General features: G+C 46.1%; 7 protein-coding genes, 1 non-coding gene and 1 pseudogene across 9 annotated transcripts; 2 read left to right on the forward strand and 7 right to left on the reverse strand.

Annotated features, from left to right (window-relative positions):
* Positions 1-987: 987 nt before the first annotated feature.
* LOC147992330 (cortical cell-delineating protein-like) lies at positions 988-1365 on the reverse strand. Its single transcript, XM_087539002.1, has one exon. The coding sequence runs from the start codon at positions 1363-1365 to the stop codon at positions 988-990; it is 378 nt and encodes a 125-aa protein (XP_087395128.1).
* A 9412-nt stretch (positions 1366-10777) lies between these two features.
* Positions 10778-12326, reverse strand: LOC125537744 (uncharacterized). The gene is made up of 4 exons (XM_048701066.1): positions 12124-12326; positions 11930-12012; positions 11664-11835; positions 10778-11561 (listed from the first exon to the last, which is right to left on the reverse strand). Exons 1-4 carry the CDS (start codon positions 12324-12326, stop codon positions 10778-10780), a joined length of 1242 nt encoding a protein of 413 aa, XP_048557023.1.
* Positions 12327-13553: 1227 nt separating this feature from the next.
* On the reverse strand, positions 13554-13627 carry TRNAV-AAC (transfer RNA valine (anticodon AAC)). Its single transcript has one exon. It is a non-coding gene; the product is annotated as a tRNA-Val (tRNA).
* Positions 13628-16194: 2567 nt separating this feature from the next.
* On the reverse strand, positions 16195-16790 carry LOC147992331 (uncharacterized). The gene has a single exon (XM_087539003.1). The coding sequence runs from the start codon at positions 16788-16790 to the stop codon at positions 16278-16280; it is 513 nt and encodes a 170-aa protein (XP_087395129.1). The 3' UTR covers positions 16195-16277.
* A 3349-nt stretch (positions 16791-20139) lies between these two features.
* Positions 20140-27056, reverse strand: ALDH12A1 (aldehyde dehydrogenase 12A1). 2 transcript variants are annotated; one of them, XM_048691251.2, is made up of 15 exons: positions 26815-27056; positions 26423-26502; positions 25770-25873; positions 25501-25568; positions 24668-24725; positions 24330-24443; positions 24068-24151; positions 23260-23478; positions 22743-22874; positions 22521-22610; positions 22151-22240; positions 21380-21589; positions 20853-20963; positions 20567-20646; positions 20140-20478 (listed from the first exon to the last, which is right to left on the reverse strand). In XM_048691251.2, exons 1-15 carry the CDS (start codon positions 26889-26891, stop codon positions 20340-20342), a joined length of 1656 nt encoding a protein of 551 aa, XP_048547208.1. In that variant the 5' UTR covers positions 26892-27056; the 3' UTR covers positions 20140-20339. The 2 variants fall into 2 exon arrangements, with proteins under 2 accessions (XP_048547208.1, XP_087385532.1); XM_087529406.1 differs by having other exon boundaries at positions 20567-20642; positions 20849-20963.
* A 1560-nt stretch (positions 27057-28616) lies between these two features.
* On the forward strand, positions 28617-31052 carry LOC125526614 (ras-related protein Rab7). The gene is made up of 7 exons (XM_048691261.2): positions 28617-28887; positions 29001-29027; positions 29423-29522; positions 29628-29774; positions 30170-30250; positions 30345-30490; positions 30664-31052. Exons 1-7 carry the CDS (start codon positions 28829-28831, stop codon positions 30728-30730), a joined length of 627 nt encoding a protein of 208 aa, XP_048547218.1. The 5' UTR covers positions 28617-28828; the 3' UTR covers positions 30731-31052.
* Positions 31053-31291: 239 nt separating this feature from the next.
* Positions 31292-53495, reverse strand: LOC147992332 (uncharacterized; annotated as a pseudogene).
* A 498-nt stretch (positions 53496-53993) lies between these two features.
* On the forward strand, positions 53994-55238 carry LOC125526617 (uncharacterized). The gene has a single exon (XM_048691277.2). It carries the CDS (start codon positions 54191-54193, stop codon positions 54851-54853), a length of 663 nt encoding a protein of 220 aa, XP_048547234.2. The 5' UTR covers positions 53994-54190; the 3' UTR covers positions 54854-55238.
* Positions 55239-57931: 2693 nt separating this feature from the next.
* Positions 57932-61782, reverse strand: LOC125533062 (uncharacterized). The gene is made up of 11 exons (XM_048696852.2): positions 61686-61782; positions 61541-61588; positions 60733-60777; positions 60439-60558; positions 59990-60135; positions 59716-59863; positions 59211-59294; positions 58991-59106; positions 58546-58604; positions 58332-58422; positions 57932-58159 (listed from the first exon to the last, which is right to left on the reverse strand). The coding sequence occupies exons 1-11, from the start codon at positions 61780-61782 to the stop codon at positions 57932-57934; spliced, it is 1182 nt and encodes a 393-aa protein (XP_048552809.1).
* Between the last annotated feature and the right edge of the window lie 8134 nt (positions 61783-69916).

The following is a 69916-nucleotide window of genomic DNA, read 5'->3' on the forward strand; positions in this document are numbered from 1 at the left end:
CGCCATCCCTCAATATCTTTGGAGTAGAATCAACAAATATAAGCAAATAAATGTACTATACAATATCTGATACTCCGTCCGTAAAGTACTATAAGAGCGTTTAGAATACTAAAATAGTGATCTAAACGCTCTTATGTTAGTTTATAGAGGAAGTAAAATATAAAACACACATCTTCTCCTATCCCCACTTAGTGCGGGGGAATAAGACCTCTATGTGCGACCCTTCCATCTTTTGGTTCGAGCCCATCTACCATCTTTTGCTTACATCATTGAACGTGTAGATATATCTAGAGTGTGAGTGTTGGGCGGATGGATCATGTGAAGGAACACGAAAGTTGACTTCTTTTTATATGAAAAGGTTAACTTTCTTTTCTGCCTTTTTTTGTGTTCCATGTTTATTTATCGACTGCAATAGCCAGTGAGCGTTCGCTGGCCAGGATGGCATTTGCGAACCGTGCGGCTCGCAGTTTTGTGATCTTTCTGTATTGGACATGTCAATTAGCGTTTCCAACTGTACTACACCATCTCTTGCAACAACTTTCGTGCTAGGCAAGAACTCGCCGTGATCAAGTGTGGCACACCCAGATCCGATCCGTGATTGTTGTGATGTATTGTTTGTGATGCCAAGTAGTATCTCTTATTTGAACGCTACAGCTTCTGATATGGAAATCTATGCAACATTCACAGTGACACTTGTGTTGTGAGTAAAAAACTTTGCCGAATCAACTTGTGACTAGAAGCCCACAATTGTTTTGCATAAAACATGATCAGACCAAAGAAAAGGGCCAGCGAACACATCACTTACAATAGCAGGTAGATACCACAACTTATTTAGACGACCAGCAGCCATGATACACGTGTGCATCGATGGATAAGCTAGGTCGAAACCAGTACATACTAGCATGACAGATTTATTTAGGCATCACGTATATTTAGTAGGTAACGTGTGCTAATGCACCTCTCAGCCGCATTCCTGCTCCTGCACCATCAAAATATGATGATACAAGCGAGGTCGAAGACGCGAGCCACGCCGCAGGCAGTGAGCACGGCATTGACTTCGTCGGCGATGTTTGCGCGAACACGGACATGTGCCCGGCTTAAGGCGACGCTCAGACAGTCGGCGGCGTTCGGCATCCCACGTATCTGCCGGCAGCATCGCTCTTTGTTGGCCAGGCCCATCCTTCCCAGCTGGAGGTCGACGCACACGTCGAGCTTGACCACGTCGCTCAACGGGCAATGGTCGCCTCCACAGGCGGATGGTGCTGGAGCCGTTGCCGGTGGAGGCGGCAGGCCCTGGCCACTTGCGCGGACAGACGCCACGGCCAGGAGGATGGTGGCGAGGAGGAGGACGGGGGAGGACACCATGGTTTCCAGGTTGGTGGTGGCTATTATCGCAGATGCTGCTTGAGTGGATGAGTTGGGCCGGTGTTGGTGCCTATGCATACTGGGACTGTATCAATTTATAGGACGCACAAGAAGTTGTTTTTGAGGAGATGATTAGTGCTCACGTGCGTATAGATTACTAGTGTCATGACTCGCATCAACGAGAAACTATATTCAGGCAACTTGCAAAACGTGGGCGCTATCAAAATTTCTTAAGGTCTTAATTAGTAAGTACAATGTACAACAGTACAATCAAGAAATAACACTTTGGCACTGTATGTACAATGCAAGTACATGCGTAGAACTTCCACATTCTAACTCATTTTCTATTATAGAGTACACACATATTTTTTTCTTTGCACGCTGCCTTTTAATATACAGAAAAATGTATGAATATGTAAGCAAACATAATTAAACGCTTAAAATGGAAGTAAAACGGGCTACCCGCTAGCCGGCACCAGCTCTCATGTGTGAGCCTACACAGACTGTCACACTGCTTGATATCCTCGTTATTGAATTCATGCACCGACCAATTCATCCAAAAGTCCGAACTAATGGAGGGAGGCGGACAATATATTTCAACACTCCCCCTCATGTCTAGACTATTTTAGTCCTTAGACGTGGGATCAATATAGGCCACATAATCGTTTTATTTAATACTCTCTCCGTTTTTATTTACTCTGCATATTAGAGTTGACTGAAGTCAAACTTCGTAAAGTTTGACCAAGTTTATAGAAAATAATATAAATATTTACCATAACAAATTTATACTATGTGAAAGTACATTCAATAATAAATCTAATGATGTTGATTTGTTGTCGTATATGTTAATATTTTTGTTTATAAAATTGGTCAAAGTTTACAAAGCATGACTTTGACCAAAGCTAATACGCGAACTAAATAAAAACGGAGGGAGTACTGTGTTGGCAGGGTCTTCAACTTAAGACCTCTTGGCTCTGATACCATATTGAATTCATGCACCGACCAACTTATCCAAATGTCCGAACTGATGGAGGAAGGCGGGCAATATATTTCAACACTCATAACTCATAAGGCATTAAGGCCAGCTTCAATTAAGTTAGACGGGCACATAGCATCGATGATTTCTTTAGTTGGCTTCCGCCCTGCTTTAAAAATAAAGGCACAACCATTACAGATGAAGCATACAACGCACACCAACCTTGCCGGGGATACCAGCTATACAATAGAAGCACAAATATCTAAGAACCGGAACCCAAAAGCAGGGACTAAGCTAAGCCAAGCTAAGCACTACACTAAGAAAGCTAGCTAGTTCCTGGCAATAAGCCCAAGTCTTCACGGAGCACCTTGACACACCTCACCATGCAGGCCATCACTCCTAGGGACACTTCAAGCGACGGGCTAGGAGAAGTAAGAAACCATCAGTTTGACGGAAGAAGGGCCAATAAATGATGCCTACAAGGAGGAGAGTGGTGTCTGGGGACGTCTTCTGCATCGTCTTGACAAGGTCAAGCATGGCATTTACCGGCGCCCCACCAACCAACCCGAGAGAGTATCACTGGCAACCGACAACTACACCCGATACAACTTCACTAAAGAATACCTCCGGCAGCCTACCCGCATGACACCGATACCAGCAACCCCCTGATCCTAGCATGACCTCGCACACCAAACAGACTGACGTCTAAAAGAGGCCTAGGTCACAACGAGGTACATCGCCGGTGACAAGAAGCCCCCTAGAGGAACCTAGGTATCGAGACATCAGATGAACACCACCGAGGAAGACGCCGCCGGATGCTACAATAGGGAGAATATCGGATTGCCTAGGGAGGACGGCCCGTAAGCAACGCCTTCAAGGAGAAGAACAACATCCGTAGACGTCGTCGTCGCCAGCAACAGCCAAGGCCTTGCGCAACTTTCGTTGAACCGTCATCCCTAGGCCCTGTAGCTTGACTACCATGTCGAGGAAGAACTCCATTACCCGAGAAGATTGCCGGTCCCTGTGAAGCCACCCGACCCGAGCCCTAGACTGGCGACGGAAGCATGAACAGACAACTAGACGGTGGCTACTCGACGCCTCTCCATAGCCGCCCGTCCGACACCCAATCCCACGCTGTCGATAACCGGGCAGCCGGACCTCAGGCAGCAAGCCCCCGACATAGGTCGGCTGAGGCAGCCGCCGGCGCCCAGGTCGTGTCCACCTTAGAAGGTAGGTGGCGGCCACAACCTCGCTGCGGCCCCCCACCTGGTCGGCGCACCCTGCTGGACCCCAATCCAGGCCGAAGCAGACTCACCGCGCGAGTCCCACGGGTAAGGAGGGCAGAGCACCGACCCACCTAGTCGCATCTCCCCCCACCCCCACCAGACCACACCCATCGAGTAGGACCCCCACTATCTAAATTTCTTAAGGTCTTAATTAGTAAGTACAATGTACAACAGTACAATCAAGAAATAACACTTTAGCACTGTATGTACAATGCAAGTACATGCGTAGAATTTCCACATTCTGACTCATTTTCTATTATAGAGTACACACATATTTTTTTTCTTTGCGCGCTGCCTTTTAATATACAGAATAATGTATGGATATGTAAGCAAACATAACTAAACGCTTAAAATGGAAGTAAAACGGGCTATCCGCTAGCCGACACCAGCTCTCCTGTGTGAGCCTACACAGACTGTCACACTGCTTGATATCCTCATAAGGCATTAAGGCCAGCTTCAAGTAAGTTAGACCCCCCGTAAAAAAAGTAAGTTAGACGGGAACATAGCGTCGATAATTCCTTTAGTTTCACATATGTTAGACCGATGTTTCCACCTTGCTTTATAAATAAAGCCACAACTGTTACAGATGAAGCATACAAACACACACCAACCCTGCTGGGATACCAGCTATACAATAGAAGCACAAATAGCTAAGCACATGAACACAAAAGCAGGGACTAAGCTAAGCACTAAACTAGGAAAGCTAGATAGTTCCTCGCAATAAGCCCAAGTCTTCACGGAGCGCCTCGACACACCTCACCAGGCAGGCCACCACTCCTAGGCACACTTCAAGCGACGGGCCAGGAGAAGTAAGAAACCATCGGTTTGACGGAGGAAGGGCCAATAAACAACGCATCCAAGGAGGAGAGCGGCGTCGGCTTAACAAGGTCAAGCATGGCATTTGCCAGCGACCCACCAACCAACCCGAGAGAGCATCACTGGCAACCGACAACTACACCCGATGCAACTTGACTAAATAATACCTCCGGTGGCCGACCCGCGTGACACCGATCCCAGCAACCCCCCTGGGTCCTGGGATGACCTCGCACACCGAGCATACTGCCGTCTAAAAGAGGCCAAGGTCACAACGAGGTACATCGCCAGTGACAAGAAGCCCCTAGAGGAACCTAGGTATCAAGACATTAGATGAACACCACTGAGGAAGACGTCGTGGAATGGAGGACGCTGCAACAGGGAGGATGCCGGTTTGTCTAGGGAGGATGGCCCGTAAGCAACAGCTCCAAGGAGGAAAATGACGTCCGTAGATGTCGTCGCCGCCAGCAAAAGACAAGGCCTTACACATCTTTCCCTAAACCATCATCCCTAGGCCTTGTAGCTTGACCACCATGTCGAGGAAGAACTCCACCGCCCGAGAAGATCGCCGGTCCCTGTGAAGCCACCTTGCCCGGGCCCTAGGCCGGCGACGGAACCATGAATGAACAAGCACACAGTGGCTACCTTGACCCATGACCATAGCCGCCCGTACGGCACGCAACCCCATGGTGCCGAGAACCGGGTAGCAGGACCTCAGGCAGCAACCCCCCGGCACAGGTCGACCAAAACGCCTGCCGACACACATGTCGTGCCCACCTTAGGAGGTAGGTGGCGGCCACAGCCTAGCTGTGTCCCCCCACCTGGTCGACGCACCCTGTTGGACCCCAATCTGGGTCGAAGCAGACTCACCACGGCAAGTCCCACACGTGAGGAGTGGCAAAGCACCGGCCCTCCTGGCCGCGTCTCCCTCCCCCCCCCCCCCACCACCACCAGACCACCCCTGCCTAGCAGGACCCCAACCAGAACCAACAGCCGTGCCGCCCACTGCCAATCGAGGTCCAGATCTGGCTAACCCCAACCGAACCTCCGCCACCAACGCCGCGGAGATCCACCACCGCCTCCCAGCCCAGCAGCCGCCGGATCCAGACATCCCCGCCGCCAGGAGCCCCGCCAGACTCTGCGTCCCGCGCCGTCGTCACATGCAGACAAAGTGCTTCCATACTCTCCTTGGAAGTTTAATTTAACTTTTTCTTCGCCACTTGGAGACTCCTTGTGTGTCGGGTCTTCCGGAATTTCCTTCCCCTTTTAGGCTTGCGCATGCTTCTAAACGAGACCCTCCTATCTCCCGTTGAATCGTCCAAGCCACTTGAATACTTGAATCCCCCCCCCCCCCCCCCCCGCGCGCGCGCTCGTACTATCAGCCCGTCATTCTTTGGGGTGGCCTTTGAATCCACAATCAATCCACTTGCATCCTTGTCACTTCCGTCGACTATATTTACCGACCTTGTCATGCTTTAGTTTAGCTTTTGCCATGCTCGACATAACCAAGACGGAACGCGTGGACTTCAAGTTGCTAAACTTGTTGAGACACAAAATACCTAAGATGGTATGCTTTTATGTTATTAGCACTAAGATGGATATATTTTTCGTTTTGTGAAAACAGATAGACTGATTTTAGCACGTTTCTATTATGAACTTTTGATGTAATGCCCAAACCACTTCTCCTGAAAAGTGTGTTTTGTGTGGTGCAACTGTAGTGTCATATTTGTATCATTTCTTGAGTTTTGGAACTGCAAAAATGTTCTGGTGACAACGTGTGATCATGCTGGCTCAAGTTTGTATAGCTTTTTTCTTTGCTCACATAACCTTACCATGATATGAAGAAATCCAATGACGGAGCTGACAAAACTAGAATGATCAGAACGTCGAACAAGAGTTAGTTTGCCTGTCAACCCTCTTTTTTCTATAATCATTGTATACTGAATTTTTAAATACCTACATCTAGTAAGAAGTTGAATTTCATATTTATTCTCTCAACTTATGCATATAAAAGTTGGTGCCTCAGTGCGCCGACTCACCAGGAATGTGAAGCTCTTTGGAGCTAGCATGGAAAATGTGTGCCTATGTCTGAATTGTTCTTTTCTTCTAGAGAAGGTCAAACGTACAATCGTACAAGCAAGAAATAATGCTACGGTACTGAAGGTACATTGCAAGTACATGCGTAGAATTTTTACATTCACTGATTTTCATAATGCACAAATATATATTTTCCCCGTAAATCAACTGAAACATTGCCTTTTCCTATAAGGAAAAAAAGAAATAGAGGAATTGTTATGTGGTGAGTGATGAGAATTTTTCTTTAACAAGTATCCCTAAACAACTTTTTTTCGTTGCCTCCAAGTACACGTTGCTAGATATCCTCGAAGCCAACAAGGACACCTTGAAATAAGTTCGGTATGTACTATTAAGAATGTGATGGTTCCTTTCGTTTCAGAAGTTTCATGAGGTGCATCTCCAACACCGACGCTCAAACGTGTGTAAGTATTTGGACTAAGGTCTTGTTTGTTTGGGCTTTTGCTTTTGCTTTTACAGCTTTTCTACTTTGGCAAAAAAAATCATAAAAACTCCTAAATAGATGCTTTTAGAGCTTTTCTGGTTTTTGGAGCTAAATATTGTTATATTGATTCTTCGAAAGCCATAAAAGCTCCAAAAGCACTTATTTAGAAGCTTTTATCGCTTTTTGGCCAAAATGGAAAAGCTTCAAAGGCAGAAGCAAAAGCCCAAACAAACAGGGTCTAAGGGGTCCAGACATATTTTGCTTGCCAACGTGTCACCCCATCACTTCTAGGGAAGACCCTAATAGTAGCGTGAGTAAATGACCTAGCAGTAGCGTGGGCAACGGCGATACTGCTACGGCGCCACAGCTAACATTTAGCAGTAGCGTTGTTTGGGCACGCGCTACTGCTAACTCAGTTATCGGTAGCGCACTCCACAGAACACGCTACTGCTAGTTATTAGTAGTACCTCTCAACCCCGCGCTAGTACTATTTGTACATATTCCACTTTTACTTTATTTTATATCATATTTATACACTGTTATACAATTTTTCATACAATAGCAATTTAGAGATTGTTATATAATTATGATCATAATGAGTTATTACATCAGTGGGTGACTTGGTCACTTTGGATCCATTCACTTGAATCTAATCCACGGTTCTTTCACCCAATGATATAATAACTCATCATTATCATCATCATCGTCATCATCATCATCATCATCGTCATCATCATCATCGTAATATTAACAACTTATCATCATAATACATCATAGTCATATAACAACTCCTCCTCATCATCATCATTGTCATCCATGAGTCATATAACAACTTGGTCACTACTCATAGTCACAACTCATCATCATCATCATCATCATCATAGTAGTAGTCATAATCACAACTCCTCCTCCTCACCGTCATTAACTCTAACACATTGTAGCACACAATAACAACTTCTCATCATCATCATAGTCATAATCAACACTAACTATTTGTTCTTAATACCTAGGAACTCTACTCCTCTCTTCTAGGTAAAATAGCATAAAACAGGTAAACCGGTCCATCTCCAAAATGGAGAATGGAGATCCACCTGTCTCCAATTTGTGGCTTGGGCACTTGCATGTTCTCTCCAATCGAGAAGCCTACTCCGACCACTTTGCCGCATTGAAGTTGTCCTCCTCTCCCTTCCCGTCCCTTTGCCTGGCCTGGTCACGCCTATTTAAGTCGGGCTCCGGCGTTGTCCACACGGCACCACATGAGTCCTTTTTCTCTCTGCTCCCACCATCTCCACTCCAGCAATGTCCAGACCATCATCTCCACCATGCCGAAGTCCTGATTCCCCTCACTGGCAGGCGGTGCCTCCGGATCTTGGCGCCGCCACAGTCGATCACAAGCCCCTTGACCTCCATGGCCACCTGCTCCTCTGACAAGGAGGAGATCATCATCTCCTTCGGTGATGAGCAGGAAATGCCTCATGTAGCGCATATTCTTTTCCCACGCTGCTACTGTGGTGAGACCCGGGGGAACCCTCGGGCCACCTTTAGAGGCAGCAGGGATTTATAGCACACGCTACTACTAACAGCGTAGTAGTAGCGTGTGGTGTAGCCCCGTCGCTACAACTAATTAGCAGCAACGTGTGCTATAGACCCCCGCTACTCCTAAGCATCTACGTATAAGGTTTTTCCTAGTAGTGCATCAGTCCATGGAGCAGTCTGAATGTTCGCTTTCCCACAAATCGGACACAAAACAGGAGCGGTTTTGCGGGCGTCTGGACCACTTACATGTCCGCCACACCGGTCCCACCCAAAACCCTCTTCACGCGAAGAGGTTGCCACATATTCATGCAAATCAGCGCCGCTCCTACTCCATGACATTGATGTTGGTCAGAGCGAAGCTACTGGACGAGCAAACGACATCGCTTCAATGCTGACACGATGATTGAGAAGCCTACTCCGACCACACGGCACTGCATGAGTCTTTTTTCTCTCCGCTCACACCATCTCCACTCTGGCACTTTCCAAACCATCATCTCCACCATGCCGAAGTCCTGATTCCCCACACCAGCAGGCGGCACCTCCGGATCTTGGCGCTGCCACAGTCGATCACAGGCCCCTTGACCTCCATGGCCACTTGCTCCTCTGACAAGGAGGAGATCGTCATCTCCTCCGGTGATGAGCAGGACCAGCCGCCGCGCCTCTTCTCTAAGGCGGCAATGACAGACGAGGAGTTCCAACAATAGATCCATCTCATGATCGAGCGATCACTGTGCTACCGTGGTCCGGCACCGCCCTCGCCACCTCCAACCCGCGCAAAGGCGGAGCCGGCATCATCGCCGCACTACCGCGTGAAGGAGGAACAATGTTCCCTGCCTCTCCGTCATGTCAAGGCGTAGCCGGTGACCCTGCGCCCAACCACAACGTCGCGGCCGAGTATTTTTAGGCGCCCGCTAGGAGGTGGAGTAATTTTTGTACTCCCTTATACGCATGCCCGTCGATGAGGGGGGCCAAAGTGGCCGACCGCACAGCCCCCCCCCCCCCCCAATCGTGGGGCCCCCGATGGGAGAGAAAACGTGAGGTTTTTTTTAGTTGGAGAAAAACGAGAGGTAATGTGCCTCTATGGCACCCGCTACAACTTGAGCCCTAGGGTCGTGACCCTCCCAGTCCCTCGACTGCGCAGACGCGCCGCCTCTCTTGTGATCTGCAATGAATCCACGATTATTGGTCCGCGGATCACCGCTGGTGTCCGCTCTCCCCCAGTCTAGCTCCGCCTACTAGCTGCTCCGTGCTTGCACTAGTGTACGGTGTACCATGCTGCTTGTGATTCCCGTCCTCCGCCTGGCCGCTGGGCGCTGGCCTTGCCTCCACCGAATGCAGGACTTGTCGCCCCTCCAAATCTGGTGCTGGTCCTCCTCGGCCACTAATCAGTTGGTAATTTATTGATTCTTGCACTGGGAGAAGCAAACGACAATAAAAGATGCACTTGAAGTTTAACTGACATGATGTATGTGTTGATTTCTGAATTGATGTCTGTTTTAGATGAAACCCGAACTGATGTATATTTATATCAATTTTATTCCATGCTACAGAAAAATAAGATGAAGACATATTTTCATTAGTGACCTGCAACAACAGGAGTGTCTACACATATGGGAGGAATAGATGAGGGAAACTATTGCTTTGGTATTCTTTTGTGTCCCTTATTATTATTTGTACCCTTTTTTTCATGTTTAATCTATTTGGTTCCATTGTTAAGCATTGAATTTCAGTTCTACATATATTGTGCAATCGAGCAAATTTATATAAGCTTTGGCATGAGGCGTTCCCTGGCTAGCGAGGTATTATTTGGCCAGTGTAGATATTCGTTGGATACTTCTTTAGTTATACAAAATTAAGAAAATTTAGGACCCGATTTTGTATTTTGTCCCGGGCCCCCAAATTCCTGGAGACGGCCATGCTTACACGCTTTAGGAATTCGGCTAGGTCCTGGTTAGAGAAGTAAAATCTATAGCCTTTTAGGGATCGGCTCGAGATTCTCTAAGATAGTAAAACACGGGGTGCTTTCCCATTTTATTGGTTCAAGGGTAGCTGTATTTTTTTCTCTCTTCTTCATCCTCGAGAAATAAATTAGGAGTAAGAATTCGCTAATGTCTTGGAATCAAAATCCATTGTAATTATATATATATGTGGTAAAAGGATCTAGCCTATGAAGATTGGCTTGTCAAATCAAACCCTGATCAGCTTGTTATTTACACAAATTCAAATAACAACATAATTTACATAAGATACATTCATCATGCCCCTCAACACTACTCAGTACAACTATTGTAGCGCCGCAATGTCCCCAAACCCATCCCAGGGCGTCGTCGTCGGTGTCATCCTCTCGCCGCTACCGTAGCACGACGCCACGGCGGCCCCCTGAAACCCCGCATTGTTGCCACAAGCGTTGCTTGGCGACGAGAAGAGGCCGCACACGTCGGAAGAAACCCCATGGAAGAAGTCGCGGTACTCGTACGACCCTTCCCCCGCCGGCAGCTCCCCGACGCGATCCGCGCACCCTCCCGTGCCCTGCGGCGAATCCGGGTCGTTCCTCTCCACGAGCTGCTTGAACATGGTCGACTTGAGCAGCAGGCTGAGCGCCGTGGACGAGGACGACGACGAGCTCCTCCTCCTCAGGCCGCCACCGAGCGCCGCCGCGCTGTGGTCGAGGATGAAAGGGCTGCCCGGGGCCGCCGCCGCCGTCGTGGGAGGGAGCATGATGTGGGCCTCGGCCGGGAGGAAGCGCTCGTGCTCCACGGGGCTGGGAGGGAGCTGCGTGTGCATGCCGGCGAGGAGGTGGTCGGCGAGCGCCGCCGGGCCGGCGACGGGGGGCTTGAGCCACGTGATGTAGGACCTGAGGTCGAAGTTGGTGACGGCGTTGACGCCCTTGTACTCGATGGCCGCGATGTCGTAGGCGCGCGCCGCCTCCTCCTGCGTGCCGTAGGTGCCGAGGTAGAGGTACTTGTTCCCGAAGACGCGCCCGATCCTCGCCTCCCATCGTCCGTTCTGGTGGTGCCTGGCGACGCCGCGGTACTTGGACACGCCTCTGGAGAAGCCGCTGCTCTTCCTGGAGGAATCAGGTTGGAAATTTCAGAGTTAGCTAGGTGCACGTAAGAGGAGATTAGAAACACATGTGATATGGCAGGGTTTTGGAGTTGACATGTGCCACCTCCTTAGCGACGCCAGGTACTCCTCCTTGGTGAGGGTCTCCATGATCTTGAGCTCCTTGTCGTAGTCCATGACCGGGAAGTTGGTGTAGGTGGTGGCGCCCCAGTACTTGAGAGCAGCCAGGTCGTAGGCCCTCGCCGCTGCCTCCTCCTCGTCGTACGCTCCAAGATACACTGTAGTATACATATTTCCAGCGTTAGTCACCTGACAACATAGGTATACATACACTGTAGCATCGCTCTGTTGTGGCACTGCCACGGAACCTACCCTGCTTGCCCTTCTTCCTCTGCGTGGGGTTCCACGAGTTCTTGTCCCACAGGTGCGCCTCGTAGCGGCCCGTCCACCGATGCCTGCATCCATGCATCGATCACAGAGTCAGTTACCATCACAACATCAAATCAATCGTGGCATGCATATGCAAACATCGGAGCTGATCTTTGAATATAAGTACACACACCGACCTGCTCACCCCACGGAACCGGGAGCTCCTCTTGACGGCGACGCCGGGCAGGGACGCCTTGCCGATGCCGCCGCCGACCGGCCCGAGCGTGGGCTCCCTCCTCCTCCTCCTGACCACGACCTCGCCGCCGCCGCCGCCACCCAGCACCGCGGGCTGCCCCGCGTAGCTCTCGATCTCGCTCTTGACCATCAGGATGCTGTCCATGGCTACCTCTTCTTCCCTCTCTCCAACAGATGTGAATGCGATCGATCGAACCAAGGAAACCCAACGAAAGTAGGCCGAGGACGTAGGGCAATGGTGCACTTGTGCTTGTGCGATAGCCAGGTGAGGAGACGAGCTGCTGCGTGCAGGTGTCCGCGGGCGGGCGCGCTTATATGCTGGCGACAGATCTTGTCCGGGGCGGCAGCTAGGGAGGAGAAGGAGACAAGGCGATTGATGGTTCCGTGGCTCCCGCGTCTGTCTTTACGATGCGGATTTAGTTCGGGAACATCGATTTTAAGCGCATGCAGCCACGGATCCTCTGTCCGGTGGCGGAACTCGGCCGAGTTTCTTGGCGACGGCGGCATGTGTTTCCTTGTTATATTATACAGTACATGACCGGAGCGGAGAGCATATGTCTGCGTGGCCAACTAGGGAGAGCTCGGAGGAGCAGAGCGTCGCGTTCGCACGAGCCCGGACCAAAACGGGGCCTTGGACTTGGGGCTGGGACGAAATAGCGGCAGGCCAGCTGAGAAACCCGTGCGCCGCCCTTGTCTCGTGCTCTGCTCGCGGGGTGGGTGACATGTCTCGTGCGCTTCACCCTGCGAAAGAGACGATCCCTCGTTTTCTTTCGGGTGAAAACCTACTATCGGCTTCTCAACAACCAGCCCTGCGACTGCGACCGTGACGTCGGCCGTGGCGCCGACGCACCGACAGGGACAGGGACATGCTCGGCGCGCGCTCTCGGGTTGCCCGCGCGCGGCCGGGAGGCCGGCTGCGCCGTACGAGCACGTCCGTGTCGTGACACACACCGTCCAGTCCAGCAGGGACGGAGCTGACCCCAACAAACTGCAGCAAAACCTTCACTACACATTAGTGAAAAGTGAAAAAACAGGGTTTGCGATGATGTTTTTGGCGGGAGTAGGACATCTCGAATAAGACTTGTTGGTTAGGATGGTTGATCAAACAAGAACAGGATTGTGGCGCAGTTTGCTAGCGCGTAGGCGGGTGATCCTGAGGTCGAGAGTTCGATCTTCTGTAACCCCCAGCCCGTGCAAAGTGGTGATGAAAAATGCTCTATGGCAACTTGGGTCGTCCCATGCATCTGATCTGCAGATGACACGAGCAAATCCGAACTTTGTTTTTCTCCTTTTTTCTTCTCTGCTATGCCCCCTAGACTAGCTGAAAAACAGAGCGAGGGGTTGGTAAAAATTCAGAAGAATAAAAACATAATGGCTTCGCCCGGGTTCGAACCGGAGACCTTCAGTGTGTTAGACTGACGTGATAACCAACTACACCACGAAACCGTTGTGCCTTAGCCGCCTCTCTTAACGATTTATACGATTATATGGCTGTTACGTGCTATCAACTTCACATGCAAGATGGTAAAATTCACGAAAAAGAAAACAACGGACAGCAGACTAGCTGCCATGGCAGGAGACGAAATTTTCTTTGCACACGGACCCTGCCATATGGCAAGAGAACACACAGCCAGAGGGACATACAAAACAAATGTACCACTACCCTTGTCAATTAAACAGGAGCTCACATACACCGGTGAAGTATGGCCGCAACCATTGCTGAGTGGTGTGCACGAGCAGACCGGAGCATGCATCCTGATGCTATTCTGGAGGTGTTGGCACCATCCAGTGGCTTCTGCAGTAACTTCTCCACATGTAGTTCATTTATTTTTCCTTGCACTTTTAAACTAAATGAATGTCATCTGCAAATATGTACAGCTCCTTCATAGTACAATGAACTTAGGGCCTGTTCGGAGTCTCGCCACTCCGCACGACTCCGCTCCCGGAGTGGCCCGAGCTTCAGTTGAAAATACGGAGTGGAGAAACAGATGCTCCGCAGATTCTCGTATTTCTCGGAGTGGTGGATTGCCGAACAGGCCCTTAATACTCAAACAACACGACCTTACATTTTCTGTTTGTTGCACCTAGCTATGACTGAGAATAGGGTTTCAGTTCAACAGACTTGAATGGTCCTTTGAGAGCCCTCTGCGAGGACGAGAGCACTACGATTATCGTTCTCAGCAGAAGCGACAGTAGTGTTCTTGATGAAGTAATACTATGACTCCTGTCTTTTTGTGATTTATAATTACTTTATCTGTGATGAAAATTAACATATCCTCTCCCCTTTGGAGAATTTCGGAGAATTTAATTTGTGGCTGGCACCAGAGCATGGGATGTTCTTACGCCCAAGTGATGGAGAGTTTTTTTTTTTTTGAAAAGGAGGAAGACCTCCGGCCTCTGCATCAGAACGGATGACAACAACGCCTGAGCATCTGAACATGGATTAGGTACTCCTGGCTAGCACCAAGGAGGCAGTGGTGTTAATTTACCCTCACAGATCAATCTGATAATTTGTCGTTCGGTGTTTTGGCATGTCTTATATTGTTGGTAGCATGCCTTTTTTGGTTTATGGTTTTTCTTCTTTTTTGGAGAAATAGGAGCCCCAGAGTAGGCTCCTTGTTCCATTTCACAGAATGAAACCAGGAGAATAGAGTCCAAGGTGCTCGCGGTAACTAGACTATCCAAACAAATGGGTTTTTGCCCACTTCAGATACAACCTAATGAACAAGATGTTCAGGACTGGAACTAGTTGGTGCATTTTGTCAGGATGCGTCACTGATCTTCGTTCGCGCCATCCGTCAAGAGAGCCGAGCACTTTAGATTCTTTTTTTAGAGAATTTCTCCATGCTGATAATCCAAGAAGCGCCATCAGCGTAGCAGTAGTGCCGATTGCGGATCGCTTTGCAGCACTTTCCATTGTTGCAGTAGAGCATCCACCTCTGCAAAAAGACATCTTATGTTGCCCCATCTTCGTCCCATGAAAGAAGAATGAGATCTTCAAATTCATTATTAAGTTCCAAATTTTTTGTCCATCGGTTGAGAGGTCGGTTAATCGAATCATTCAGAAAATAGAAAAAAATGTGATGCTATTACTCAATCAAAAAAAAGTTGAATATATTCCTTTTCTGCACATAAGGGGCAAGTAAGGTCATCCAGCGACATACTCTTCAGCAGATTGTCACAAGTAAAGGCCCTGCTAGTAGGTAACAACCACATGAATTTTTAGGGGAACATGGGCTTTCCACTAGGATTTAACACCCCTCGCACACACAATTGGCGTATCATTGAAGGATTTAGTGGTATACATACCAGACTTATCAAAGTGTCAAGTAGGACAATCAACAACCAGGGAGGGTTCTTGCAAAAAAAAAAAACACAGGGAGGGGCACAATGGTGTATGCCTGTATGGTTCTCTAGTTTCATGTCTTTTTGCTCTTATAAAGTAGCACTTCGATAACTGCGATCACAACGTGTTCAGTTGTTGTTTCCGGTCTCCACTTCTTGTGGTGGATAGTTTTTCTCTAGGGGTTTTGGGAGGAAAAGCAGGATTCAAAGTCGAAGGATGTTAATGTAACCTATGTTTCTGATGGTGGATGATCTGGAGGCGACGACATATTGTACTGGTTATCACAACATATGGGATGAGTGCTTGTGTGTTTCAAAAAGACAATAAATGCGTCAACCCTGTTGGCCCAAGAAACAAACAAAAAGGAAAGAAATATTTAACAGAAAAACAATCACCACCACATATGTTAACAAAGTCGTCAATAATGGAAGGTATATAACAAATTCAAAAACAGTTTTGTTAAATCACATCCAGATGTGTCATAAGTATTGCACATCTAAGTCTTATGTCATTGCTCTTATACGGAGATTCGTGTGGACATTTTCTTTTCCTATTTATACTTGATTCATTCACTTAGATGTGCAACAGCCCACAATCAAAAATCATGGTCCATGTAACTCAGTGATACAAACTGAAGCGACATGAACAGATCGATGTTCCCCTGATATGATGGATTCACGCTCGGATTATGACGCTACCAACCTCGCAAAAAACAATCAACCTTACATCGCCGGACGATCGCCGGCTGTGTCAGTCGCCGCCGCGACGGGTCTCCCGGCCCACCCAAGGCGTGTATATGTCTCCCGAGTGGGAGTCCCCCTCGTACGTGCCCCCCGAGAAGGAGTACCCGTCGACGGACCCGTCGGCCTCGTAGGGCTCCGTGTCGAAGTGCTCTCCGGCGAACGGCTCCCCGACGAACGAATCCCCGACGAACGAATCTCCGACGAACGTTTTCGACCCGTGCTGCTCCTGGCCCGGCGTCGACTTGGCGGCCTCGAACCGCCGGAGCACGCCGGTGAGGTCGGCCGACACCTCCTCCGCCGCGGGCGCGGGGGTCTTCCCCTTGTAGAGCTCGAGCAGCTCCTCCTTGGTCCTCTCTATGCGCTTATCGACGTGTGCGCCGCGGCCGCGGCCGCCACCACGGGTGGTGTTGCTGAAGAGGCGGCGCGAAAGCACGGCCGCGATCGCCGCCGCGGCGGCGGGTGCGGGTGCCCACGCCGCTGGCTGGAGGAGAGCACGTGCCAAAACTAATCGGAGCGCCATGATCCAATTGGTTCAGCACCTGCCTTGATGATCCTGACCTGTGTATATATAATACACTTTGGGTGGGCTTTACGTTCCCAGTTCGGGTCGGAGCAACATGGCCCAGGGAGTAAAAGGGCGATGGCTGCCCAGTATACGCTTTGATGCCTCTAAGCCGTCCCTCGTAGAGGACAGGAGTTTATATGCCGACCTCACCGTGAAAACGCCCTTGCGTTCATAATGCCAAGCCCAGAAATCGTCTTGGACTCGGGAGCTGAGAGGAATGTTGAGGATTGCTTCCTTGTCCATAGCATAGAGGTGCGTTGATTGGCTTGAACACACCGAAGGGCACTCGCGGGCCGATGCAGATCGCCGGTCCTAGTCTAGACTATGGGGTGCCGCAGTTCCCTCTAAAGTACGTGTCTTCACCCGGAGGTTGGCCCAGAGCTCGATCCCAACCGGAGAGGTCCGAAAACACCGAAGTATGGCTGACTCAGCGGAGTGCACTATCTGTCACGCGGCGGTCAATACATGGCGTCATTCCCTCTTTGACTGCCGCATGGCTCGCTGCGTCTGGGCCCTCACTGACGAGGATTTGACGGAAACAATCATATCAAACAGGGAGAAGGATGCCAAGCTTTGGATGCTATGGTTGGTTGATACCCTACCTTCGGCCGACCTAGCACGGGTATTGGTGACAACGTGGGCCATATGGTGGGCGAGACGCCGTGCCATCCATGAAGATCAGTACCAGAGCCCACTAAGTACCCATATTTTCGTTGAAAAGTTTCTGGCGGAGCTCGAGATGATATCGGACAAGAAACCACGTCCCAAGGACCTACATGTAAATTCAGGGGACCTGCATGTGATCTCCAGGGACCTGCATGTGACCAGTAGTAGCCGGGGGAATCCGCCGTCGCGTACATGGCTCCCGCCTGAGCACCATGATGTTAAAATGAATGTTGATGCAGGCCTTTCGAAGATTGGAGACCACGCAGCTGCAGCAGTGATCTGCAGGGACAAACGAGGAAACTACTTGGGTGCCTCGGCCATCATCTATGAAGGCCGCCTCGACCCAACTATACTTGAAGCACAGGCATGTTGCGAGGCCCTCTCTCTCGCCTCGGATTTGCAGGTTCAATCCATATGTGTGGTCTCAGACTGCTTGGAGGTGGTGCTGAACATACAAGACGAAGTTCCTTGCCGATACTTTTCTATCTTACAAGATATCAAGCACGAGGAGTCATTTCCAAGATGTAAAGTTTCTTCATGAGAATAGGAAGCATAACGGAGAAGCACATGCTTTAGCAAAGGCATCTGCCTCTCTTAGCCCCGGGCGCCATGTGTGGCTTAGTATTTTGCCCGATATCATCTGTATCCCCATGTGTTTGAACGTTTAATAAAGGATGCAGTTGCTCAAAAAAAAATCCCTCCCTCATCGGAGCCGGACAAATCTGGTTGTAGTAGATAGTTGAAAAGTCGCCGTGGTCTCAAAGAATCAGCGCATCAAAACAGTAACCATCACCAATGAAGAGAGTTATAGATCGAAAAGACCAAACCTGTAGCCAAATAAATGAAAACGAAAAAAACTGGATTCAAATAGATCTAAACGAAGACCGACACCGACTGAATCCTGTGAGATCCACGGAGACACACCTCCACATTTCCTCCGATCATGGGATGGGGATCGAACGTGAGGGACATTATTCTTACTGAAGGACATCACCACTGCCACACAGCCGCAACCAAGACGTTGAACCTAACAAACAAGAACGGGGTCCCTCACACCGGCGGGGGGCTGTGATCCTCCACACCTCCACGGCCCAAATGCCATCGAAGGTGGGGCGGATTGTTGGTGGTGCCGACGGGAGGAGGAAGGAGGCTTTTCTTGAAGAGCATGAAAGACAGCCTTGTATTGTATCCCCTTCCTAGTCAATGATGCTTTCGGCACAATCTCCTATTTCTGTCCATTTAGTTGGAGATTCAGAAGTGGCATTAAGCGCACATATGGGTCTAAGGGGTTCTTTGGCTCAAAGGAGAAGTGGGGGGAAACATAGGAATAGGACATTTTCCTATGATGACGATATTGTTTGGTTCAAAGGAATGGGGCTAAGAGAAAATGGAGAAAAAAATCCTTTGATCTTAATTTCAAAGGAAAAAGGCTGGAATAATACAGCCCACTGCCCTTTTCAAATTCCTATGGGCGAATAACCAGATTTAAATCCTTAGCGGTACAATAACATGCTGATTATATATTTTTCATGTGATTTGACTTTGATATGACGTGTTTATTGGGGTTCTTGTTTTTCTTGCCCCTGTGAACCAAAGCCTATTTCAATCATCTATTTATGTGATTTCAAACATTTATTTATGGGGTTTATGGGATTTCCAATCATCTATTTCAGGCATGCATTCCTACCATATTCTCACGCCTTCCTATGTTTATGTTTTTAGAATATTGCAAACCAAATAATCCATAGGGGCTAACATTTTCTTCTTCGTGTTTCTCTGTCCCCCTCTGCCGGTGAGATTCGCAAATGTTTTCCCCTGCTCTCCTCTCCTCCTTCGATGATACTGCCGTCCAGAGTGAGGATGGGAGGGAGCTCAGGTTGCTCTTGTATATAGTAGGTTTCAATAGGTTTGTGGTTGCTGGTGTCTGGCCTCGTGCAACTAGGGAGCTCCTCATCAGCGAAGGCAAGCGGTGGCCGACCTTTTCATCGCAACTAGGGAGCTCCTCACCGGAGAAGGCAAGCAATGGTCGACCTTTTCATCCTCCTACTGTCTTCCACAATGGAAGTCGATTGTTGGCGGTGGATGTGGCACAAGCTCTGTCAATATGCTTGTTAGTCGTCCAGATCTAGCTAGTCGTTTCTCTCCTTCCCCACTTTGATACTATGGTGGTAGAAGGTGAGTTCTAGATGAACGAGCTTCGGATTCTCCAGATCTGGAGCTCTGAGGGGAATAAATAGCAAAGAAAAACACACCACAATTGGCGTTAAGAGTTAAACAAAACAACGATTTTATTTTTGCTGGTAAAACCTACTGGTTTGGGGGTAAATTTAGCAGAAAAAACACTGATTATATATTGCATAGTTTTAAGCCCGTTTTCACTAGTCAGGCCCACACGTCAGGGCTGACCTGGCAAAAAATGTCGGGCACGCTGACTTCATTTACCCCCTCTTTTTTCTCGTGTCCCACACCTCTCTCTCTTGGGCATTATGACAACGAAACTACTTGTAGCAGTGCTCTTATGACAAACACCTTGCCTGCATCTCAAGCATGACGGACCAGCTGAGAGCTGACCTGTGAGATGACGAACCATAGAAGATGTTGCATAATTTAATTCTTTTACTAGAGCAACATCTAAAGCTCCATTGACAACCATCGTAGTACTTCCATTCATAATTATGACCTTTATTGTGTTCCTTGGGGGTCGAGACTCTCCCAATTGCCTACACGAGGCTTCCATTATTCAACACAATGTCAGTTCTCAACCAGCTAATTCTGTCCGTGTTGCTTTCTCTCCATCGCCGTCGTGTTCTTCTAGCTAGTTGTCCTAGCCTAGGCATATCATGTAGCCGCAGGAAGTGCCCACTTCTTGGGCAAGGGACCAATGTCATATATGATCTCCCTGTGGCAAGACCAGACGAGTTTGATGGCTTCTGGAGTGCCGATCCCCGCGCCTCTCGGGTCACCGGCAGGACCAAACCTGAATCATGTCGAGGAAAATGTCAGATCATTCATTTTCAACAGCATTCACCGATGATTACTGGTATGGGCAACGGGGCTTGGCTCACCAGTGGTTCTGCGGAGCGCCGGTGGTCCTTGCTCGAATTCCAGCATACGTTGTCCCGTTAACCGATCTACCGAGTACTTCCTGAAAAGCGAGATGATAAGAGCGAATCATTCACCAAGCTGTGGAATGTTCAGCTACTGATGTAAAGAGACTTGAGGATGATAATGTAAATAACTTCTAAAACCACAACTTTATCGGACTCTTGGTGCAAAAAATGAAGACTTCAAGGATAATAAAGCAGCCAAATGGATATAAATTTTAACACTGAAAGAGATGAGCGAACTTGCCTGCAGGAACAATTTGTCGTTTGAAACTACTGCAGCTGTCAGATGCGCATTCATCCTTTCGCAGGCTTCTAATACTAAATCAAGCTGTTCCTCAGAGTATTCTGTAACCACCTGAAATATGCACTCGCAGTAGGTAAGTATATTACTTAAAGAAACTGTCAAAGAAATACAAGTTAAACCAACTTAATGTATTCTAGAATACAAGATAGGCCATGGAAACCTTAGGCCGTAGCTATCTTCCAAGTTAGCAAATTCAGTAAGGGTGAGTAAAACTAGTTTTCATTTGCTATACGAATCTGAAATATAACATGGACCTAAGCATCAAGTGGAGATAAATATTAGTATATTCCATAGCCAAGAAAATTATTCTTCAGCCAGGCCATAATAAGGCCGTAAACATGGGCCCATCTGATACATACGCTTATGGAGGGGGTCAGTAACACTAACATCATAGGAAAATCAGTCAACATCATCAACATGTTGTACAGTAGCATGTGAAAGAAAGCCTCAACGTCTGAATGTATTACCTGGAAAGGACCAAATATCTCCTTTGTCACAAGCTCGAAGTTACCATTTTTAAGGATCTCCACTAGTGGGACAAATACAGCAGTCGGTTTGAAAGCACCATATATTTCTGGGATGGAGTGATTCTCCAAAGGTTCACCACCGAACAGAACCTTTGATCCTGGTATTTTGAGAAGGTTGTTCATGTGCTCTATCATGGTTGCTGTTGTAACCTGCATAAGCAGAAAATGAAGATAAAATTAATTCTACGGTGAAACTTGAAGCCGCTATGCAAGTGAATTGGTCAGTCGGACCCATCGATGCATCCAAGTCTATTTGCTTGAAAAATAATGCAATGACATGTATACCAGGTGGGCAGCCAATTATGTTGGAAATGAATCATTGGCGAGGAGAGTTGGATCAATAGAGTGAGCACTCGCATTCCTACCTGAAACTGCCTATACTGCCCATCTAGTTGTGCAACCACACCAACAGTTCTAAAAAATGGTGTTAAATGTGGACTAAGTGTTCTTTCTCTCATATGCATTGTACTGTGCAAGGACAAGTTCCTTCAGTTTTCTTTTATTTTCTTACGTAAATTCAGCTCTCTTCTTTTATACACTACTACTTGATGCTTGGATTGTCACAGCAACCAAAGTATTGGGAAACAATTATTGTTAATTGGTTCTGATTTATTACTCGCTTCAGCATTTTAACAACTAGCTGCTGCCAAATCCTACACCATGAAGAGAAAGTTACAAAAGAACAGAATGTGGTTAAAGATGGTCACTCACAGTAAGGACTGGACCAATCGTCAAATCTTCAAGCTTCCTTCTTTCAGAAAGTCTCTTCATTTTCTCAAGTAGCCCACTAGATGACCAGTTCTGCAATTAGAAGAAAACTATTAAACACGCTATTGTTGTGTCTGTTGACAGAGAAGCGCAATGTTGTAACAAGCTCCCAAAGTTCATAAAGAGTCATTCACTTCTTTTTTCTTTCTCTGGAGCATTTTACTTATTATCTTAAAATAACAAAAATCACTATGACAAGAGACGGTTGAACTTGAACCAGTGTTCATAAAGATATCAACAACTGGGCGCATAATTCACTAACAAACCCAGGAAGGAAAATTGTGCACTGGTGATATCATTCTTTGGTCTTTACCTTGTGCATGAATAGCATAGACTGAGCAGAGCACTTCTGACCGCTGCAAGCGTAAGCATCCTGGTCGCAAACCCATGAAATATAATCAACCTGTTTGGGCATCATATCATAAAAGTAAGTCAAATCATCTTCGGCTTGGTAAATGCATGACACTGAACTATGAATATACAATGTTATTATGAATATATTGACGTTAAGGATAAAACAGAAGTGACTTCAGACCTCTTGAACATCTGGACCAAGAATTTTCCAATCAAAACCAGCATCTTCTAACTTGATTCGGCCTTGCAAATCTGCAGCCAATTTCTCTGCCACACGTGAGCTCCCAGTGAAGAGGGTCATTTTTGGATTTGCCTACAAAAGATCATGTGAAGAATAAATCCAACCATGAAATATGTGCTGCATATAAGACAGTACTGCTAGCCCACTTGGTCAATAGCTAGTTCTAGCTCAGAATAAAAAAGCTAGTGGACGCATATTGTTATTTTTTGAATTCCAAACAATCTCTGCTGTTGAACCCTTGAACATGTTGTACCACATTCAGTAAACTAAAAGAATGGCGGAACCACACACTGCTGCTTATCACTAACATGATGAAAAGGATTCTACATGTATATGTCCAAACATGGAATTGGCTTGTCACAGATTGATTAACTAGTTATATCATCTTACTACAGCACCTATTCCTTTCCAAAGCTACAGGAAACGTTCTCCCAAAGTCATAAAATAGAAGTCAAACCTCCAACAGCAGCTTGTTCATTGTGATACCATCAGAATTTATGAAGTCCACGTCCTCTGCAGGCAACCCACACTCATGAAGCAACCTGATCATTTGTTCCATCACAATGCTAACTTTGCTGTCAACTTTGAGGACTGGTTTATTTCCCATATAAAGTGCACCCATCAGTTGCAGTAAGGGAATCTCCAATGGGAAATTGAATGGTGTGATTATTGCAACCTGCTCAAAGTTAAAATTATATTAGACCTAACATGTCACAGGTAATGAAAATAACTCATGGTGCATCAAAAGCTTAACATTCAGTTACTGGAATAACCATTTGAAGCAACTAAAAAGAAATTAAACCATCAAAGTGTACTTCAGTTCACTCTCAAAAGAATGTAAGACATGCTAAAGAGTTCATAAAAAATTCAAAGTTTATCAAGCCAAATGTTTTTACATCCACATGAAAGTTCCTTTGTAGTTCCAATGGGTCTAACTCTATTATTACCAAATAATTAGATTAAGGATGGAACCTGATCTTTGTCTAACAGCTTCACCATTGCAGTGCGTTCAACAAATAATATGTTAAGGAAAAGAAAAAACACTAGCAGGCCATGTTAAGCAATTATTTTGCCTAGTGTATCAGATACAACTCACTTTTGCACACAATTGAATTCATGTGCCCAATAGCTTATAAATCGAGTACCAGGAATCCAATTAGACCGTACCAATTCTTTACAAGTGCTGATATGCAGTGGAAGGACCAAAAGGAGCAACAAATCTCAAATACAGCATTTTGTCTACCAAAGAAGTTTTGAGTACTTACTGGGCCAAATGGCCAACGATAGCCATTACTCATTTGTCCAACATGATTTCCAGGTACAGCAAATGACCGAGCCAGAAAGCGCACCTGTTATATTAGCCAGAGAGAGTATTAAAGTAGAAAGTATTATTATTGGGTGTTCATTTCAATCTGCAGACCGGGGCATAATGACAGCTCGTTGCTAAACATGCACGCATGCATATAAAACTGTACCATCACTTGTGAACAACTGAACAGGGAAATGAAGAAAATGATCTGCACGTACCTGATCTCCACAGAAGTTCTCCAAGAATTTTTGAGAAACTTGAACTTCCAAAAGAGCTTGTTGATAGCTCTTCGGAGAAACCCTTTGAACAAGCTTAGCAAAGAAATCTAAGACCTGTCAATCACCGGTGACAATAATGAGTGGGGAATTAGATGAGAAAAAAAGGTGCTATCGCTCTTCTCTCCTCTATGAAGGGGTCGCAAAGTCCGGAGGGGATGCCCCTATTTGCATTAATAAATGTGAATCACATGGCAAATTGGCCCATGCACGTGTAGAGTCGTTTAAAAGAAGATCTGAGTAGAAGAAAGTCGCATCATCTTTGTTTCAAGATGGCATACCTCAGGTTGACCAAGCATGTGTGCAGCTTTTGTAGATATATCTCCATACATGAGATACCTGCATATTGGAGGTTCCAAAATTCAGCAAGGTACAAATGCTGATAGAACCAGACACTACTATTATCAGCACAATTTTATACAGGGCATATGGGTTTGTTCATATACCATGTTTGCTGACTACACTTTCAAGTCACAAAAACATGCTACTGCTGGAAGCATGGTTGAACCTTTTGATATCTGGTCATTTGTATTTTACAAAATATTTAGATATGTGACATGAAAAGTAATGTGTATAACTTTTGTAATTCATACTTTCAAATAGTTGCTAAAAGCATTTACGGTAAAAATAATGGCAAAATGCATCATAGAGACAGAGAAGTGAAGAGAATAAAGTAGCTACAGAATACTGGCAATAACGTTGTCAGGGGGAGTATAAAGTAGCTAAAGAATACTTTTTAGGAGGTGCTGTCTGGCGATGAATGTGCATAAATTATAATGCCGTAATTAACATGCATACATAGGTTTGTAGGGTAAAAACTTCAGTGACCAAATACTAAATGGTGAGGAAAACCTTTGTAAATTGTGATTTCATTTATACTCCCTCCGTTCCAAAATAGATGACCCAACTTTGTACTATTTTGGAACGGAGGGAGTAGATTAAAAGGTTGACAATCAGATAAGCGGACCAGTCAAATAAAATTTCCCCAACAGGAAACTAACTAGTTATGTTAATTTTGAAACATTGAGGTCAAAAACATCAGACAGCCGAAAAAAGTATTGTTATGATATACGTTAACCAACTTGAATCCATGGTACAGGAAAATAACACATACCTCTCTGGAGCTCTAAGTGGGTTGTGAAGTCCATGCTTTGGGCATTTAGATAAACTCTCCACAAATGGCTGCAGCACAAAAATGTTGCATATTGTTTGAGAACACACTTCGGAGCTAATAGACACACGACGATACCAGTAAAGTATAAACAAAAAGTCAGTCTTTGTATTTTAAGCTGATAAAAGTTGACAAAAGTTGATACGACTAAATTACACTCGTAGCGCTGTAACAATGGAAATCAAAAGAGAAGCACCCCAAAGCATCAATACCTTTATTTCAGACCCCTGAACCTCACCAACTTTGATAAACTTTTCGCCATTTAAAGGATCGACTATCCAGTTCCAGTTAGCAGACTTTATCCATTTTCCCTGCACTGAATTTAACTTCGTCAATGGATGTGGTGACATAGCATATTTCACTTCGGTGGGGAACATGATGGTCATAGATGAAACTACAAAGAAGCCGAATGAATGATTCCATGTTCTGGCCATTCAATTTCAGGTTCCGTACTTTTAAACATACTTGCTCAACAGTAGTACAGTACTGAATGCTCAACAGTAGAACAGTACAGAACTAGGTGTGAGCAAGTAATCATAAAACGAGCCTAAGAAACAAAGCACCACAGTGACCAAACACATCTTGCCCATTTGGCCCAGCAGGAACTTCACAGGAATGAAGTCTGATACCGATGGCACAAATCGGAAGCGATGGAAAGCTCCTTCTCGAGTAAAATTATTTCTACCCACCTTCACCGTGAAAATAACCCTATTCATATGCATCGCTCTTAAACATCACAAGCAGCAATCAGTAACCCCTTAGACAGAGACGGCTCTGAAGCGTGTCCATGACAAAGCTAGCAAGCAAGCAGGACCAATTTAAAGCAGCCCATACAAGCAGATCCCCCAAATGCCGGCCATCTCACCAAAATTCTGCACTTCCGCGGGGCTTGAGCCAGAGATCTCCTCGGGGGACACCGTCGCAAATGCCGGCGTGTGCAGCCACCTGCGCATCGCGCAAAACTGTCAGTAACGGCCCAAAACACAAACCAAATGGTCCGCGGTCAGTGCAGAATCGAGCAGTAGCAGATCAATCGCAGCCCCCCTCACAGCCCTGAAAGCTACCAGCCCAGATCGCGCCTGAAATCGCGGTCACGGAGCAGGCGATTCGAGCTCCCGTGTTGAGAAATCGGCGTCAAATTTCCACGGACTGTTTCCCCCGCGCACGCCACCGGTGATGATAAGCTTTGGACGGAGCCGGATCGCGACAAAAGAAGAAGAAGAAACGAAGCAGGGGTGAGAGGCGGAGGCGGGTCACCTGGAAGCGAACGCGGCGGGGGATCGTCGGAGGGCCGCGGCGGCGGCGAGGTGCCGCCGGGAAACGAGGCGGCTCATCGTCGGCTGGCTACTCGCGCTCGATCTCACCTGGGAGCACGGGACGCGGCGGCAGTGTGGTGTGGTTCGACTTGGATGGAGTGACGTCGTCGGCTCGCTCACTACAGTCTGTGCCCCTGTGGTTGATTTTATAAGGGAAAATTAAAGTGTAGTGCTACTTGGGTATGATTGTGGGGAGCCGTTTTAAATATGGTTTATGAGACTCCAAGCTGCAAAAAGGCCACAAAATTATCGGATATTTCAAATGGAGCTTGAGCTTCAAAATTTTGTACAATCAAAAGAACCTGGTTTTCTTTTTTCACACAGTTAGAACATACGAATACGCATGTTGGCAGAAAAATTCAGGCTGTTTTTAGTTCTTAGATGTTCTATCTCTACTGCTCATGTAGGTGCACATGAACTTGGGACGCAAAACGCCTTTTTACTGAAATTGTCCGCATTTGTCAAGGGCAACTCTTGACTGTCGAAAATGTGGGCCCGACATTATTTTTCATGGGTTCATCCTACTTTGTCCGCGCCCTATGTGTTTTTCACAGACTTGTGTTTCTTTATTCTTCGACTTGGAGTAATGGAACTTGGTACCATAAGTTCATTGTATCATAAGTAATAGCTCATCGTACCATAAGTAATGGAGCTTGCCCCGATATTATGTTGTGGTATGGGAAGAGCAATAGCTCATCGTACCATAAGTTCCACCAAACATGTCTTTCTACACTACAATCAAGTCATTGGAACATGTAAAAACGAATAGTCAACCCTTGCCCAAAAAGACATCTACTCGACATGAACTCTGATATGTCGCGCCAACGAACTGCTATGGTGTTGTTCGTGATGGCGAACCCAAAACACTGCCAAAATGAAGATAGCTCCACATATGTGTGGTAAGGGGAAAATGCAAGTAGAATGACAACGCTAGGGAAGAGAGTGTGTGCGGGCTTGTTTTAACCACGAAGATTGGAAATTTAGAAGAAATGTTACAAACTTACAATGTTTCTTGTTGGCTAGATCATCATTGAAAATGATCATTCTAAACCTTGATTTCCTCCTCCTCTTTATACATTTGCATGCAATTTGTCTGCGTTATGGTCCAAAAGAGAAGTAGCAATACCCATTTGGTAAAATGTGCAGCTCACCGTCCTCCCGGTTTTGGGGCTTTGTTGCATATTCGCAGTTGGAGGAGGCAAAAGCGAACAGATTTTCACATGACTGTTTGTTTAGGGACCAAACAAAATTCGTACGAACTCATTGGCACCGGAAAATTGAGAGGACATTTGAAGGGCAAGATGGTCATCACAACCTGGACAAACGCATTGGACGCATCGACTGTTCCTTGGCCCCCGTCGGTACGATCTGCGAAGGAGCGAACCGCACCAACGTGGTGGTGACACGTTCGGGAGCGGATCACGGAAGCCGCAGCTTTCCACGCGCTACCGACAGGCCAGGCCACCTCATCGGCCGCGGGTGCAGGGATAGCACGAGCCTGACTCAGCTCCTCGTGGCGATAAGCCGATAATAATAACGTAAAAAAAAAAGCTGCCGCACGCAGACGCAGACGCAGACGCAGGGGTCGCGTCTGGGCCGGGCTCCATCACGGCCCAGGCCCGCTAAGCCTCGGACGTCGTCTGTGTCGTGGCCCGCGGGCTGGATTCTCTGGACCCATTTGTTTTCTCAGGTCATCCACCGCCCCCCACTTGCTAATACTCTGACGGGCGGTCAGAGTCTGACCGGATGGATCGCCCTCCGAAGTGTCTCAACTCGCAGCGCCTTTTCCCTCGCTCCCCGTGCACCGCCCCGTGACACAACTGCACTGGTGGTGGAGTAGATAGGGGCGGGAGGAGGAGGAGCTGACAGGAGGAGAGCGAGAGACAGACCGATCGACCGCCCACCGGCCCCGCCCGCCGCGCGCATCCGTCCGTCCGCCGCTGCCCGGCCCGGCCATGGCGATGGCGCCGAGGAGGCGGACGCTGCTCAAGGTCATCGTCCTCGGCGACAGCGGGTCAGCCAGCCAGCCAGCCACATCTTTTCCCCTCGCCGGCCATTCTTCTGGCCTTGGTTTGGGCGTGCTTTTTTAACTTTGTTTGACTTGGGATCATTTGGCTTTGCGTGCAGGGTCGGCAAGACGTCGCTGATGAACCAGTATCCTTCCCGCGGCATCATCCATCGATGCTGCTTCACTTGTTGAAATCTTTTCTAGACGCACCTTTGCGCGGGGGTGCTTCGCTTCCGAGTTGCTTGCTCTGATCCAGTCCGGCCTGCCGGTTTGACTTTCATCCATCTCATTGGCTCTGCTAGCTTCAGTCTCAGTTTTGGTCAATGTCCGATGCCCGTAGATAGTATATCTTGCCGTGCTTGTGCGTTGATTCGGTTGGTGATCATGCTTCGTTCACTTTATTACTATTATTAAGCGTAAAAAAATGCTGCCCACGTCTGTCTGCCGTGGCCGCAATATCGGGGTTTGCTCTATGCCCGCAACATGTTCGATCAAATGCGAGGTGTGGTTTGCTTGCATTTCCCTTGACATGGATCGTCAGGTATGTGAACAAGAAGTTCAGCCAGCAGTACAAGGCGACCATCGGCGCCGACTTCCTCACCAAGGAGGTCCTCATCGAGGACAGGCTCGTCACCTTGCAGGTTCGTCAGCCTCCTAGCTCCTTTATTGACTTGGAATCTATATTACGCGCAAGAGGGCCATTGGTGGTTAAAATCATTGCTGTGCACTGCCCTGTTTTGGTGTAGATTTGGGATACGGCAGGGCAGGAGAGGTTCCAGAGCCTCGGCGTGGCCTTCTACAGGGGAGCCGACTGCTGCGTGCTAGTCTACGACGTCAATGCCAAAAGAACATTCAACACGCTTGGCACCTGGCATGACGAGTTCATCAACCAGGTAGCTTTCTCGTCTTTTGCCCGTTCTGACAAGCAGAACCTCATGTTTACACTATCAGTTAGTCAGAACGAGAAATTCATAATGCGCATGTTTACAATAGTCTCTTCTGCTTTCAAATTCTCAGTGTAAATCAAAACAATAACAGTGGTCGTTTAGTCCTTTGGATCGTTGATCATGCACAGTGTATTGCAACAGTACAATGTTAGCTGTCCATGGCATCGACAGATTGTGATCGTGCCCAGTATACTGCAATAGTACAACGTTAGCTGTCTGCCTTTCTATGGCATCGACAGATTGTGATCATGCCCAGTATACTGCAATAGTATAATGTTAGCTGTCTATGGCATCGACAGATTGTAATCGCTTGAAGCATTTTTTGCCATTTTCACTTTCAGGCCGGCCCATCAGACCCCAAGCAATTCCCCTTCATTTTGGTCGGGAACAAGGTCGATCTGGACGCTGGAAGCAGACGAGTGGTCAGTTAGTTGCTTGAATTAGCGCTCTGCAATTTCAATTTCTTCACTGCCGTGCTCTGCAGTTCCAATTTATGTACTGTTGTGCTCTGCACAGGTTCCTGAGAAGAAAGCAAAAGACTGGTGCGTCTCCAAGGGCGACATTCCGTACTTCGAAACCTCGGCCAAGGACGACTACAATGTCGACCCCGCTTTCCTGTGCATCGCCAAGCTCGCCTTGGAGCATGAGCACGATCAAGACATGTAAGTAAACTCAACCCACGACCGATCTTAAGATGTTTGCCAGATGCAGTGAGTTTGTCAGGTTATCTCAAGGCCTACAGGCTAGAGCTTAGAGGGCATGCAGAGCCTGGAAGCCTGGACTACCGTTACTTAATTCACTAGTGTCTTAACCATGTTTACTTTTCTGTCCCCAGCTACTTCAATTCAGTTGCAGAACAAGGCCCTAAAACCGAAGGACAGACGAGCGGATGCGCGTGCTAGGCTAGCATCTTGGCATTACTGTCCAGTATAAGGCTACAATTCTGCTGCATTTATCGCACTGTATCCATTCTTGAATGTAATGTATGTACCATACGATAGTTAGTGACTGATCAACAGTTGCAAGCTGTGCTCCCTTAGCTGGGCAATAAAATGTAAACAGTTCCAACCAAGGAATTATTGTCGACCTAATTCTTCGTCGGTTGTAACATGTTGCACTTCAACTGCTTGGAATGATTGTAACAGAGCATACTCACTCTAGTTGACTGGATATAAATAAACTGAATTCCCCTTCTCAGTGGTACAGGAAGGGGGCGTCAGAATATATGCGATTGGTAAATAACAACTACTCCCTCCGTCCCATAATATAAGATCGTTTTTTACACTACACTTATAGTGTAGTACATCAGAGTTTGGAGCAACAGAATAGACATATAGGAAACCAACAAAACACAAAATCAGTCTCACTCCAAGAACCCACCAAATCAATAATTAGGCGACTTAAAACCTTTTGAAAGGGCATACCATCTTGTTAAATAGTATTCCAGCGACGAAGATGGCAATCTAATCAACCTTCACCTTCAGTTTGGGGGAGCCGTGTTCCCACACAGTCTCAGGTGTAGGGTATTCGAGAGTGACAATATTCTTATGGTCCTCCTCATCCCCTTCGCCTCCGCTATCTTCTTCATCGCCTTCCTCTTCCTCTTCCATCCCATTCGCTTTCCTCTTCCTCTTTGTCAGGATCAATCTCGTCACCATCCTCATCCTCTGGCTCAAGGCTAGTCATATCCTCATCCTCAATCTCATAACCCGCATCACGAAAACAAACATAGAGCATCATTTGTTCGTCTTCTGCAAACACGGTGTCTTGAGTAGCCCCTGGACAGTTACTAGATTACGACACAAGAGAGCCATCTTCCCTCACCAAGCCCCCATTAGGCACCCTCAAAAAACAAAGCCCCCACTAGGCACACTGCTATCATATACAACCATATGATATCTATAATTTCTAGTAGTCCCAACAGTTAATTTACCGTTGAAGTGGACAATAGGGTCATGGGACCCTTCTTTCACAATGCTGACTTGGAGGCTAGCCGCCACCGGTCCTGTCACTTGTTGCAGTACTAATTTCACCGTGCTATGGAAACTAAGTAGTTGGTCGATGACACACTTGTGTTACGGCTTGTGATGGTACGTTGCTACGCCTTTGCTAAACTGTATTTCGGCGTCCTGCTCACCCTTGTCCTTGATTTTTAAATCGAACTCAAACCACATGAAGGCACCAGTAACCAATGGCCAGTATGTACCTGTTACCGCTAACATATCCTTCTGTGCAAAGGGTTTTATAGAAGGGCGACACTACGATTATAAAAGAAAAACACCATCCACCTCCGCGACCATCCGATTAACGCAAAAATAGCCGTCGAATGTCCCCAAACATGCGCCTCGTGAATTGCAACAAGCTGGTTGTTACGATGTTCACTCTGCAACAACGACTTTGTTGCAAAATAACCCAAGGTCTTTTTAGCGCGACACGTGATTTTCTTCAAGCGTTATTTGTGCAACAAAGTTCATGTTGCAGAAAAATATTTGCAACAGAGGTTGTGTTTCATAAATTTTTCCCCTGTTTTTCACCTTTCTGCAACATAGATGATGTTGTGGAAGGATTTTTGCAACAAGGATGACGTTGCGGAAATTTTCTAATATAAAAATGATCAATTTATGTAAGCGTTGGCTACTTGTTGGTGCTTTGTATGTTTGTAACATAGCATGTGTTACGAACTTGTGTGTGCAACATGCCCAATGTTGCAAAACTTGTTGGACCATCTTGCGTAGCGCTACGTGTCGTATGATTAAAATTAAACTGGGCGGCCACGGAGGTGGTGGGTACCGCGACTCATCCGCCGGCTGAAAGGTAAGGTTTCCCTTTAGTTAAACCCTTAGAATCAAAACACGACTCCAGTTGGACCAAGGTTTTGAATTTTTGCTTTAGAAATATTCCAGCCATAGCCAAAAATCATCAAATTTCACTGATTTTTGTTTTCATTTCAGCCAAAGGATTCACGTTAAGTTTGACTGAGATTCGATCATTTTTTAAATAAAAATTATTCAAAATTGTGTGTATGCCGAAACATTTTCACCGAAGGCAATTATTTCTGTACCTAATAATAAAGGGAGACGCGTTTCTCCGATTTTTTTGGTCCGTCCGCCGCAAAAAGAAAAACAAATCATATCCAAGCTGATACTAAATTATTGTGCGTCCATCTACTAGAAAAAGAAAGACGGTTTTCCTAAGTTATGTTCGTGAGCTGTGTGCACTGTGGCCCAATGAAAATAGCCCACTTATTTTCCTAGCATGGCAGCTGGGAAAACCCTATTTGCCGCACGGGGTGACAAATACTCGGAGTTTCGCATCAGGCGCCCAAAACTGGGCCGGCCCGTTTATCGTTTTTGTTTGCCCGGTTTCTATTTTTATTTTTTGATTCCTTTTTCTTTTTCCCTTCCAAGTTTATTTTATTTTCCCTTTTTAAATAAACATGTTCAATAAATTCTTAGAATTTCGTTTTTTAATATTTTCAGAATTCAAAAAATTTGTTCCATTTGAAAAATGTTTGACACTTTAATTCTTTTCCCATTCCGAAATTTGTTCAAATTAAGAAATGGTCCCATTTTTTTAAAAAATGATGTCTTCCACTATTGTTTGAGATTATTTTTAAAATGTTCGAAATTCAAAAAAATATTCTTGTTTTAGTGAAATGTTTACAAATTCAAAATAATGTTCATGTTTAGAAAACACAACGTCTACAAAAATATGAATGTTCAAAACATGTTCTTGTTTTCACAAATTGTTCATAAATTCAAAAAAATGGTCGTACTTGATAAAAAAATGTTTTCAAAAAATGTTCGTGAATTCCAAAAATGTTCTGCTTTGAATACTTTTTCGTGTTTTTCAACAATATACGGAATATTCAGAAAACTGTCCGCATCTTTCAAAAATGTCCGAGACGTCAAAAAATGTTCACGTTTTCAAGAATATTTAGCAATTTGTAATTATTAGATCTTTTTGAAAAGTTCAAAACAATCAATCAAAGAATGTTTCGAACCTATCGCTGCAGTATGTTCTTAAATATTTGCGCTGGCCATGGTCGTGTCTTTGAGGTCGTGAGTTTGATTCTTCAACGGGTCTTTTTTTCTCACGCCTTACAAATACAGATCATTTCGGTGCTTGCCAGTCGGCTGGACCAGTTGCGAACTTTGTGTGTTCACAGGCTATTTTACGCAACTAGCGTCATATACTAACTCCCACGCAGCTGGCCGAAGAAAAAGCAGCAATAATTGCTCGATCCCCAGGCTGTTTATTGGTCCTCAGTCGCACTCCACTACTGGGCCTGCTCCACATCCAGCCCATCGATCCTCGTCAAGGGAGGCAAAAATATTTTACGGCTATAAGAAACCAAACTTGCGATGTCGCATTCGGTTCCTCAGGCGGATGCCAACAGAACTAAGTCGGGTTTTTTACGTATAAAAAAGGATGGTCCTCCTATTAAAATACATATAGATTTTGTTCCGTCCGTTCATGGTTTTTGATTTTTTTTCATTTGTTCCCGGGCGGGCTGAATCGGACCTATCATGCATTTTTTAACCCTAGTCTAGATTCGTCACGGCCCCGGTATATCAGTGATTGCTAGAGATTCCTCCATCAGAAAGTTATGAAATTTGACGTGGTCGTTGTAGACTTAATTGCGCACAATTGCACCAAAGCAATCGTCAAAACGACCCTCAAGGAGGCAGGGATGGCGAAAACGAATCCGTTGTCCAGAAAATTCTGCACAGATGCGTGAGAATAATGTTGACGTTGAGCCCCCGAGCTCCATGGACTATTTTTTTTCCCATGATCTTGGTTGAGATCGTACACTAGTGCAGAACAGGGCAATAGCATCGGTTCGTAAGGCCCTTTAGTGCCGGTTTCGAAACCGGCACTAACATTTCGGCACTAAAGGCCCCCCCCTTTAGTATCGGTTCAGCACGAACCGGTGCTAAAGGGCAACCACGTGGCACGAGCCAGCTCCGGGGGCCGGGAGCCCTTTAGTACCGGTTGGTAACACCAACCGGTACTAAAATGTTTGGGGGATTTTTGGTTTTATGATTTCTTTTTCATTTAATTTTGTGTTTTCCATTTTAATTCTTTTTCGTTTGCTGGTATTTTACGGTACTACACATTGTACACGTTATGCATATATATCATCAGTGTCTCACAAACCACCATATTAATTTACACATACACACATGTATAGCTATATACAATTTCTTCTACATATGCATGTTGCCTTCGGAGCCAGTGGCATTAGCCTAATTGGTGCCTTCGAAGCAGGATGACAATTGGAAGTGGTTCATGACATGTTCGATGGGGGCAGTAGCGGGTAATAGTATTCTCCCTTCGGATTTATGACCTGGTCGAGCAAAAATCCCGCTATTTCCTCTTGAAGTGCTTCTACGCGCTCCGTTTCTAGGAGCTTGTCCCGCACCTCTTTGAACTGTTAAGAAGGAGATCAATATGCATGTGTATTAGTTGTGTGACTAGATATCGATAATAGTGTAAAAATTGTGAATAGTGTTCTGACAAGCGTACCCATTCCTGTCTTTGAGATCTGCTCCTTTCGGACGCCATCATGCGAATGTTCTCGCAAACACAGTATGCACACAGATTAGTCCCCTGCGCCTGCTTCAGGACCTTTATTACGAGAATGGAATTTAATTTGATCAGATAATAATTAATCAAGCATGATAATTAAAGAGATGGCAGCTAGCTAGCTAGCTAGTACTACTTAATTACTTACCTTGGATCGAAACCATTTCAGCTGTGGTTTCCATTCGCCTTCCGTGACGCTGATGAACCTTGCCCAAGCCCTGCCCGCCGACAAAGAAAATGAATAAAGGGGTTATTAAATAGTTCATATCATGAAATGACGAACTAAATAGGCCGAGATATATAGTTAATAATGATTGAAATTACCTGTTGACTATCCCATACAAGATGTTGTAGTCACTATTTGCTTTGAGTAGCGAGTCCAGTATTTCAACTGTTCCGGCGTCAACTTTAATGATACACAAGATCCAGTGAAATCTGCATGCACACACGTTTGCATGTCTTAATTAAGCGGGCATATGTAAGCAAAAACATGTAGCTAGCTAGTAGGCAAAAACAGAGAATTTGTAGTACAAGAAAGTGTGACTCACTCGAAGTTGTAAGGAAGTAGTATATCTTCATTGTATTTGAGGCGCTTCAAGAACTCTAGCATGCTGTCCTCTACCTGCTTTTCATAATACTTGCTCATTTTCCATGTGTATTGATTAACGGTATTTGGGTCAATGAACCCAATGCCATAGCGTCCACCTTTTCTCATTTCATACATCTTCATCCTGTATAATACCACAGAAAAGAATATAGTGAGGATAATTACAGGTAATGATTGATCAAAAGGATCACTACAGCTAGCTTGAGACTTAAATTACAGAAAGAAATCACTTACAGACAATAGCAACTGACGATAGATTTGTCGAGTGCGTCTTGATTGTATAACTGAAACAGTTCAGAATACTCAATGGCCACAGCTTTCTCATGGTAGTAATGATCCTTCTTGACATACACCATGAGGGACTCTCGATCAGATCTCTTGGTAATGTCCATGTACCATTGATGCAATTCATACATTCTCGTTGGGAGCTTCTTGACATCTTCTGGCTTGACCAAAGGTTGGCCCCGGACATATTTCCGTTTTTATTTCCTCCTCTTTAATCACAGGCATGTCCTCGATCTCGAGGAGTTGTCCAACAGTGATCTTGAGTTCTTCAGCCTGCATTATATGTTCCTGGGTTATTACCACATCGCCCACCTCGGGAACGTAAACTGTTTGGCCACAATAATATTGGACGCGCGTACTGTCACGTGTTGTCGGCACAACAAGCGGGGGGGTCGATTGCGCCGCCTGTTCTCCCAGCTGGGCAACGGTTTTCCCGCATTTTTCGACAGCTGCTTGTTGTTTGGACCATATTTATATCGCTTGCCTCCGCCTGTACTTCCTGTACTATGACCTCGACTGGTACCACTACGCACCATAGCTACGGGGTGTCTCTTCTGCGATTGCTGAGGCAGCGGAGACGGCTGACGGGGCTGAGTTGGACGAGGAGGAGTGGCCTGAAGCTGTGCCGGACTTGGAGGAGGAGTGGACGTCTGACGCTGTGTCGGACTTGGAGGAGGAGTGGCTTGACACTTTGCCGGACTTGGAGGAGGAGGAGTGGCCTCACGCGTTGGTGGACTTGGAGGAGCGGGAGTCTGCTGACTCGGTGGCGGACTTCGACGAGGAGTCGGGTGACGCGGTGTCGGTGGCCTTCGAAAAATGATGCAATCCTTTCTCCATAGGATGATACGATGTTTGGCATCTCCGAGTGTGTGCTCCTCATCACCTCCAGGAATGTCAAGCTCTAGCCCCGAATATTGGTCCACCACCTCATCAACCAAGACACGAGCATAGCCCGCTGGAATCGGGTTGCAATGGAAGGTTGCCGCGGGGGAATTTGAAAAAGCAACGGCGTCCGCCACCTTCATGGATATGTTCTTCATTTTGAAGTGTAGCTCGCAGTTAGTGTTCTCCATGATGTCATCCACGGGGTATCTATCCAGCACTACTGCGTCGCCCGCGGCGGAACCCACGCTGCCTCTCGGCATGGATGGGGCGGTGGTATCCAATGCTGGATCATCCGCTAGCTGCTGCAGCTGCTGAGACCCCCTTTGCTGGCTAAGTGAGTCGATCTGCTCCTGCTGCCGCTGGAATTTAGCTGCCAATTCCGCTTGACTTGCTTCTAGGCCTTGAAGGCGTTCATAGTCGAGCTTCCTTTGCTCCTCCTCCATCTTCCTCTTCTTCTCCTCCGCAATCTTCTTTCTCGCACGGGTTCTGTAGTCGGCGTTCCAGTCCGAAAACCCCTCATACCACGGAATAGCGCCCTTGCCTCGTATTCTTCCTGGGTGTTCAGGATTTCCCAGGGCACGCGTAAGCTCGTCGTTCTCTCTGTTGGGCTGGAACACCCCCGATCGAGCCTCTTCTATTGCAACAAGTAGCGCATCGTCGGCTCCGTTCAGACATGCCTTCGTCGAAACATTGCCTGTCTTCGGGTCCAACTCCCCCCCATGCGCATAGAACCAAGTCCTGCACCTGGGGGGCCAGCTCTTACTAACCGGAGTGACACCTGCATCCTCCATCTCTTTCTCAGACTTATCCCACTTAGGCATTGCCACCGCGTAGCCACCTGGCCCCAGCTTATGGAACTTATCCTTTTTTTCGACATTCTTCTTGTTTATTCTCGACCGTTCCTTAGCTAATTCTGAATCCTTGAATTTCACGAAATCGTCCCAATGAGCACTTTGATTCTCTAGTATCCCCTCGAATACTGGAGTCTTCCTTCCTCCCTTGACGTACTTCTCCCACGTCATTCTCTTGTGGTTCTTGAATGCAACCGCCATCTTCCTAAAAGCAGCGTCCTTAACTTTCCGCACGTCTGCTTCTGTGAAATTATCTGGTAGGGTGAAATTAATGTTCCATGAGAGTATCCCAAAGCAGATTTTTTTGATTCTCGTCGACAAAAGTAACATCTGGACGTGGATTTGCTGGCTTTCTCCATTCTTGAAGGGAGATCGGGAGTTGGTCCTTCACAAGAACTCCGCACTGACGAACGAACTTGTCCGCAATCTTCTTAGGCGCTAATGGTTCGCCATTAGGTCTGATTGCCTCGATATTGTACTTTACGCCCTCCTTCAACTTTTTGTTCGGGCCTCGTTTCGTCCTTTTGCCTGAAGATTTGCTCGATCCGGATGGCTGAAAGAAGAAAGATCGATTCATTAATATATCTTCAACTCATTGAAAACATGCGATGATCACCAGATTCCTGCTTATATAAATATATATACCTCGCCGGTGTTTGTTGTTTCAGGATCAACATGTTCTTCGTCGTAGTTCATGACTTCATCTTCTCGGTCGTCGCGATCGAATATCATATCACCCTCTCCGGTGTTGTTTAGAAATTCGGAGCCGTCAAAATCTTCTTTATTTTGATCATCATCTGGCCCGCGTATGATATCGAGCATGGTCTGTTCTCTCTCTCTGTCGGTATTGTCCGCCATAGCTTTTATTTAACTATGCCAAAAGAAATATAAAACAATTTAGTATAATCTCGAATACATCATCTCGAATAATAGATATAATCTCGAATACATCATCTCGAATAATAGATATAATATTGAATACATCACTAGCTAGCAAGCTAATAAAGATCGAATAGTACAGAGTAATCTAGGCCACTCGCGGTTCCTGAGGTGCGGGCGGTGGACACCCAAAGAGAAGGAACCATCACTGGATCATAGCTCGCGTGATCTCCCCAAAGAACCTGCCAGGTATTCGAGAACCTGACGTCCATAGCAGCCATGTAGCGATGGACGTGCTCGTCCTCCTCCCTGACACGGCGACGTACCACCTCCAGCGGGGCCGGCTCCCTCCGCACCGAAAGTGGCCCACGTGAATGCCACCAAAGGAGATGAGGGTCGACGACGGGACCCGGGGCCGGGTTCCTCACCAAGCGTCGCGCCCCTGAAGGTAGCACCTCCCAGTGCCAGCCCGACGGAGCCCAGTCCCGGACATGGGTCCTCTGAAGCAGGACGTCGTCGCGGACGTGTCGATGGCGAGGATGCGGGCCGGGCATCGTCGACAACAAAATACTATATGCCGCAAAAGTAAAGTAACATTTTTTAAATGATGGATTGTGATGATTTCATATATGCAAATTCTAAATTTTATAACTAAAAATATAAGAAACTAAAAAAACATCGATCATCGTCTAACAATTTGAAATTAATCTAATTCATCTAGCTAGCTAAAACTAACATTTCCAAAATTTCTAACATTTCTATAACATTTGACATTATATATATTATAACTAACATTTCTACATACTATTTGACATTAATCTAATCTAATTAATTAATTCATCTAAAACTTTGTATGAAAAACAGAAAAACAGAAAAAACTAAAAGCTAAAAACAGAAAAATTGTGTGTGTGTGCGCGTCTAGTGTGTGTGTAGTGTGTGTGTGTGTGTGCATGTAGTGTCTGTGTGCGCGCGCGCGTGTGTGTGCGCTACGGTCGGCGCCGGCGCCGGCGCCGGTGTGCGCTACGATCGATTGGAGGGAGGAGAGGGGCCGGGGGAGGGGCTCACAGCGCGCGCGGGCAAGGTCGAGGCGACGGCGACGGCGAGGGCGAGGTCGATCCAAAGGCGACGGCGACGGCGAAGCGAGGGGATCGGCGACCGGGACGGCGACTGGGGTGCCGCAGAGTCGACGGGGACGACGCGACGAGGACGGGGGTGCCGCAGAGTCGACGGGGACGACGCGACGAGGACGGGGGTGCCGCAGAGTCGACGGGGACGGCGCGACGGGGGCGGCGACGGCGCGGGACGGGGCAGCGGCAGAGATAAGTGGGAGATGAGAAACTGAAAATTTTCGAAGTGTTTCTTATATAGGGGACACCTTTAGTACCGGTTAGAGCCACCAACCGGTACTAAAGGCCTGTTTTGGCCAGGCCAAGCGGGGGGGGAGCACCCCCCTTTAGTACCGGATCCTGGCTCCAACCGGTACTAAAGGCCCCCCTTTAGTACCGGTTGGTGCCACGACCTGGTACTAAAGGGGGTGCGCTGCCAGGTGAGGGGCGCAGAAGTTTAGTCCCACCTCGCTAGCCGAAGGGCGCTCACACCTGCTTATAAGCCCCGCCGCCGCTGCTGTCTCGAGCTCCACTCTAAAGCAGGCCTTCTGGGCCTACCTCTGCTACTCTGCCCTGTGGGGCCTATTGGGCTTGCGGGCCTGCATCCTGGCCCAACAACAGGTTGGGTTTCTAGTCGTATGCAGGCCGCTGTGGCCCGGTAGGTGGGCTTTTTTCATTTAGTTTTTTCTTTTCTGCTTTATTTATTTTGTTTTATTTATTTTTAGTTGTTTTTTGCTGTATTTAGAGTTTCTTTGTGAATATTTTTGATAGTTTTTAGAAACTTTCAGTTAGTGCCGGTAGTTTTTAAATTTGAATAGTTTAAATTTTGAATTATTTGAAATTTGTGTGAATCACTAGTTTGTGAATAACTTAACTTTAAAAATACATTTTCCAGTGATTCTTTTTTCTTATGTTTAATATTAGTGTGTTTTATCATTATATTCAATTTGGTAATGCTTAAGTTATTTAAAAATGAAATGCCTTTGTAACGGATGAGTTTTCGTCCGAAACCCTGATACTTCGAAACAGATTGTCCATTTTGTATACGAAGTGCATCCAGTTTTTGCAGTAACCCTCTCTACTTTTTTGCACATGCTATGTGGGTGAAATTATGATACCATGCCAACTTTCATCCTTTTCTGAGTTTATTTGAAATGCTTTTCAATTTCAGGGTCATTTAGCTGAAAAATCAATAAATGCATGAAAGAATTTGCTTGCACATAAAATTTCTTCGCGTTTCAAATGCCAAAACACATAACTAGCTACCCTAACTACTACAGAGATTCCCTCCTGGGTGTGAAACACAGAAGAAAGTGATGATAGCTAAGCCGATCACATCCCAGATCTTTAGGTGTGAAACTTTTTCTTCGCGTGTGTCCCTTTGCGTCGTAGCCATGGAAAATCTTCATCATTTAATGGGATGCTCGGGTCAATATTCACTGTGAATGGAGCAATTTCATCAAACTTTTCATAATCTTTTGACTTGTCTGTCTTGTCATCCACTCCCACGATGTTTCTCTTTCCAGAAAGAACTATGTGCCGCTTTGACTCATCGTACGATGCATTCGCTTCCTTATCTTTTCTTTTTCTTGGCTTGGTAGACATGTCCTTCACATAGAAAACCTGTGCCACATCATTGGCTAGGACGAATGGTTCGTCTGCATACGCAAGATTGTTGAGATCCACTGTTGTCATTCCGTACTACGGGTCTTCCGTTACCTCGCCTCGTGTCATATTGACCCATTTGCACCGAAACAAAGGGACCTTCAAACCACGTCGATAGTCAAGTTCCCATATGTCCTGTATATAACCATAATATGTTTCCTTTCCCGTCTTGGTTTCTGCATCAAAGCGGACACCACTGTTTTGGTTGGTGCTCTTCTTATCTTGGGCGATCGTGTAAAATGTATTACCATTTATCTCGTACCCTTTGAAAGTCATTATATTCGAAGATGGTAACTGGGACAGCAAGTACAGGTCATCTTCAATAGAGGTGTCATGCATGGTACGTGCTTGCAACCAGCTGGCAAAACTCCTGGTTTGTTCACGTGTAATCCAGTCATCAGACCGCTCCGGGTGTTTGGAGCGTAGCAAATTCTTGTGTTCATCCATATACGGAGCCACCAAGGCGGAATTCTGTAGAACTGTGTAGTGTGCTTCAGTGAGAGAATGTCCGTCCATACATATTATTTGTTCCCCTCCTAGCGTGCCTTTTCCATCCAGTCTGCCCTTATGCCGTGATTCAGGAACACCAATCGGCTTAAGGGAAGGAATAAAGTCAATACAAAACTCAATGACCTCCTCATTTTGACGGCCCTTGGAGATGCTTCCTTCTGGCCTAGCACGGTTATGAACATATTTCTTTAAGACTCCCATGAACCTCTCAAAGGGGAACATATTGTGTAGAAATACAGGACCCAAAATGTTAATCTCTTCGCATAGGTGAACTAGGACGTGCGTCATGATGTTGAAGAAGGATGGTGGGAACACCAACTCGAAACTGACAAGACATTGCACCAAATCATTCTGTAACCTTGGTATGATTTCTGGATCGATTACCTTCTGAGAGATTGCATTGAGAAATGCACATAGCTTCACAATGGCTAATCGAACGTTTTCCGGTAGAAGCCCCCTCAATGCAACCGGAAGCAGTTGCGTCATAATCACGTGGCAGTCATGAGACTTTAGGTTCTGGAACTTTTTCTCTGCCATGTTTATTATTCCCTTTATATTCGACGAGAAGCCAGACGGTACCTTAATACTGAGCAGGCATTCAAAGAAGATTTCCTTCTCTTCTTTGGTAAGAGCGTAGCTTGCATGACCCTGATGTATGCCGTCTTTTCCGTGCATACGTTGCTGGTCCTCCCGTGCCTCAGGTGTATCTTTTGTCTTCCCATACACGCCCAAGAAGCCAAGCAGGGTCACACAAAGATTCTTCGTCACGTGCATCACGTCGATTGCGAAGCGGACCTCGAGGTCTTTCCAATAGGGCAGGTCCCAAAATATAGATTTCTTCTTCCACATGGGTGCGCGTCCGTCAGCGTCATTCGGAACAGGTTGTCCACCAGGACCCTTTCCAAAGACCACCTTCAAATCCTTAACCATATCACGTACATCAGCACCAGTACGGTGGCGAGGCTTCGTCCGGTGATCTGCCTCACCTTTCAAATGCTTGCCTTTCTTTCTTACGGGATGCCTGCTCGGAAGAAATCGACGATGTCCCAGGTACACATTCTTCTTACAATTAGCCAAATATATACTGTCGGTATCGTCCAAACAGTGCGTGCATGCGCGGTATCCCTTGTTTGTCTGTCCTGAAAGGTTACTGAGAGCAGGCCAATCATTGATGGTCACGAACAACAATGCCTTTAGGTCAAATTCTTCCCCCATGTGCTCATCCCACGCACGTACACCTGTTCCATTCCACAGTTGTAAGAGTTCTTCAACTAATGGCCTTAGGTACACATCAATGTCGTTGCCGGGTTGCTTAGGGCCTTGGATGAGCACTGGCATCATAATGAACTTCCGCTTCATGCACAACCAAGGAGGAAGGTTATACAAATATAGAGTCACATGCCAGGTGCTATGGTTGCTGCTCTGCTCCCCAAAAGGATTAATGCCATCTGCGCTTAGACCAAACCATACGCTCCTTGCGTCATCTGCAAACTCCTTCCCGTACTTTCTTTCGATTTTTCTCCACTGCGACCCGTCAGCGGGTACTCTCAACTTTCCGTCTTTCTTACGGTCTTCTCTGTGCCATCGCATCGCCTTGGCATGCTCTTTGTTTTGGAACAAACGTTTCAACCGTGGTATTATAGGAGCATACCACATCACCTTGGCAGGAATCTTCTTCCTGGGGCGCCGGCCCTTGACATCACCAGGGTCATCGCGGCAGATCTTATAGCGCAATGCACCACATATTGGGCAAGCGTTCAAATCCTCATACTCACCACGGTAGAGGATGCAATCATTAGGGCATGCATGTATCTTCTGCACCTCTAACCCTAGAGGGCAGACAACCTTCTTTGCTTCGTACGTACTCTCGGGCAATTCGTTGTCCTTTGAAAGCATATCCTTTATCATTACCAGCAACTTTCCAAATCCCTTGTCAGATACACCATTCTCTGCCTTCCATTGCAGCAATTCCAGTGTGGTGCCCAGCTTTTTCTTGTCACCTACGCAATTCGGGTACAACAATTTTTTGTGATCCTCTAACATGCGCTGCAACTTCTTCTTCTCCAAATCACTTGCACAGTTTCTCTTTGCATCGGCAATGGCCCGACCTAGATCATCAACGGGCTCATCTGATGCCTCTTCTTCAGCTTCTTCCCGCATTGCCGGCTCAGCTTCTTCCCGCATTACCGGCTCAGCTTCTTCCCCCATTGTTGTATCATCGTATTCAGGGAACCCATGGCCAGGATAGCTGTCGTCGTCCTCTTCTTCTTCATTGTCTTCCATCATAACCCCTCTTTCTCCGTGCTTGGTCCAAACATTATAATGGGGCATGAAACCGGTCTTAAACAGGTGGACGTGAATGGTTCTTGACGTAGAGTAATTGTGACCATTCTTACAGCGAGCACATGGACAAGGCATAAAATCATCCACCCGCTTGTTTGCCTCAGCCGCAAGCAGAAAAGTACGCACGCCCTCAACGAACTGGGGAGAGCATCGGTCATCGTACATCCATTGCCGGCTCATCTTCATTACACAACACCGAATAGACCAAATTAATACAAGTTCATACATAAAGTTCATACAACACTTAAATGCAACAAACAAATAACTCTCTAGCTAAAGCATTTAAATGCAACAACAAATACGATCAAGATCGCAACTAAGGTAACAATGGATCCAACAACATAATGATACCAAGCCTCACTATCGATGGCATATTTTCTAATCTTTCTAATCTTCAAGCGCATTTTCTCCATCTTGATCTTGTGATCATCGACGATATCGGCAACATGCAACTCCAATTCCATCTTCTCCCCCTCAATTCTTTTCAATTTTTCTTTCAAGTACTCGTTTTCTCTTTCAACTAAATTTAACCTCTCGACAATAGGGTCGGTTGGAATTTCAGGTTCAGATACCTCCTAGAAAAAATTTCTATGTCAACTTGATGGGCATAATTTGTCATAAACACGAAATGCAACTAGTTTTAAAAGAGAATATACATACCACATCCGAATCATAACAAGGACTAGGGCCGACGGGGACGGATATCAAAACCATGGCACTATATGTATAACAAACAACGTACGGGTAAGATAATTATACGAGTAACTATATATCCAAATCACACACATCAATTTTTATATAAAATTTCATGAACAAGAGGCTCACCACAAGGTGGTGCCGGCGACGGGACGGTGCGGGCGATCGACGGTGGCTACGATGGAGATTTAGAAGGCACTAAGTAAACCACACCTACATATGCAAACTAAGTGTTATTTTTGACCTCAAATTGCATATAAATCAAATACTAGCACATATATATATATCCTCCCAAATTACTAAACTCACAAATTAATCACTATATAAACCAATGCAAGAGCTAATCTAGCAATGAGAGATGAAAGGACAAAGTTGCTAACCTTTGTGATCATTTGAATGGATGAGGGCCTTCAAATCTTGACAAATTTTGGGCAAATTTTGTGATGAACTCGAGAGGAAGAAGGGAAGAACAGAGGAGAGGGCCGGAGAGGGGAAAGGGGGAAGAACAGAGTGCTGGTGGACGAAGGGTTTATATAGGACGACCTTTAGTACCGGTTCGTGCCAAGAACCGGTACTAAAGGGGCTGGAGGGGCGCCTGTCTGACAACATCCTGCCACCACTCTCATTAGTACCGGTTCGTGGCACGAACCGGTGCTAAAGGTTCGCCACGAACCGGTACTAATGAAAGCGGCCCGGCTAGCCGTTGGAACCGGCACTAATGTATACATTAGTGCCGGCTCAAATACAAACCGGCACTAATGTGCTTCACAATTGACCCTTTTTCTACTAGTGGTAGTTGATGTTGATGAAGACACTCTTGATATTGACGATCTAACATGGAGCATAGTCCTTGGACCAGCCGAGATGACCAGTCGAGCCAACGATGAAGATGCCGACATTGACAATGAAGTTTCATTCCGGCGTGTAGATCGCACCAGAGCCGATCTGAATACCCAACGAGCGTGTCTTGGATTGACCTGGCCCGTGCGCTCATCGGGCTCACTCTCTTCCCTTTGACTAGCAAAAGACACACCCACCGGAAAAGGACACCATGCAACGGCAGAGCTATGTGAAAAACAGTGGGGCCATCCCCCCCTCCCGCGCGCCTTTGCATCCTACCTTATTTCGTATTTCTCGTGCGCGTCTTGCTCAATCACTCTCTGTCTGTATCGATCTTTCCACTGTTGTCTAGTCTAATACAATTATTTTAAATAACATGGGGCCCAAGAACAAGGAATATAGTCTATGTTGGCAAATGACATTGGATGAATACATGTTGTATTTTTTGCATGACTATAATAAATCTAATACTTTTGATGGCGTCACCTAAAATAATAAGTGTTCAAAAAATAGAAAAATAGAAAATAAAAACTTTTCTAGTGGCATTGGTGCTACCCTTAAAGAAAAATAAACATGAAAAATCAAATCAAATAATACAAAAAATGCACACAATTTAAAAAAAGTTGCTTCTTTTATTATATGTAAGAATAAGCATATAATAGTGTTTTTTCGCAAAAAGAAGTTTTGTAAGAAAGAATGAGTTAGTAACAATGATATTACCCATAAAAAAGAAATAAATGAAACAAAAACAGAATGATTTAGTGGCATTATTATTACCCTTAAAGAGAAAATTAAAAACTTGCACACAAAATGATCATTTAAATAACACAGTCTGTAGTATGCATATAATAAACATATAAGTGTAATTTCGCACTCTAGTATAATTTACACACATATAATATAATACTTGTGTGTATACTTATACACACCAAAATAGAAAACAAGGTTTTCTGAGAAAGAATGGATTAATAGCATTGGTATTGCCCTTAAGGAAAAACTAAAAAAAAACTTACGTACACACAATTTGCACAGAAATTGCACCTTTTATTAATATGCAAGAATAAACATAAAATAATGCAATTTTCATACTCTATTATGATTTACACGCATATTATATTGTACTTGTATGTATTTTTTTGCAGGAAACACGTTTGTATATTTACACACACACACACACACGAAATGGTGTTCTTTAATAAGGACAAATTAGTGGCATTGATGTTACCCTTAGATAAGTAATAAAATGAAGGAAAAAAATTTGCACACAGTTGAACAGAAATTGCATTTTTATAATATATGCAAGAATAAACATATAATACTGAAATCTTCGCACTCTAATACAATTTACACACATACAAATGACTAAAAAATACGCAGAAAAATAGAATTATTTTAGATTTCCAGAGAATAGAGACAACAACAGCCAACGTCTTCCTAGCCAGCCGCCGCTTCCAAAATCTAGGGTTCTCTGCCTCCCGCCGGCACAGACGCAGGTCCGTCCCGTCTCTGGTGGCCTTAGGGCCATGGAGACGGAGTGGATCTCGGCCCTTGCCGGTGGGAGGGCTCCATTTTTAGATCTTTTTTTGAGCTTTGTTAGGGTTTGTGTCCTACCCAGTAAGGTGAGACGGCGGCGGCTCCCTGAAAATGAAATAAAGGTCTCCCCGCCTAGCCCCCGTTCCGGTGATGCGTCTAGCATCAACGGTGGGCGTGTGGAGGTGTGTCTCAGGCGGATCTGTCTTTGGTGGATTTGTTCGGATATGTTCGTCGTTCATCTTCGTTCGTGTGTCTTCAAGTTGGATCCTTTTAATCTACACTCTTCATCTGCGGCGGTTGCTGTTCTGGTGCGTTGGTTTTATGGGGCCTTAGCACGACGACTTCCCGACTGTCTACTACAACAATATTTGCCCGGCTCCGGCGAGGGAGGGGCGATGACAGCAGCGCGCCTTCGGCTCGCTTCAGTGCTTGTAGTCGTCGCTTGGTGGTCCACGGATCTGGATGTTATTTTTATTATTTCTAATGTTCGTCGTACCATGGTTGAGGATGAATAGATTGAAAGTTTTTCTCGTAAAAAAAAACAGCCAACGGCTGGCTAGCAGGCTTCAAGTCGAATAACTAAATTGATTGACCCCAAAACCTGAGCAAGTCAAAAATTCAGCCCAACCCAAGAAACGGCACACGAAAAGGACAGCACGATTCTTAGAACACAACGAATGTGGACGGATAAAGATTCGACTGATCCAAATTTTAAAAACAAACAACTTGCACATAGCTAAAGTACTAAACAAACTCACTTCATATGCGCCTGTTCAAGATTTCATTTGATTAATCAGTTAACTTGTCGATTAATCCTTACTCGTAGGGTCACCGAGTAACCGATAAACCAAAAAATCATCTGATTAATTGATTACATAGCTGATTAACTTGTTGATTAGCCTATTGATCCCCTACTCGATAGGCAGCCAAGCAGCTAGCTGTTAACGATTTCGTCAACAAAAACCAGTGCGACGGTGCAGTACAGAAGCTTGCCCACGACTCCGCGACAATTAATCCTACTTTGTTCGCGAGACGCTGCTGTCAGCACCCAGCAAAAGAAGAAAAAAAGATCCGCCTGCATGCGCTGCCGTTGCCGTTGCACCGGTCGGTCGCCGTCGCCGTCGCCGTTTCATCTGAACTGAAAAAGGTGGATCTAGCTAGCTAGCCTGGCCTTCCTGGAGCCTGCTGACCTGCTTCCCCGACCCTGCCGCGTCGCCGGCGGGCCAGAAGCTTCGGAAGAAAAAAGCGGCACGAGCCCGGCCAGTGGCGCCGGAGGTCAAACCGTCGGACCGTGGCCATGCATCGGAGTCAGCGAGCTTTCTTCACGATTCGATCGGCTCTCACTGAATCGAAAGGCTAGCTAGTGCGCATGTGCTGCCACGTGTACAGGCGACCGTCATGGTACTCTATCCGTCTCAAAATATAAGAATATTTTTAATACTAGCATAATGTTTAAAACGTTTTTATATTATTATTATTATTGAACCAAAGACTGTAGAACAATCGTTCTACGGTATATTTCATTCAAAATTTAAACAACGTTATGTACAACAAAGAAAATTAAAACATAAACACGCCATCTAACCAATACCAGCTCTAGGAATGTCCATGATAAATTAAGCTAGATTATCTGTAATCCATTCTCTGAAAGCCTCTCTGTGTTTCTCTTTGGTTCTCAGAATTATCAACTTTAGGTCCTCTTTGAGTAGATTCCTCCATGCTTGAACTGATGGGTTTTGAGTTTTGAAAACTTTAGAGTTTCTCTGCATCCAAATGTGCCAACAGCCCATGATGATTATGCTTATTGCAAACTGCTTGGGGAGATGGATTAACAACAAATTTATCTAATCCAAAGCATTGATGCCTCTGACTTTTGTAGGAACAATTGAATCCCAGCATTGCAGAGCAAATGGGCAGTCCCAGAGAAGATGAAGACTGGTTTCCTCACAAGAAGCTATAGTGGGGCTGCGCTGATATGAAACAGAGGGAGTAATAAACTAATTCGATCTGTGCACAGTTTAGCCGAACCTAGGTAGTATAATGGGGCTACACTGGTTTGAACTGAACCATTCGACTATTCGTTGGAGCCACTCCAGCTAGCTAGCTACATGTGGTCGTGGGGAAGCCCGGATCGACCAACGCAACACATGCATGCAGGAATTGTTGGCGGTACATGGTGCCGCTTTCGTTATCATGCAGGAACGAATAATTCAGGATAGCCATGTTCGTGCTCTCTTCGTTTCTTTTTGATCCGTATATAAAATTTGATTGACGTTAAACTTTGTTAAATTTGACTAACTTTATAGAAAAATATCAACATCTATAATATAAAAGTTATATGTTATGAAAATTAACTCCATCATGAATCTAATAATATTGATTTTATAGCGTGAATGTTGATATTTTTTTTCCTACAAAGCTAGTCAAATTTTGCAAAATTTGACTTCGACCAAATCTTATATGCAAACTAAAAAGAAACGAAGAGAGTACAGAATAAATTTGCCACCACCCGCAGGATCTTGCTACTAAATTAAAAGGCCGAGCTTCCAGGCCCCTTCTCAATGAATCCTCACGTGCTCGATTGATCGGTTGTGCGCCGGACAAGACACTCCTCCTGATGGCGACGGAGACGAAAATAACAGCCGAATCGTAGTTCTCTAATCGACCCGGTCATCTTATTTTAAGGAGCCGGTGAGCCTTTTGTAAACAACGTTCGGGTGGATAATTGCAAGTTGATTGATTGGGCGCTTGAACACTTGCGCTAATTTGCTATACTATTTTTGCGAGCTTTGATCACTGGTTGCAGTTCCAGATGATGTGGTGGCGCGAGTGCGTCGTGCCTTGTTTATGACGGATTGGGACACGTATAGCCACGGTCGAAACCAAAAGTTGTTTTAAAAATATATAAGAAGTTCAAAGTGACGGTTGTTGGCGATCGAGTGCAAGGCTAGTCTTCTTAGATGTGGTAACATGGACGGTAATTTCTCTGTTAATTATCCCATCAACATCAAGCAGGTGGGTGGAGTAATGTTGTTCATTCAGTGCGGTAATAAGTCATAATCTGATCAATGTAGTGCCAGCCGGCGTTCGTAGCAGGTTCCGATCGATCAGTCGATCGAGCGCGACGCTCCCTGTGTCGCCGCACTGGAGCCATGCATTCGTTGTGTGTGTGTGTGTGTGGATAATGCAGAAATCCAGACGGCCGGCCAGCCTCGAGCGACAGGGACGCCGGCCGGCCTGCCAGGCCAGGTGAACTGATCGAGAGCGGCGCCGTTAAGTGAACCCGATCGGCCGGCGGATCCAGCAGCGCCACCGCATTTCGATCGTATCGGGAAGGGAGCGACAGCCGACGGCGACGTGGAGTGGACGCCCCGGTTCCGAAGACAATTTGCTGTCGTCGTGCGCGTAGGAGCGCCGGCCGGAGGCTTCCGAGAAGAGAGCTAGGGCGGCAGCAGCGGCCAACGTCGCCGCACGTGCGGTCAGGAAATTTTAGGAGCCGGTGGCGTACCACTTGCGTTGCTGTCGTGCCCAAGTTAAGTTGCGTCGGAAGGGCGCACCAGCCGAGATGCCGAATCGAGCAGCAAGTGAGGAGGGCATAGCCCACGCACAAACAGAAAAGGAATGAGCCGCGAAAGCGAGCCGATGAGGCCACGGATGATAAAACAGACACAGGTCAGCGAGCTGCGTGTGTGATGGCCAAACATAGAAAGATTCGGGCCGGGGCGACGGGGACTCCCGGAATTCGTCCGGTACCGTGACGCGACGGGCATCGATGGTGATCCTTCCTGCAAACAAAACTGTAAAAGATGGCCGAGGAAGCTGCTGGGAATCCGACGGTGTTTTCTGGTGTTAGATCGCTCTATCTTTCGTTTGCCATCGTTACGTACGTGGCCTCGTGCGGTAATTTCATTCGCTCAGTTGTATTATTGGATACGAAATGAAAGCGACGTCCGATATACGGTGCACCTTGGTACCGACCGCGACAACTGTTTCTTTCCGTTCTTTGTTACACCTGAGACCTGACCTCACGTCGTTCAGGATGATGGCGTAGCTACCTAGCTGCTGCTTCACTCGGATGATTTTTCTTTTCTTGTTCATTTTATTTGGTTAGTCTGAGCCTCGCCATGCGGTGGCGACGGGTCAGTGAGCAGTGAGCAGTTTGGCGCTAGTGCCTACTACGTGCCGCGGCAGCATCGATCAGCTCTGCAGCGCCGGTGGAGGCCATGCTATTAACTAAGAGCATCTCCAACCGTTGAGCCTTTCAGAAGGCATTTTTTTCGCCTCCTAAGGAGCTGCTGCCGGTAATTTCGCTCAGTTGTATTATTGGATGCGAAATGAAAGAGACCTCCGATATACAGTGCACCTAGTACTAAGTACTACCGACCGGGACTAGCGTTCTTTATTACACCTGAGACCTGACCTCCCGTCGTCCAGGATTGTAGCGTACCTAGCTAGCTGCTGCTTCTCTCGGATAATATTTCTTTTCTTTTTGTTTTGGTTGGTTTGCACTTCGCCTTGCGGCGGCAACGGGTCAGTGAGCAGTGAGCAGTTTGGCGCTACTGCCTACTACGTGCCGCGGCAGCATCGATCAGCTCTGTAGCGCCGGTGGAGGCCATGCTCTTTTTTTTTTTGGGTACGGTGGAGGCCATGCTCTTTTTTTTTGGGTACGGTGGAGGCCATGCTCTTAACTAAAGGTTCTGTTATTGTTGTTGTTGTTGTTCTCTACCCATGGCAGACCGTGATAACACAAATGAATGTCGTCTTGGACGACGACGGGCTCCATGTGATGAACCAAGTTTGTTTCAACTATATAGAGCGCATCACAAAAGTATAGTTCAAATATCAAATATAATAGTGGCAATGTCGTGCTGTAATAAATACTCCCTCCATTTCTTTTTACTCCGCATATAGGATTTGGTCAAAATCAAACTGCACAAAGTTTGACCAAATATATATAAAAAAATTATAAACATCCACAATACTAAAACTATATAGTATGAACATATGTTTCATGGTGCATCTGTTGATATTGATTTCATATTGTGGATGTTTATAGTTTTTAATATAAAATTAGTCAAACTCTACAAAGTTTGACTTTGACTAAACCTTATATGCGGACTAAAAAGAAACGGCGGGAGTACTGGTGAGTTTTTCCACAGCGATGGATAACTTTAAGGATGCTTCTAAGCCACCAGAAACTCCTCTTCCTCTATTGAAAAAAAAGTCCTCTTTTTCTAACCGTCTGATTTCGCCAACCTTTCTCGCATCTGATTGCCAATTTTGGCATCACGAGGCGGGGGAGACCATAGATCTTCGTGCTTATGGGAGTTTGCGTTGGTTTGTTAGGACATCTTCAAGGCGGATCCGCAAACCTCCTGGATACGTTCATACCGCGCTGTCTGTAACGCAGAACCCATCCAACACGGGGCTGTATCTGTCCGCGGCGTGGTCCGGACGCGATTTTTCCCGCAAATCGGAGACAAAAGTGAGGGAGGTTTGCCAGAGTCCGGGCCGAGCCCAAGCCCGCTTTTGACCGCCAAGGCCCACCAAAAAGCCCTCCTCTCTCCCCCGTGCGCATCCCTTCCGGTGCCAGCTGCCCGCATTCATGCCGCTGTAGAGTGCGCTGGTCCGCATTGAAAGCAGCTTAGGGCGGACGCGATCTCTCATTGTCTCTGCCACTGAAGCGGCTCACCGGCCAAGGGTGTCGCCGGGCTGAACACGCCAGATCCGCAGCCATCGGAGTCACCCATGTGCCCGCGGCCGCGACACCGCCGATCATGTAAGTTCCCATCGCCACCGCGTAGCAGGGACGCCGCCCTGACTGCCGCCCCTGGCCTCCCAGCGTGAGACGCCGCCTCCGTCTCACCGGATCTGCCATGGCGACCACCTGCCTTGGATCATGCAAGGCCCGCCGCCACCGCGGCCCTTGCCGGTGGCAGCGGTGGCTGGGGATGAAAGAGCAGGGAGGGGTTGGTGGCCCGGGATCGGGGGGCCCTGGCGACGCGAGGGGGAGGGGAGCCGTCGGGGTGAGGTGGCGGCGGCCGGAGATGAGATGCGAGGTCGTGGACCTATTTAGAATTTGTTGGCATTCCGTATACGAAAACTTCAATTAATTTAGAAGGGGATGGAGTATACATGTAGATATTGCGCGTTCGTGGACCTATTTAGAATTTGTTGGCATTCCGTATTCGAAAAAGGTTTTGAGCCCAACGCAAACGAAAGAATGCGGCTTTGATTGCTTGAATCGAGTCCGATCGGATGGACCACACACACTCCTACGTGGCCAAGGAAGACCTTTCTTCAAGTCTTTGTTCCTAAGTGGCACGCGCGCGCGCGCACGAGCTTGTCTGCGGCGGCGGGCGGGCAACCCACTCACCATCGCCGAACCTTCTCAGCACGAAGCTCACCGGGAAGCCGCCCAAAATCCCCAAGAGCTCACGGCCAGCGCCTCTCCTCCTAGTACAAATCCACCCGCCAAATCCACTCCCCAACCCAATCCATGCAGCAGCAGAGCAGCGGCGATTTAGGGGGTCTTATAAATACGAAGCGCTCTCGCCGGTGCCAAACACAGTCATGGCGGCAGTCGGAGCGGCACCACTGCTCTTCCAACAGCAGGCGCAGGCGGTGGGCGACGGCTGCTACTTCTCTTTCATGTCCTCCTACTTCTCCCACGGGGAAGTCAGCTCGAACGCCTCCAGCCCGGCGTCCAGCTTCTCCGCCGCGCTCGGCGCCATGCCGCCCGGTGCACCGGCGATCGCCGCCGACCCTGCGGCGCAGTTCGACATCTCCGAGTACCTCTTCGACGAGGGCGTGTTCTCGGAGTCGCTCCCGCCCGTCATCTCCGTGCCGGCCGTTGGCGTGGCTGCTGCAAGTTCGGCGTCCGCGGTGACTGCGAGGAGCGCCGAGTCGGTGGAGCGGCCGCGGACGGAGCGCATCGCGTTCCGGACTCGGTCGGAGATCGAGATCCTCGACGACGGCTACAAGTGGCGCAAGTACGGCAAGAAGTCCGTCAAGAACAGCCCCAACCCAAGAAACTACTACCGGTGCTCGACGGAGGGGTGCAGCGTGAAGAAGCGGGTGGAGCGGGACCGGGACGACCAGGCGTACGTGGTGACCACGTACGAGGGCACGCACAGCCACGTGAGCCCCAGCACCGTCTACTACGCCAGCCAGGACGCCGCCTCCGGCCGCTTCTTCGTCGCCGGCACGCACCCGCCGCCAGACTCACTGAACTAGCTCGTGCTTCGCAAACCCCGCATCAATGGTGTACGCCGCTCCAAGCTCGAGGACGACAACCGGACAGGAGTTTGGCCAAGCACATACTAATATTCTTCTGCATGTGCTGCCCGGACGGTCGACATCGTTCATCCCAACTGAAAAAGCCGGAGCCATGTGGAACATGATTGAGAAAACAAATGGTCCTCGTTGTGGAAGAAGATGCTCCGTGTATTGAGGATAGAAAATGATCTTCCATGAGGACTTCGAAACGTAAAAGGATTGAGGATAGAAAATGATCTTCCATGAGGAAGATCAGATGCTCCACTATACTAACAATGTAAAAACAATGTCAGCTGGATGGCCTATGAAGGGGAACATGATTCATATGATGGCAAATGATATTTGATCGGGAAAAAAATATCACTGTACTAAGTAAACGTCCGTCTCTAAGGAAGCCATATGCAGGATAATAGCATCTACATCCGTGATGGGCAAATCCGGCCTATCAAACACCTGTGGACACGATCAGGTGTAACCGTGGATAATGACCGGTCACGCCTCAAATGAGCTACTCTGCATCCGAGTCTCTCATATTTCAACCCCTAGATACATGCAATATGTACTACATACTACATACTATCCTAGCTAGCTTCGTCGTTGGAGATGACCACGACGTCCGTGTCGGGCGCCAGGTGGACGGGCGTAGGAGGGCTCCGGCTTCTCCTCCTCCTCCTGCTCGACCTCATCCATGTAGGCGAACATCTCCTCCTCCTCCACGGCGTGCTGAACCTCCATCTCCTGCCGGTGACGGCATCTCGTCTCTGGATCCAACTCCAAGCGCAGGGAATCGAGGATGGCTTGCTGATCCACCTGCAGATCCGCGTCCCCAGCGTCCCCCGCATCCTCCTCTGGCACCTCCTCCTCCTCCTCCAACTCCTCCCACGGATCCATTACATCCGGAGGTAGCCCCGCTGCGACCCGAACTCCGCGCCTTGCCCGGATCTGCTCAAGGAGCTGCAGCCAACGCTTCGGCGTTAGAAATGGGTAGCCGCTTATCCGGTGGCGTGGGGGCATGACTACTAGTGGTGGCGGCAGAGGTAGATGGGCGGAGAAAATTGTCGAGGGATAGGGTTTCGGTGCTGGCGATCGGCTTAAATAGCCGGGCTAGGCACTATGCGGCCCGCCGGAGTGGCGCCACGCGGCGACATCGGTTCGAGCTTTGGACTACCAGGTTTCCGGACGATTCCACGTGGGACCCCGACGTCGGTCCGACGTGGCGGACGCGCTCGGGCGCCCCCATATCCACCCCATATTTGGACTGGGTATGAGGGGTGGTAGTCAGAGTCCAGGCATTTGAGGCGCTCGTCTAGGTCGAAATTTCGTGACCGGTCGGTGACCGGGCGGCCTGCACAAGCGTATGAGGCGGGTTTGGGGCGCCCAGCTGTAGATGCTCTAAGTATTTTGGTTTGCATCCTTTGTCAATTGTAAGACTGAAGTTTTGTTATCGACCACTATTTCCTTTCTCAACTTCGAATTATCAACTTCTTTAAATCCTTAATCACTAAAAACTTTTTGTATAGACCTTTGACCATCCTATAGAGGTCTCTCAGCAGCATCCTTCTCCAACTTGATTTATCCGATTTTTGATTCTTTATTTTTCTTCATCGGATTAAAGTATAAAAATGAACCAATCACGAAGAATCCATTATGCAATTTGTAATGTGGAGCTCAAAAACCTCTACACCCTTATAAATACTAGAAACAACAAACATTTATCATTAACAATATTTCAACTAACTAACAAAACATGTTACCAATCCACGACATTAATATATGTATAAATGTGGTAAGTAATATGACATTCTATATGATAAAGCAGAATCACTTACAGAAGGATTTCACAAATTGTGTTAGTGTTAGTGAGAGCCAAATGAGTATGCCAACTAGAATCAAACAACTTGCTCATAGCTCTAAGTTCTCAAATCACACATAGAAACACTAGAAAATTTTCTTATTGCTACAACATTGCCAAGCATGTCAAATTGGGGGAACCAAACTACTACCTTTAAGGATTAGGGTAAAATTGGGGAGCGGTGTTTTTGCTCTCAGGAGCATATGCTCCCTTCATTTGAAATATATTTTAAACGCATTTTGAAATGTTCAAAAATCATGTGAAAAATTTCTTGTGTTCACCTCGACATGCTATGTGCGCACAAAGTCGTTCCACGTAAATCCAACTTCTGTCTTGACTAGTATAAAAAGGACAAAAATGTGGTGCTAAAAAGTAAAAAGTCTTCCTTGAGATATTTTCTGTCTTTTTACACAAGCTACAAAAAATATCGGTTTTTCATGAAACTTCACATGCACACATAGAATGTCGAGATGTTCATGCGTCTTTTTTTCCGGATTTTTTTGCCAATTCAAAATATGTTCTTTAGATAAAGGGAGCATATGCACCCAAGATCAAAAGAGCATTTCCGGTCTACAAGAGGTTTCTAATATACATAAGTTTTGGATTACCCACGGTAGCTAATAAACCATTCGGACGATGCTACCGCAATCAGGAATACATTCAAGAACATGATCCAGCACAAAGTGTGCGAGCAAAAGTTTCAAAAAAAAAAGTGTGCAAGCGACTGGAGCGCTTTATGCTTTATGCTTTAAGTTCTGTTCCGTGTTCAACGGCAGTAAACTTATCTTGCTTCCAGCAGAGATACGTGGAATGCAGCGAAATACCAGCCATTTCAAACATAACATTAAGTCCCTGAACTTACTATTTTTTTTAAACAAAGTCCATTAAATTACACCCTTGTTCAGCTTGCACAACTGACTATACATCTCAAAGATGAGTGTCAAGTTCCGAGATCCCCATGATGACCACAAGTACTCCTTCCGTTCCTAAATATTTGTCTTTCTAGAGATTTAAACAAATGACTACATACGAAGCAAAATGAGTGAATCATACTCTAAAATATGTCTATATACATCTACATATGTGATAGTCCATTTGAAATCTCTAAAAAGACAAATATTTAAGAATAGAAGAAGTACTACATTTCCTGACCATGCAAGCCAATGAAACCAATGTCGATATTTTTACTTGAACATGGATATGTCAAAGACGCGGGCAGACTTATCCGAGGAGACCGAGACAATGGAGTTGCAATCGGCGGAGACGGCCAGCGACTGCACGACATCACGGTGCCCGCTCAGTATGCGAGCCAGCTCCCCAGAGAGGCTGTCCCAGACGCGCACCGTGCCGTCGATGCATCCTGACGCTACATACCTCGACGAACCTATCCACGCCAGGCAAGTCACACCGTCCTGCTTGTCAAACACCAACAACAGCAATAAGTTCACGGCGACATAAAAATACTCCCTTCGTAGAGAAATAGAAGAGCGTTTAGATCACTACTTCAGTGATCTAAACGCTCTTATATTTCTTTACAAAGGGAGTACAAGAGAACCATAAAGGTCAACTGATTTCTACACCCACATCATGCTCGCAAACGGATCGAATTGCTTGGTGAGTGAGGTCCCAGATGATGAGAGTCTGATCAATGCTCCCTGTAGCCACCCAGTTGTACCTGCAGACAACAGGAGTGAAGCTAGCTAGGTCAATAGGAAGGCCATATGTATTGTATTGTGCAACAGATCTATCATACAGACGCCAACATTCATTCCAAGAACGTATCACGAAAAAGCAGTACCTCGGTGAGATGCCAATGCACTCGACGGAGTTAGTGTGGCCAACTAATGCACCGACAACCTGCAAAATCAACCAACAAAACTTTGTTACACACAAATCAGATCCTACCTTCAGAGTTAGATGCAAAACAATGGCACATGCTTCTAAAAGTTTAAAAACTACCAACTGAGTATGCGACTATCCTAACAAAACAAATCCTATGGTATCTCAAAAACAAAAACTCTGCAGAAATCACTACAAGCAAAATAAGGTGATCAATAATTTATTTATTTTGCATGATCTACAATGCAAAAAATATATAAAGGTAGAGCCATAAACTGCATCAAATACTTTCCATTGTAAGCCAACTTGGAAGAGAAGGATTCAAAGCTCATTCAGCATGTATGAGAGTGACTCATTAACCTTTTTGTTAAAAAAAATAGTGCAAAATCACGACGTACACCCACCTGGCCTGATTTTATGCTCACGATGTGCACAGAACTATCCTGAGAGCCAGTAACAATTGATTGGGAGTCCCATGTAATAGCTAAACATGTCAGTCCTTGAGTATGAAAACCATGACCTGGATGGGGGCAAAACAGTCAGAAAATAACATTCAGGTTAACAGAGAACACAGAAAAACAACCATATGAATATATGGTAATTGCAACATAGACAATAATTTACCTCCAACAACATGTCTGCAGTGTGCACTTTCACGGTCCCATATCCTTAGTGTTGCATCATCTGATCCGCTACAAATAAGCTCACCTTCAAAAGGAAACATGTGAATCAGCTAAAAGAGGGTATGCTACATCGGGGATCTGAACATCAAGTAAGCTGGTGAAAATGGATCTAAGATGTTAAACCATCATAGAAGTCATTCTGTTATTTACATTTATGATCAGCTTCTAGTTTCACTGAGATTAACTTAGAACACAAGTTAGCAGCAGAAATATTACATACACCATGAATCCATGATCCATAAGTTCCTCTGAAATCTGAACAAATATGTTGATAGCTAAAAACAGATTGTCACATAAGGTGAAAATTTTCACGCGTGACGTTCCAGAAAACAGGACCCAATAAAGTCCAGACTGGGGTGATATATTTTATACCATACTAAAAGGCAGCTTCATAACGTTAACATATAGTATCAAATTAAATAGCATTAGAGAAAATTACTCAGTACCATCAGGTGTAAAATCACCACATGTCACTGTGTTACTGTGGCCAGCAAATGTATTCACAAAGGCATCGGTGTCCGCATCCCACATCCATATGTTGAAGTCCTCTGATCCAGCAATTATAACGTGACTTCGCAGATCCCATTTAAGCCACTACAAAACCAGAGGCATATAATTAATCATATATACAGTTTAACAGCAGGAAACACGGATTTGGCAATTGAAACAGTTAGGGGGTATGTTCAGCTAAACGGATTAAAGTGATCAGCATCATCTCACCTCAAAGCCTGATTCAGAGCCCTCAAGGGTTCCCTGAAGTGTTCGTGTAGCTGTATTCCATACATTTATCTGTCCATCCATACTTCCACAAGCCACTAATTTCCCATCTGAACTGAAAGCCACAGTGCTGACAGTATCGTTATGTCCTGTATCGGCAACAGATATTATATAAGCTTCATAGACAATTCTAGGGATGCATCCGTAGATTAAGGTACAAAAGCCGATGCAACAGGAACACAAATATAAAGATTTTCCTAAAAAAACAAAGAAGAAGACTTGCTGCAATATATCAATAATACATTTGGAGTTATAGCTAACAGAAATAGAAACAGCACATTTAAGAACTAATAGTAAACGTGATAAGCATAGGGAAAGTCCTGAGAAACATTTACATACAACAGATCGACTAAGGAATTCCCAATTAGACTAAGAAAATGAGTCAAGCATACCAGGCAGCTCTTGAACATCCTCTGCAGATCCAATCCTCCAAAGAAACCCTCTGTCATCTTTACCTCCAGAAACAACAAGTGATGCATCTACAGGACTGCACGCAACAGCAAATACCTCATCTGTACCCAAAATATCAAGAGCAGCTATTGATATATGTGATTTTCAATGCAAAGGTACTCTGGAAGCGGATGATACAAAAGACGACAAATTGCATGGTGTATCAAACGTACAAGTGCAAACAATAAATCATAGTCACAAGACATTGTAAGCTAGTTCGTTCAACGAGATCTTGCCTGTATGCCCGTGAAATGCATATGCTGAATGATCCTCAACCTCATCTGAAACAAAATAAATTAAAGGGCACTTGAATTACTAGCACATTATACTGTCAGGGGGTAAAGAACTTGAGATTGTCCAAAGTGTACTGCATGTAAAATGAACAACCAACCAGATAACGAATAGCATGGTGCCAAGGTTTATATAAAACAAACAAACAAATAAATAATAAAAAAGGTACCCTAGAAGCCTGAGCTCATATGCAAGAAAATTCAGTTTAGAAGGCAATGTTCAGTCATCACTAGTACAAGACAGTATCTTATTCCGTTAAGATCATCGCTCTCAAGTAAGTGCGGACGCAGACATAACAGTTAGGGCTCATTCGGTTTGGAGGAAATCTAGCCGTAGGAATTTAGAGTAGTATAGGAATTTGATAGGATGGCACTTGCCACCCTAAGGAATTGACTTGCCTCGTTCCTACGCGCAAAATGAGCTTTGAGTGGATGTGTAGTTTCCTCCAAAAGCATAGGAAATGAATAGTATTCCTACGAAATTCCTTTACGCATTTCCTACAAACCGAATGCATATATAGGAAATTTTCCTCTGGAATCCTTGTTCCCATATTTTTCCTATAAAAATCCTCCAAACCGAATGAGGCCTTAACCATGTAAGAAGTGCCAGTACAGCTATACTAAAACAGATGAAAGATACTCCCTCCGATCCACAAAAAGTGTCGGGGCTGTAGGTCTAAATTGTACTACGTGAACTGGTTGTTTTCTCCGGCACTTTTTATGGTTCGGAGGTAATAACAAAAAAGGCACATACCCATCATGTTCTCGTCCTGCTCGTCATCATCGTCTTGGTCGGGGAGATCTGAGCAAGGAAAAATTAAGCACGGAGCAAGCAGAACTATGGAGAGACTACAAGCTGTTTCTGTGTATGACATGGTACTTGTATAGGGAGTATTGACCTTCCTCGTCCAGGGGTATCTCATTGATGATGTCCTCGTCGTCGATGAAGACCTCCTCCCCTTCGGAGCCTTCACTCATGACCGCCGCACCGATCATCGTTGCTGTGAGCGCCCGGAGGGAGGAGAGGGGTGGCGGCGGCGGCGCGGGGGGTCGCCCTATGTATTGAACCGTTTTTTTTTTTGAGGATCCCGTATGTATTGAACCGAGCACGAGGGACCGCTCGCTCACAGTCACGGTAGGATTCCGCATGGGCAGGCCCAATACATGGTAAAAGCTTGTTTTCCCTTCATTTTTTGGCCCAGCTGACACGGTAGAATCGTTTTGACGTTAGGAAAGGTGTTTGTTTTCTTTTTATTTTGTATAAAAAATGTTCATGGTTTTTATAAAGTTAGAATATTTTAAATGTGTTCCTTATTTTCTTAAGGTTCAGATTTAAAAAGTTCATGATTAAATAATGTTTAGTTTTTAAAAATTGTTCATGATTTCAAAACAGGTTCAGATATAAAAATTGTAAAATGGTTATACAGATTAAAAATGTTCAAATCTTAGAATTCGTTCACCGAGTAAAAACAAAAGATAATAAAAACCATATAAAAAATAAAACATGGAATTAAAAGAAAAACTAAAGCAAAAAGAAAAAAATAGAAACGTACAAATAAACATGGATCTTGGGAAACGTGAACGCACTATATTATGGAATAAAGGGAGTACAAGATTTCTTGATCACAAAGAGAGTACTGTTTAGTAGGTGTGCACATCGGACTTATCAAACAGTTCACTTCGCTTATATTATGGCTGCAGTGATTTGAACAGATCCATTCAACTAGCTAGCATGTGGTCGTGTGGGAGCCGGGATTGATGAACGCAACTCATGCATGCATATGCATGTATTCCCTCCTTCCATCTATATAGAGCCTAATGCGTGTTTTAAGGCTAACTTTGACCAAATGTTAGAGCAATAATATATGACATGTAATTTACACAAAGCATACGGTCAAATTCGTATGTGAAAGGAGCTTCCAATAATATAATTTTCACATTATACATTTCATATATTATTAATTTTGTCAATAGTTAAAGACGGTCTTAAAAAACGTATTAGGCCCTGAAAGGAGGAAGTAAGCGAATTGTTGGCAGTACATCGATCGTGTCGCTTCCGTTATCATGCAGGAATGAATAATTCAGGACGACGATGTACGTACAGAACAAAGTTGCCACTAACCGCAGGATCGATCTCGCTACTAGTACTACGTTCAGATACCAAGCTTCCCAGCCCCTTCTCAATCCTCACGTGCTGCAATGGACAAGACAACTCCTCCGGATGGAGACAAAAAGAACCACCACTCAGTATTCTTATCTTTTTTGAAGGAGCAGGTTAGCTTTTGTAAGCAACGTTTAATTTGTAGTGGACAATCGCAAGTTGATTGGGTATCAACTCTCCTGTTGTTCACTTGCCCTAGTAAGGGCATCCAACGATAATCCGCAAAAGACCTCCCGCATCGGTCAAGCAGTCCGCAGACACGGATGTGGGAGGTCGACATCCAACGCTGGCCGTGGCTAGACGCCTGCGTAGGCGAGGGTAGCACGTGTGTCAAGAGCCGGCCGGTGCCAGTGGTGAAGAAGCCCATGATGGCGCGTGGTAGGCTAGGGTTGTCGCCGGCGGGAGAGTAGCGGGATGGCTAGATGGGTACGAGAGGCTGGAAGAGGATGACCCCCCCCCCCCCCCCTTCCCCGACACGCTCGGATTAAAAAAGGATGCTCGCCCGTCGCTGACACATGGGCCCGTAGTATGTGGTCCTCATTAATAAAGACGCGGAAGATAGTTAACTGGTCGTTATGTGGGGACGCAGCAGACAAGGAGCGGCATAAGATCAACTTCAACACGGCGATCTATTTCGTCAGCCCACGTTCATTTGGGTTGTGCGGACAAAAATACTGATCCAACGCGCCGACTCATTCCAAAAAAAAGTCCACGGGACCCATTTTCGACCTAAATTTATAACTCCTGTCGACATAAACAGCCTCTTTTACTAGTTACTCCTACATTTCTGTCACCTGTAGTATGGATGTGCGGACGAGATCGATCCAACACCACAGACGACAACGTAAAGAACGTACGTAAACAGGATTTTTATTTATTTTAAGACGGGTATACGTAAACGGATGGCCTGTAGAGACGGCACTATCAGCTATGCGCGCGCAAACTGATCCGTCTAGCGCGGCTGGCCACCCCAGTCCCCACCCAGTTGGATCGTGCTGGCCGGCGTTTGTGGCAGGTTCCGATCGATCAGTCGACCGAGCGGCCTCCTGTGTCACCGCACTGGAGCCATATAGTACCTTCGTGGTGTGTGTGTGTGTGGATGGGCAAAAATCCATACGTCCGGCCAGCCTCGAACGACAGGGACGCCGGCCGGGCGGGCCCCGTGAACTGATCGAAATCGGTGACGTGAACTAAACCCGAATGATCGGAACGTGGATTGGGCCGTGGACGCCCTGGATGGTTGGTAATTGGTTGGTATCTCTACTCATAAAGGAGCAGTCCGTACGTCGTTCGTTCGTTCGCTCGCCTCCCACCCCATCCATCGAAGCCACCATCGATTTTTATTTAACGTAGCCCCACCTTCGGTTTTAGGCCACCGCTTTTTTTAAATCCAAATTAAGAGGAAAAACCCAGCCCCCATCTCCGCACGGTTCGCTCTCTCTCTTGGCACGCACAACCTGATCCCTCAACGCACTAGGGTTAGCGACCTCCATGTCGCCACTAGCCGCCATGCCGACATCACCTTCGACCAAGACCGACGAGTCCACGGGATCCCACGAGCGCGGACTTGGAGGAGTTGATCTGCAAGGTCAAGGTGCAGGCCTTGCCCCAACGCAAGGAGAGGAGCGCCGGTGCCTTCAGCAGCAGCTCGGCGCAGGCCGGGATCCATGGAGAGGTACGAGGTGCTCAAGGACATCGGCGACGGCAATGTCAACGTCACGCGGATGATGTGGAACAAGGGGACTGAGGAGGTCGTCGCCATGAAGTACATCCCATAGGGCATCAAGGTAATTAGGGCGAGTTTTTCTTATCCCGTCGGGATTCCCCTGCTGCGTATATAGTAACGGGGCAAACTTTTGGCTGTCCTGGTGTGTTTGCGGATTGATGAGAATGTGGCGAGGGAGATCATAAACCACCACTCGCTGCGGCACATCAACAAAATCCGATTAAAGGAGGTGTGTTTGCTATCTATTCCCTTGAGCCAATCGAGATGATTTTATATCGAGATGATGTCGCCTCTTTAACAGGGAATGATGAACAACAGGGGATGATGAACAGCATGGGAACAAGGAGGAACTACCAGCCTGTTATAGACTAAGCACTAAAAGCATGCTTGCATTCACTTTAGCGAGTTCATTCTGTTAAGAGCAGTGCTTTCGTTATGTGTATGATGCTTGCTGTTTGTTGAAAGATCTGTTCCAAGGAATAAATTCTAAGTAATTTGTGGCTGCAATTTAGTGATAACCTTTATAAGATGGACTGCTTATGCGTGCTGGAAGTTTTGTAATAACCGTTGTTGCACATATGTTATCAGCATAAGAGATATAATATATTCTTTTCATCCTCACAAACTATTGGAGATGGAGCTCATTTTGCAGAATTTTCTACCGAGTTGCCAAATTTTGAGGGCCTGCAATTGAAGAATACAACACTTTTTGTTGGAGTGGAGACTAGAGTAATCATATCTGCTGCAAGAGAGATGTATTTTATTTTTGTTGGACATTTTCTGCATCTTTTATGGATGGTAACATTTGAGACAGCAATTTCAGTGCAAGCCATCAAGATCAACTTCAACATGTCTGGTCTCTAAAAGTTACTATTGACCATCGTTCGTGCATCCTATAAGGTATAGTCAGTACTATGAGTAACTTACGAGACATTGACTGTAGAAGTTCTTATACAACTCTTGTGAATTCTAACCGTCTTATTCATTTAGGATACCTAGAAGTATGTGGTACACAATCTGAAATAATTGCAGGAAAAATAAAGCATTACATCCAGTACATCGAATCATCAGAATTGATGGGACATCTCTATGTATAATCCTGAAGGAAGTGCTACTATTGAGAATGCTCCAACTGAATCAGTCAAACATGAACGTTTGACAGATGAAGTAAATCAGTTGCTGGAGAAGGAATACAGAAAAACTATTCTATATGGTCTCCTTGAGGTATTTTGACATTTTTAATGTCCGCCTCTGGATCTTATAGTTGCAAATACTTGAGAGCCATGTCATAAAATTACACCAATTATTTGGTATTGTGGTTTTTTCTCTGTTGACGTATATGATTTTCTAAACAAACTTGAACTACTCATATCTGAATATATTACTTCGTTGTTGAAGCTTCACATTGCCTTAACCTTCAGCGGTGCTGCAAAACTCCTTTCCACCCTGGAAGCATGCAACCTTTTGGGCCGAAATGCTATTTTTTCCTCCACTGCCTTGTCGCCAGTAATGGAACCATGGAAGCTGTACTACTTTTCTCCACTTTCTTGATGCAATTCACAGGAACATATCTGTACTGCTATGAATTATATTACGGAATGTGTGCTCCTTCATGGAACTGCAGTGTCTCTTTGTTCAGTTAGTTATATGAAATATTTTTCTTTTCTTTTCTCATGGACTATGTGCTACTTTGTGGAGAAATTTGGTTCAGTACTAACCTTCGAGAGATTGTTCTGAGACACAACTGCATCTAGCGTTTTATTAGATTAGCAGGTTAATTATGCAAAGAAAACTAATAAGGGAATTTCCTAGCAGTACTATATATGCTTGGAGCTATGAGGTAATTTTATTATGTGTGACTTTCTTGCTCTCACGTTTTCTGATTTTGTCAATTTTAAATGTTCAGTTTCTATAGTACTTTGTCAATTTTAAATGTTCAGTTTCTCAACTTATTGTGAGGCTTGCACCGATCGAAGTAACCATGCGCCCTTGACTTGATCAAATGTATGTTTGCTAATTTATTTTTGAAGTGTGTTTGCTCCTACTATCTTATTATTCCTTAGCTAATTATGTTTTGGAATCCGGTGGATGCAAAGGAATTTCACCATAAGAAGGTGCTAACCTTTTGACAGGGAAAACATAAATAAAAATGAAATGGCTATTCTGAGATTTCTTAACAGGTTCCAAAGTGACAGACATTGCTAAATCAGATTACATACTATTCATAAAGATAACCCTCCATTGCATTATACCTATTAAGACTTAAGATGAAACACTTCATTGAATGCATTTTTCTGATATTGTTCTGCGGAAATGCACGAGCATTCTGCTAGAGGATGTAGACATAATCATGTACTCCCTCTGTCTGGAATTACTTGTTGCAAAAATAATAAAAATGGATGTATTTAGAACTAAAATATGTCTAGATATATCCATTTATCTGACAAGTAATTCCCGCTAGAGAGAGTATTATATTATCCTTAGTATGAACGTGTTTCTAAATAGTTTTTCTTGCTCAGACATGTGTTAGATTCAACACGACATCTCTAAAGTTTTGCGTGAAGCAAGATATTCAGATGTCGACAACACTTTTTGATAGCTGGGGGAGGGGTATGAGATGTGGAAAACGCCCCAACGACCGGCTAGCCGTGTGGGAGAGCATGACACGATTGGCTGTGCGAAAAGAGAGTTAGAGAAGTTGCTATATTTTTCTTATTTATCATCTTCAATTAAAAAGAAAGGAGCGGCTATTTATGTGATGAAATTAATATCACATAACTTAACAAGTCAATTTGAGAGGATAGACCAAAAGGTTATGTATAAATGAGCTAAGTATTTTATAGCTCTTGGAATGCCCAACAACATATATCATATATATTTTTCATGGTAATGCACGGCATTTAACTAGGAGACATTTTATCTGCCTTATTGGCTGGGGGCGTCATTGACGACACATGCCTCCTCCTTTTGATTGCGGTGGTGAATCGACATGAACATGTGGGGTGGGGATGAGGGTAGAGAGCAGGGCAGCTGGCGGGGAACTTCTCCTTGGCGGTCCGTGAGGAAGTACGGTGTGAAGAAGAGAGGGCACCATGGCGAAGGTGTGGTGGGAGTCATCCGGTTTGAAAGGAGAGGGCTCCAACGAGAAATGTCCCGCTATGGTGAGAAATCGAGGGAAGGGGAGGGTCTGACAGGCAGAAAAAGGGAAGCGTGCCTCGTGGGATGGAGTTTTTGTGTTGGATCCATGTGTTGGAAATAGCATGATGGATAGTCCGTACAACCACATTTCTTTCCCACACATAGTCTAAATTTGGAGCAGCCGGACAATACCAATTGAACTTCGGGGAGCCAGCTGGGTGTGCATACATGCCCAGACATATGAAGAAAAAATTAGCTTCGACCATGGAGACAATCTTAATCATTTGTTTCATTCATATATATGCATTGTGTCTTTTTAAAAATAATAATATACATTGTAGCCCGTAGCAACGCACGGTCATTCTACTAGTTTTTGATGGCGTACCACTTGTGTTGCTATCATGCCCAAGTTCAATTGCCAGCACCATCTCCAATTTAGCTCGCTCGGTTGCGTCTGAAGAGCGAACCAGCAAAGTGTGCGGGGCTGGACAGACATGACACGCGCCCATCAGCATGCACCGCGGCCGGCCGACGTCGACGCACGCACGCACGCATGCATTGCATGAGTCCGCCGCCACGCATCGGCCGATCCCGCCGTCGGCATCTCACCCCGTAGCGAGCGAGGGGGCCACACACCCGAACAATCTTTTTAAAAGCAAGGAATGGAACAGCGGAAGCGAACAACTGATGATGGAACAAAGAAACGTCAATCAGCTGCGGGCTTCTTTGATTCAAAGGATTCTTAAAGAAATTTTAAAGATTTTCTATGTGGGTTATTTGATTTGTAGGATTGTAAACCGTAGGAATTTTTTCATAGGATCCTTTGCATTAGATTTTATAGGAAATTTTCCATCCACTCAAACCTCTTTGAAAAAATCCTATGTTTTCTTATGCACAATCAAATACTCATACAATCATGTAGGATTCAAGATGACATGCCAATCCAATTCCACGTTTTTCTATTCCTGCATTTAGGAAATCCTACGAATCAAAGAGTCCCTGTGTGTGTGATCGCCAAACATAGAAGGATTTCAGGCTGGGATGAAACGAGACAAGATGACAGGGGCCCTAGAATTCGTCCGGTACCACGGGCTGATGGCGATCCTTCAAAGGAAACTGTAAAAAATCGACGAGGAAGCTGCTAGGAATCTGGCGGTGTCATCGTTGATGTTACGTGGCCTCCTGCGGTAATTTCATTCCTTCGCTTCTTCTATTATTGGGGACGATCGAAAGTGACGTCCTCCGGAGCACCCATGGCCGATATACGACGCACGTAGGCGCTGACCGGGACACCTGATCACCGGAAAAGACGTCGTTTTGTTGGATTTTCAGGGTTCCACATATGTTTGGTTTGGTTTTCGCCCCTCGGTCACCTTGCGGCGTCGATGGGTCAGGGCATCTCCAGCCACGCCCCCAACAAGGTCCCTCAGGCTATTTTTTTGACATCGGCGCCGAAAAAACGGTCCAGTCGTGTCTTCAGGACGCTGAAAATCGTCGATTCGAACCTTTTTTCCGCCTGGCGGTCACAGGCCGAACCCGACGCGCTGGGGAGCAGTTGGGGGCTCCGGCGCTAGGGAAAAGCACGCCTGGCCCACACCGACAGGGGAAAAGTCAAGGTTTTCTTTCCCCGGCTCGCCTCGCACCCCCCGCGCCTTCGGCCACCACTAACTATATTCCGGCGACGGCCGCCGCCCTACTCCGCTAGATAGCCATTCCCCGCCGGAAAATAGCAGCGCTTCGCCGCGGCAGCCCCTCCCACAGCAGCTGGGCGTTTCCGGTCGCGGAGGCGCGGTTTAACGGCGGGTACACGCCCACCGAGCGCAAGGTGTTCGGCGTTTTGCCTGCCTCGGCGATGGACTCGGATGAGGAGGAAGAGCTTGCCGCGCTGCTGGAGGAGGAAGCCGCGGCCGACGTCCAGGAAAAAGAGCATCTCATGGTGCTCGCCGCCCTCGCCCAGCTGCTGGCGAGCAATGAAAAGCCGCGGCGAGGTGGCTCGGCGCCGGGGCGGATGAAAGCAAAGAACCGGCATCGTCTCCAAGGCTACTGCATGCTCTACTCCGACTACTTCGCCGATGCTCCACTTCATGGCGAGAGAACATTTCGGC

The sequence above is a fragment of the Triticum urartu genome, chromosome 1A (genome assembly GCF_056163025.1).
Source record: "Triticum urartu cultivar PI428250 chromosome 1A, HENAU_Tu73, whole genome shotgun sequence".
NCBI classification, from domain to species: Eukaryota; Viridiplantae; Streptophyta; class Magnoliopsida; order Poales; family Poaceae; genus Triticum; species Triticum urartu.

What these genes read in the sequence shown, in the direction of transcription:
- LOC147992330 (XM_087539002.1), bottom strand. Translation starts at nt 1,365, where the DNA reads ATGGTGTCCTCCCCCGTCCTCCTCCTCGCCACCATCCTCCTGGCCGTG.
- LOC125537744 (XM_048701066.1), bottom strand. Translation starts at nt 12,326, where the DNA reads ATGGACAGCATCCTGATGGTCAAGAGCGAGATCGAGAGCTACGCGGGG. An exon ending in GAGGAAGAAGGGCAAGCAGG is followed by an intron (nt 11,836 to 11,929) that starts GTAGGTTCCGTG and finishes TGTATACTACAG; the next exon opens with TGTATCTTGGAGCGTACGAC. An exon ending in TACCTGGCGTCGCTAAGGAG is followed by an intron (nt 11,562 to 11,663) that starts GTGGCACATGTC and finishes TGATTCCTCCAG; the next exon opens with GAAGAGCAGCGGCTTCTCCA.
- LOC147992331 (XM_087539003.1), bottom strand. Translation starts at nt 16,790, where the DNA reads ATGGCGCTCCGATTAGTTTTGGCACGTGCTCTCCTCCAGCCAGCGGCG.
- ALDH12A1 (XM_048691251.2), bottom strand. Translation starts at nt 26,891, where the DNA reads ATGAGCCGCCTCGTTTCCCGGCGGCACCTCGCCGCCGCCGCGGCCCTC. An exon ending in ATCGTTGGCCATTTGGCCCA is followed by an intron (nt 23,479 to 24,067) that starts GTAAGTACTCAA and finishes AACTTTGAGCAG; the next exon opens with GTTGCAATAATCACACCATT. An exon ending in CGATTGGTCCAGTCCTTACT is followed by an intron (nt 21,590 to 22,150) that starts GTGAGTGACCAT and finishes CTGCTTATGCAG; the next exon opens with GTTACAACAGCAACCATGAT.
- LOC125526614 (XM_048691261.2), top strand. Translation starts at nt 28,829, where the DNA reads ATGGCGATGGCGCCGAGGAGGCGGACGCTGCTCAAGGTCATCGTCCTC. An exon ending in ACAGGCTCGTCACCTTGCAG is followed by an intron (nt 29,523 to 29,627) that starts GTTCGTCAGCCT and finishes GTTTTGGTGTAG; the next exon opens with ATTTGGGATACGGCAGGGCA. An exon ending in ACGCTGGAAGCAGACGAGTG is followed by an intron (nt 30,251 to 30,344) that starts GTCAGTTAGTTG and finishes TGCTCTGCACAG; the next exon opens with GTTCCTGAGAAGAAAGCAAA.
- LOC125526617 (XM_048691277.2), top strand. Translation starts at nt 54,191, where the DNA reads ATGGCGGCAGTCGGAGCGGCACCACTGCTCTTCCAACAGCAGGCGCAG.
- LOC125533062 (XM_048696852.2), bottom strand. Translation starts at nt 61,782, where the DNA reads ATGATCGGTGCGGCGGTCATGAGTGAAGGCTCCGAAGGGGAGGAGGTC. An exon ending in GCAGGACGAGAACATGATGG is followed by an intron (nt 60,778 to 61,540) that starts GTATGTGCCTTT and finishes ATTTTGTTTCAG; the next exon opens with ATGAGGTTGAGGATCATTCA. An exon ending in TGAGCATAAAATCAGGCCAG is followed by an intron (nt 58,605 to 58,990) that starts GTGGGTGTACGT and finishes TTGATTTTGCAG; the next exon opens with GTTGTCGGTGCATTAGTTGG.